This window comes from Rhinolophus ferrumequinum, chromosome 5 (genome assembly GCF_004115265.2).
Source record: "Rhinolophus ferrumequinum isolate MPI-CBG mRhiFer1 chromosome 5, mRhiFer1_v1.p, whole genome shotgun sequence".
NCBI lineage: Eukaryota > Metazoa > Chordata > Mammalia > Chiroptera > Rhinolophidae > Rhinolophus > Rhinolophus ferrumequinum.
Genome location: NC_046288.1, coordinates 16,455,071 through 16,527,159, shown reverse-complemented (window position 1 = coordinate 16,527,159; position 72,089 = coordinate 16,455,071). Strand labels below are relative to the sequence as shown.

The 72,089-nt window shown below is 35.2% G+C and overlaps 1 protein-coding gene across 1 annotated transcript; it reads left to right on the top strand.

The window, feature by feature from the left end:
* Nucleotides 1-15,366: 15,366 nt before the first annotated feature.
* CHIC2 (cysteine rich hydrophobic domain 2) lies at nt 15,367-60,996 on the top strand. Its single transcript, XM_033105589.1, has 6 exons — nt 15,367-15,842; nt 37,109-37,163; nt 37,303-37,458; nt 56,942-56,998; nt 57,165-57,224; nt 60,640-60,996. The coding sequence occupies exons 1-6, from the start codon at nt 15,724-15,726 to the stop codon at nt 60,688-60,690; spliced, it is 498 nt and encodes a 165-aa protein (XP_032961480.1). The 5' UTR covers nt 15,367-15,723; the 3' UTR covers nt 60,691-60,996.
* Nucleotides 60,997-72,089: the final 11,093 nt, after the last annotated feature.

The following is a 72,089-nucleotide window of genomic DNA, read 5'->3' as shown; positions in this document are numbered from 1 at the left end:
GATTAAAGGACTTGCCCAAATAAGATTCAGAACTAGGATCTAACTCAGAATGTCATTTTGGGTGGGAGACAAGTTCTCCATTCTGGACCTCTTGATTGAATGAGGAAAACTAACAGGTTACTGGATTCACTGTGGATCCTTCTGAGTCCTGATCCTGGGATAAGAGCTGGGGTCTGCGCTCCACTGTCTGCCTGTGATATTATGTAACTGCTGAAGCACCAACTAAAGGAACGGTGCTTGGGGAAACACACCACAATAGCCACATCCTCTTGTTTTTTGTAATTAGTATGGGGTTGAAAACAAGAGATATTGTCTTATTAGCTCAAGCTCGTCTGGAGTCTGGCCTGAATCTCTGGGCTTGGCTGGATGCCCCCCCTCATCTGACTGTTCTGGGCAAACCAACATACTGTCATAGTCAGTGTATTACAGTTCCTCCTTCATGTTTGGGTTCTCTGTCAGTCCATCAGATTTAGCTGATGAGCTCATTGACTGCAAAATGATTGAGCAAGACAATGTCCTCATTCTCCAGGCACACAAAGCACCATTGTCTTCCACAAATACTAGTAATAATTGGCATCCCCTGACCAGAATATTGGTACCTCAAGAGTCATTAATCAATAACTATTGTTGGAGCAAGAATTTATCATATTGAACTACAAATGTAGTAAAAAAAAAAAGTGATATCATTCAGAGAATAGATGTAAAATAAAATGACCAATTCTGAACAAGTTTTTAAAGATAATGCTTTTTCCCCAAGGATGTCCATACATAGTAAAATAAATGACAGTTGTTTCATTATTATCCCTCAAATGGCATAAATCCTTACTTTTTAATGTGAATGGGGTAAATTTAAACATTTTGAGACAAGAAAATGAAAAGAACAACTTAATTGTTTATTGAAATATTAATTCAGTGTTTGGTTATTCATAGATTGTCTCCATTTAGAATTTAACACGTCTCTGTCATACAGTATTTTTCTGTTCCAGGTGCTCTAAGGCAACAGAGACATTAATTATGAATGCAGAAGGATCGTTGAGAAAGGAGCAATGGAAGCCAAAGTTGACAGCATCATTGCTTTTCTGGAGAGGGCTTTTTACCTATGCTTTTTTTTTTTTTTTTTGAGACTAGGTAAGTTAACGGAGTTCCAAACAATGTGCCTAATAGTGATCACAGTATATTTATATTGGCTAGAGAATGACCCCTGCCCAGGCAGAACTCGTAGTATATGTAGTTGTCAATAGAAGACAAAACATATCAGAATAATAGCTACTTTTAAATATAAGACCTGGTTCATATAGTTAGAGGAACTTCTAGAAATAGACCTACAGTTGCTATTGAAATTCAATTCAGTTTAATTCACCATTTTTTACTAAGTGCCTACGTGTTCTAGATTCTGGGGCTACAAAGATGACTAGAACCTAACTACTGCCTTCGGTGAAGGCTGAAGAGACTAGCGGGAGAAGGGACTTTTAGGCCAAAGGTCCATTACTGACCACATGGCCTAGAAAATGAACGTGTGTTCTGTGGAAGTGGAGTGGTTGCATGCAGGAGGGAGAAGCAGCAAGGGCTGCTTAGCGGCAGAAAGCAAAGGGTCTGAGTGGCAGGTGAAGAAGTATGCAATATCTCTACATTAGATGGACAGTCTTTGAAGGATGCTAAGCAAAAAATTGAAATGATATTATAATCATTGTAAAGGATGGATTGGAAGAGAGAGAGAAGTTAAAATCACATTAATCAGAGGGTCACAGTAATCAGAAGTTGTGGGAATAGAGGGGAGGAGATAAATTCAAGAGTCATTTGGAAGGGAGCAGCAATAGTCCTTGGTTACTAATTAGATGAGATGTGTGCACAGAAAAAGAAATGAATCAATGGGGATCTGGATTTCTAGCTCAAGTGTCTATGTTAACGGTGATCGTGTTAACAAATACAGTTGTTATGGATTGAAGATAAGTTGGGTTTTTTTTGTTGTTTCAGATGGGCTTGTGGATAGAGTGGCTGGGAGAGGAAGAAGATAAGGCATTTGGTTTAAAACATTTTGAGTTGTAAGTAGAGTCAGAGCAACCATGGGGAAATTTTTGAGATAAAGTAGTAGTTGGAAATATGAATCTGAACTTCAGAGAAATTAGAGTTGGAAATAAAAATGGTATCAACCTATAGTATTTAAACTATATACAATAGCTGCAGCATTAAAATAAGATGAAATGATTGAGGGTTGGGGTGATGGTTAGGACAGTGGTCAGGAAAAACCTCAAGGTTGTTTTGGCACAGTACCTATCAGAGTAATTGGCACATAGTGTTTAATCTATTTGTTGAACGCTGACATTTTTCAGAGTCTCACTTCCCTTCTCTCAGGTATTGTATAATCTCGTGGTCAGTCCATCTAGGAATAATCAAGTACTTACTACTTGACAGTGGGACTGGAATACAGTGGATTTGGAAACCAAATCAAGGTTGTAAGGTGGCCTGGTGTGACTACGTGATTAGAGTTAACAAAAAATAGCCTCCTTTAGCCAACCAGGTGCCTTAGAAAGTTGGTCTAAGCACTCTTTCCTCCTCCCCCCCCATCTGAGAAAGAAAGGAAGTAGGGACATTTGAAGCAGTATTAATATTTAGATACTTTGCCTTGTTTTCTTTCCAAAAGACTTTCTTTTCCATGTAGACCTTAGATGTTTTCTGATTGACTCACTTTATTTCCACAGGGCCTGTTGACAACCTAACATGCCAAGGACCCATCAAGTAGGGCAGTCGGATGTTTATAACTTAGTCCTGGCTTATTACCACAGCATTGCTTAGATTCCCAATCTGAATCAGAATCCTAAGTGACTGCTCCAGGTTACAAGATGTTTGTGTTTCCTGAAGGACTTGCAAAATGATCTGTCATATCCACCTCCAGAAAGAACATTGCTCATCTTTGAGATCCCATGTACATAGAAAATGGTAAGGCAATGCACAAAATCATACACAGTATCACCATTTATCATCAGCTATCACTTTTTATTGGTCCTGGTTATTTTCCATTAGTCACCTCATTACATATCTAACTGCCCCATCCTATTACATTCTTGATCAACCTCTCTGCTTCAACCAGGCAGGTCCATAGCATACCCAGCCCCATATCTGGGGCTTCTTCCTAACACCTTTTCTCACTTAAAGCGCTCCTACCCCTTTCTCTATCATCCATTTTTACTCTTTAAAATGTTCCTCAAAACTGTAGTTTCTTCATAAAACTTTTTCTTCCTAATGGTGAAAACTTGCATCATTCCAAATTCCCTAGGGTTTACATATATGGTGACTATAAGCTTTATCTCTACATAGTGTATCTTGAGGTATAAGTCCTCAGGACTTATTTTTGCATGTCCTTAGTCTTTCAGAACAATATCTTACAGATTAGCCCTCAGTACCACCTAGAAAGATCATGGAATGGGCTATGACTAAGTCAATTTGAAGTTTCTTATATGATGAGAATAATAATAAAAACGATTATCATTCATTTAGTGTCTGCTATGGCAGACACTGTACTAAGCATTTTGCTGAATATTTTTGGTAAGGATAGACAGGGAAGTAAAGGAAAGTAGGATCTGCTTCAGTAACTGCAAAGTCAGACACCATGAAGGATTGGAAAAAAGGATCCTCCACATGCCCATTTCCTTAGAAGGGACTTACTTAGAGTTTCTCCCTCCCTTTGAGGATAAAACTTGCTAATGTTACGATAAAAGGCCCTTTATTTGAAAGCAGTCTTTTCATTAATTCAGCAAATATTTACTGAGTGCTTACTATATGTCAATCACTTTCAAAGCGCTGGGAAAAATGGTGAACATAACAGAAGTTTTCTTCTAATGGGGCTTATGTTGCAGCAGTTGCTTATATTAAGTTTTAGTGATAATAAATCTCATGGGGCCAGTCTCTTCTTAATGCTTATTCTCCAAATTTGAAGTCTTCCCCATTTTCAAGATTGTGATTGAATTGAGAATTGGGTATAAGCCAATTTTTCACAAATTTATCTAAAGCAGAGACCTATTAGTTGCTTCTACAGCATTCATACTGTTTGGTTTCAGCATTGGAGTTCTGGGGAAATTGAACTATCTCTGGCTCCAAAGAGGAACATGTGATCTAGGTTAAACCAATCAGTACATGTTATCTCTTCTACAATGATTGGCTTGGTAAGAAGCCTGTGATCTCAGAAGGACCAATGAAAGCAAATCTCAGAACTTTGCGGGGAATTCAAGAATGCTGATCCTCTCAGGGTCTGGAGAGTTTGATGTGTGAATGTGAGGGTTGGATCTGCTGCAGCTATTTTGCAGAGAAGAGGGAAGAATCTAATCAACAGATATAAACAGAGTCCAGAAATGAAGCTGGAGGCCTGATCAAATTGCTCCTTGTCTGCCCTACCTCTAGACTTTAACCATCAGTGAAGCCAATAAATGTCTTTATTTACTGAGACAATTTATTTATTTATTTATTTATTTATTTATTTATTTATTTATTTATTTATTTTGGGAGGGGGTTACTGAGACAATTTAAATTCAATTTAATTACAGTTTAAAGCACAGCAACTGATATTAAAAAAATCAACCTCCCTCTTTGTTTTTTCTAGAAGCATTTTGAAGAACTGAATTTTCTCAGAATAATTTCACATTGGGAAATACTGATTTTGACAGTTGATGGCTGTTAGCCAGTGTCCCAGAAAGGATAAAATATGCATCCTTTAACCAAGATCTTTGCTATTTTTAAGAAATATTCTTACATCTACTGGTTGGCAGTCTACAAACAAAGAAATACTGAACATTAGTCTTTTAAAAATGACACATAGTTTAAATTTTTAATAAGTTTTTTCAGTGAGTGATTAAAACACCTTTTAGATTAGTTAAGAAAAAGAAGAGAAATAAAAGAGGTCACATGCTTATGGTCAAAGAAAAAACATTATATCTCAGGAGAAAGAAAATGCAGGAAAGATGGAAGAAAACAAAAGGTAGGAATAAAAGTTAATTTTCTGGAAGGCATAGTATTAACACTAACCTGGAAGAGAAAGTAGACAGTAAAATTTCTATAATTGTAGAATTTAATGTCATGTAGGAAAATGTAAAGATAGTAGTTAAATCACAAGAAGATCGCTTCAGGTTGAGTGGACAGAAATATGAAAGGCAGGCTCAATACAGACAAATATCATTCAAATTATATTAATAATGTTGTTTCTATGTTATTTTAATTATGATCTAGAAACAAAAGTGGGATTAAAAAAGATTATAGGACTGTTCCCTAATGGTCTGAGCTTAATCTGACTTAATTAAATCTGAGTGAACTACTCTGTTCAACATGACCATCAAAATGTTTTGATCATCTTAGGAATGAGAACAGAAAGTAATATCTGACACTTTGACAGTGGCATTTATAAAAATGACATTTGACATGTATATGATGGTAGGGTTCTGAACTACCTAAAGTTTGTAAACTCATTTCAGTAACCTGAATAAACCTCTATTCACAGGCACTAATTATAGAACCAATATGTGAGAAACATCACATTAATGAATTGATTGATGTCACTCGTAGGTAATCTGAGATTATCATCCATTTTGAATTCGTTTGCCAAGTTACATCATTCCTAAAGCATCTCAAAATCAGGCAGGACAGGACAGAACCACAGGCTGATGTCACAGGCTGTAGATGGGCCCCAATTGCACCTGATTTAGCCAATAGTCATGCTCTTATCATGAATGATCAGCTGCTCTGTAATATCCACAAGAATGATCACTGGCTCACGTGACATGCCCATAAACGACAGGTCTTTATGGTTGGCAGTGGGGTGGCAGGAGGGCTGCTGTGGGAATGAAGTTACAGGGACCTCATAGGCAGAGTGGGATCTCTGATCCAAGGTAGGATCACTTCTAAGGTTAGCAGCAGCCACAACAGCTTTGCAAAGACTTTTGGAGGAAGCATCTCCTGTGGGCAAACCTCTCCCAGCCTAATCGCTATGCTAAGCCATGGCAACATAATCTGTCCATTCCTTAGAGGATACACGCATTGCCACCTCAGTGAACCTCTCATAGGTAATGTGAGCTGTTTGTTTGAACCTTGGAAAACGATAAAGTGAAGTTGACTGTTCGGACACTGAATTCTTAAGTGGCCGAGCAATTGTGTAGGTCTGCATGGATGACTATTCAGAAACCTATTCATGGTTTTGCTCAGGATGGCAAGGAGAGAGAAAGACTGGAAGAGGGAAATGGTAGCAGCAACTTTTTTGTATTTCTAGAGGGTTTTGTAGGTGCTCAAACTATGATCCAGCCTGATGAATTATTTCTGTGAAAAAGGCAGCTGGAAGCGAATATTGTCTTCATTCTCTAGGTAAAAGAATTGAAGGAAGATAATGTAGAGTAGGCAGATTACAATGCAGCATGAAAATGCACATCTACTACTCTTATCCTAGTATTCTAATTCACCCTGAGGGGAATAACAACATCATCACCAATAATAACAAACAACATTTACTGAGTACTTATCATTCTTTACATATATTATCTCATTTAATCCTCCCAACAACTCTACCCAATGAATACTATAGTTAGATGAGGATAACAAGTATTGAGCCAACCCAGTTTACCGTTTCTTAAATATCATCCTGGGATTAAGTGTTTGAGGAGGTAGATGAACTCTTTTTATAACCATTCAGCAAATTCCTCATTATATAGTGTAAAAACAGCCTCATTTTCTCATTAAGTTTATATTTTCCCCTTCTTACGTGTCTTCTCTTCCTTATAGTAGAAATTTACTCACAGACACAAAAGGAGTCTTAGATCTTCATTGTATCTCAGCTTTTTAGGAGCCAGTTGAGCTTGAGTAAGTCATTTTACTTCAGTTTCTTCTGAAGTTCATAGAATTGGAATAATAGCCCTCTGTTTATTTCACTGGAGTGTTGGAAGTGTCAGATGAGACATTATAAATGAAAATATTTTGTAAAATGTTAAGCACTATGTAAACACTGATTTAAATATTATGTCTACTTATAGATGGTCTTTTCTTTGCCTCATTTCCCCCTTGTTTTTCTGAATAAAGACATTGCATTCCTTTTCATGTTCATCACATCCAAATGTCTTCCAAGTGGTGCAATTAACTACCACGAAAAAGATAATAGCAAGATTTCTGAAGAAATTCACCTAGAACTAGTTTATTCCTCCAGGCCTAAGTTATTCTCAGGGTAAGCAAGGTGCATTTAATTTTCTGACTTCCAGAGTACCTCATAGTGCATTACATCTTCAAAGGACACATTGGTATCTTTAAATATATCAAGTACAGAGTTCCTAGATGATCTTCAAAGCCCATAATTATTCATGCATCTCCTGAAGTGCTTAACATCACCAGGAGCAACATAATACCTTAGCTATGAAAGCCCTAAAGTTAACTACTTGAGAGAATTTGTTCTTTAAAAGTTTAGTTCTTTATAAAAGTAACTCGGGCTTTAAGAAGAGGTTGAAGCACACCAGGCAATGAAAGCAGAAAAGAAAGGAATTTCAAAAGTGTGACTATAAAGAGCAGACATTCAGACAGAAAATATTATTTTAAAAAATTGGAGATGAGTAAAAACACACCATAGCAAGGGTATGTACCTGTGTGGGGTGTAGGGGTGAGCAGAAAGAGAGAAAGCAGTGGGCAAGTTTTCTTCTAAGTTCCCGGAGAAGGTGGGTACTGCCTAAGCTAAATCACATGAGAAGTCCAGCAGTGAGGAAAATGCAGTCTAACTTCAGTGTCATATTTACAGCGTTGGTTTAAATCAGGTGGGCTGCCATAACTATTATTCTAGGGTAAGCTAAAAGAATCAACAAGAAACATGGATTTTATAAATTTATTATGAAAATATTTGGAGACAGATACTGAACTAAATATGTATATATGATGTGAAATGATTAAGGAAAAAATAAAAACAGGATGATTTCATACGTGCAGCCATCTATTTAATATTTATAAAGCACAAATTATAAGTCAGGGACTGTTGTAGGTATTGGGAAGGTAGAGGAAGTAATCTGAATATTTCTCTGCTGGAGTTCAAGACTGTAGAGCATCGTAGTAAGACCAGGGGTGAAGAAATATACTGTTTAGGCTCAAATCCTGGTTCTACCACTTCCTAGTTGTATGGCTTTGGGCCACGTTACCTAATTTCCTTTTGCCTCAGTTCATATATGTGTAAAATAGAAATGAAAATGGTACCTACATTATAGGGATGTTTGTGAAGCTAAATGGGTTGATATGTGCAAAGTGCTTAAAACAGTGCCTGAAATACTATACATGTTACATTAGTTTTCCCAAACGAAGTAGATTCCGCCCTCAGGAAGTTCCCAGTCTAGTTTGGATCACCTTCTTTCCTGCTCCCTCAGTCACCAGAGTTGTTGAGATGACTATGGAAGCAGAAGAGGATCTCTCTTGCTCCTCAAGGCCTTTTCCTTAATCCTAGGGCACTGGAGCAGCAGTGCTCGTCTCCATTACTTATATGCGGGGCACCACAAACCAAGGTTGGGACACATCGTGTAAGTTTTAGGTTAAAAAAGATTTTAAAAATGATCAAGGTGGGTTGAGAGGATTCATTTCTTTTTTGGAATTATAGCTAGGAGTAAAGACCAAGTAAGACATTTTTTTGTTTTCCCAGAGGACTAAGAAGTTTGACTTTCTCAAGACAATTTAAAATGCTCTGGATGCAGTTTAAAATTCTTCCTCACACCAAGGAAGATAGTAGTCATGGCTGGAGGGTGGTTTTCTTGGCTGGCACTGAATATTTCTGTTCTGGAGGCCATGTTTCCTAAAACCACATCTACCCCACACAAATAAATTAGGTTCAAGAACATAAAAATATCATACATTATTAGCAGTATTGTCACTATCACTCTTATTAAATATTAACAGAATAGTGTAATATGAAGAAAAATAATGTATTCTGTGGGATTACCAGGTTGCAGGCACTGTATACTGGATCCCATCCCATTTGCCTTTTTCAGAAATCATAAATGCTAGATATGATCCCTTTCTCAATTAATTTCTTTTTTTTTCATTAAAATATATTGGGATGACAATGGTCAACAAAACTACATAGGTTTCAAGTGTACAATTCTGTAATACATCATCTATATATTGCGTTATGTGTTTACCGCCCAGAGTCAGTTCTTCTTCCATCACCATATATTTGATCAATTAATTTCTTAGGATGGCCATTCCTGTATCATAAGTTTGGTGTAAATTTAGACAAGGCAATCCAGCAGGTACAGGCCTGGGGCTTTGATTTTTTTCACCAGACACCTTCATTTCCCCAACCCAGAATTCCAAGAGAAAATATTTCCATACTGCTTCCTTGGGCCCATGGGAGTGTTTTTCTGGTTTCTTTCTTGCAGCTCTTCCTGTTTGGATGCTGTGGTCCTGCCTTACACCTACTCATGGCCAAGTTTCCTATCACAGCGTGAGTGTTAAAACTCCTGCCTTTAGCCGCTGGGACCTACTTCTGCTGTAGTTATCCTCCCACCCCCAACCCCCACCCCTGGCCCCAAGGTGTAATCTATGATTATTACTCAAGCTTTAAGCTTTATCTTTGCTACTGGCATTAAAAAGTTTCTTGTCTCTTTTGAGTTCAGTACTTATCATATTAGTATTTTTAAAATAGATTTTATATTTTAGAGCAGTTTTAGACTTTAATAAAAATTGAGATCATACAGAGTTCCCTATACTCCTGCACAGTTTTCTGTATTAACATCTTACAGTATGTTTGCTAAAATTAATGAACCAATGTTGATACATTATCATTAACTAAAGTCAATAGTTTACTAAGATTTCCTTAGTTTTTTACCTAATTTCCTTTTTCTGTTCCAGAATCCCATCCAAGATACAGCATTACATGTCTCCTTAGGGTCCTCTTGGTTGTGACAGTTTCTCAGACTTGCCTTGTTTTTGATTACTTTGACAGTCTTCAGAAATCTAGTCAGGTTATTTGAAGGATGTCTCACTATTGGAATTTGTCTAATATTTTTCTCTTGATTAGAGTTGGGTTATGGGTTTTTGGGAGGAAGTTCAGAAAGGTTGAGTGCTGTTTTCATCGTATCATAACAAAGGTATACACTATCAACATGATTTATAGCTGTTGATGTTGACCTTGATTACCTGGCTGCAGCAGTGTCTGTCAGGTGTTACCACCGTAAAGTTAGTCTTCCCCTCTTTTCCATATAGTGCTCTGTGGAAGGAAGTCTATATGTATAGTTCACACTCAAAGAATGGGGAGTTATGCTGCCTTTTGTTTCTGTATTTTTAAATGGTTATATTCGATCTAGGGTTTTTATGAGTTTCTAGAGTCAAAGGGTTCTGTGTTGGCTCTGACGGCCAATTGCTGGTTGTACAAATTGAGTCCTTCTCCAGGACCTGCTATTCTTCTCCATAGAGTGGACACTGGACACTGCTTGATTCCTATATTACATAATCTCTGTAGCATCTCACATGGATGATTACTGTCTCCTTATTGTACTTATAACTCCACACTCTCAGTTTGCCTCTCATCACTTTGGCTCCTCCCTCTCAGTTTCCTTTGTCATTCCTCCTCTCCTCATCTCTAATCACTGAAATTCCTTCATCCTAGATCCTTTTATCTTCTCACTCTTGGCTTTTGAGCCATCTTAGTCACTTCTATGGCTACATTTATCATGTATGAGCTGATGGAACCAAATGTATTTATTTCCTGCCAAGACTTCTCTTTTGAACCCTCCCCCTTCCTCCTTTCTCCCTTTCTGTCTTATCTATCTATCCATTCATCCACCCACACATCTATCCATCTATCTAATATCTCTGTTATCTATGTTCTACTCCATTGGGTGTTTCACATTCCATGAACTGAATTCACTATCCTCTCCTACAAACTTGGGAGAGCTTTAGCTGTGGCTAAACTCGGGGGACTCAAACATAGTCATCAGGGTAAAGTCACGTTTGCTTTATCCCTTCCTCAGTGTTGGCATCATTTTCAGGCAGTTTCTACCATTACAAGAGCAATATGGCTTTTAGTGGATTCATAGAAAATCAGGTCAGCTACTCCTTTCCAATAGTTCTGTTAAAAGCCCTGGTATTTAATCTTATTGACTCTGTCTGAATCATGTATCCATTCAAACCAACCACTGTGCCCCAGGGTATCTCATGCTCTCTGATTTTCAGCCCTTGGTTATATGTCCACTCTTGGAATTGGAGCTTAACCTAATCACATGTACTGAGAGTGGGGGAAATATGATTTACCACAAATCATCCAGGGAGGGTGGGATGTGTGCTGCTTTCAGAAGAAGTGGGGGATGCATGCTGGGTAGGTTGGACTATTGGCCTCTCATTTGGGGGTTTTAAAATGTACATCTGATGTTATTGCCTGGCTTCAGTGTATCTCCTTTACTTTTATCCCCTTACCAAGGCCTTCAAGTTTCTATCAACCTCTTCAACCCTGTCTCAATTTGGCTCTGCCTTCCTTACTATGGTCCAACCACACTGGCTTTGGCTTGTACCTAATTTAGACCATGTTCTTTTCTCCCTCAGTGTCTTTAAACATTGCTATAGATTGAATATTTGTTCTCCAGATTCATATGTTGAAATCTTAACCTCTAACGTGATGGTATTAGGAGGTGGGGGCTTTGGTAAATGATTATGTCATGAGGGTGGAGAAATACATTTCTGTTGTTTATAAGCTGTCCAGTCTGTGGTATCCTGTTATAGCAGCCCAAACAGACTAAGACAAGCATGCTGTTCCCAGTGTCTGAAAGTTTCTCATCTCTTCTATTTCCCTAACCTCATACTTTTGCTTAGCTCATTAACTTAAATGCTATTTCTCCAGAAAAGAATTCTTCATTTCTCAGAGTGAGTTGGATCCATTAACTGCTCTCATGGTCCCCTGTTCTTCTTCTCCACAGGAGTGATCACAATTCTAAAAATTCGTTATGTTTGTAATCATCTGTTAGCCCTCCCTAATAAACTGTATGATTCATGAAGGCAGGGACTGTGTTTTATTTACTGCCTTATTGCTAAAGCCTAGTTCCTGACACAGAATATGGCACATGCGAATAATTCAATGCATAATTGTTTAATGAATGAATGAGTGGAAAAATGAGAGTTTACATGCTGTCTTAGTTCAGGCTGCCATAACAAAATACCATAGGCTGGGGTGGCTTAAACAACAGAAATTTATTTCTCACAATTCTGGAGATTGGAAGTCCAAGGTCAAAGTGCTGTCTGATTTGGTTCCTGGTGAGAGCCAGCTTCCTAGCTTGCAGGTGGCAGTCTTCTTTCTGTGTCCTCACATCAAAGGGAAGGTGGTGGGGAAAGCAAACTCTCTGGTCTCTTCTTATGAAGGCACTAACCCCATCCTGAGGATCTCATCCTTATGATCTCATCTGAATCTAATTACTTCCCCAAAGCCCTATATCTAAATACTATCACATTGGGGCGTAGGGCTTCCATGTGTGAATTTGGGTGTGGGGACATGATTCAGTCTATAGCACACACATTACCTCATTTGACCCTTAATAACCCCATGACACAGGTTTCAATTCAGGATGAAGAAAAGGAAGCTTAGAAAACTGAATCTGCTGAAGGCCACTCAGCTACGTAGTGACAGAACTTGGAAGTTTTCAACCTAGGAATGTGAGCCTTAAAAACAACTGAGGATTTGTTGCTTCATGAGGCCCCTGAGGCATTATCCTGTTTGGTTTGGAGCTATTTGATCTGAAGGCAAATGTGAAAGTGTGTGAAGCAGGAATGTAAATAAAGGAGAACTCAAATAGAGAGGAGTCCTTCCAGTAGAGAACAGGAAAGCACCTGAACGCCGAGGGAAAAGATACTGAGAAGGGGTTTCATCCCCAGGAAGACACTGGGGAAGGAGTTTGACAGGAAATTGGAGACTGGAGGGTTGGAGGTGGAGTTTGGAATTCTGATGTCAACATTTTCCCTCACCCTCTGGGCCTTGTCCAGGTCCCACACCCTTATGCTGGCTCTGACAGGTTTTTTAGAGCAAGAAAAAGAGCAAAATAGAAGAACAAAAATAAGGCAGCCCCTACCTTACACTGAGGCGATGGGAGTTACAAAGATCTCTCTGTTGAATAGATCTTAGAACAGAACATTTCTCCCATAGAGGACTAGTGTTAAGATAAGGGGAAGGTTCTCACAGCCCTCAGAAGCCTAATTAACTCATAATGTTCTGGAAATAGCATCAGTAACAATATATCTCAATACAGTTAAAATTTATTGAGCCCCTTCTCTGGAGCGGTAACTGTGGAAAGTATTGGAGGTTTCAGGAGCTGTGAATGACTTCCTCTGACTTTGGAAAATTGTCAGCTTTGTGATGATTCAGATACTTTGGGGCACTGGCCCCTCATCTCGGCCACAGAAAGGTGTGTGTCAGTGCCTGGGACAGACTGACCTTCCTTCCTCTTGTTCCCTTTTCTCACCCTCCTATTTGCAGCTACTTCTTCAACTGAGTGTAACCACTAGCGTTTAGGTTCCTGCCAAGAAGAAAATTGGCTTGCCCAATACACTGGAGTTGAAGCCTTGAGTTTGACTATTAAATAGCCATGTGCCCATGATAAAGTCACATAGCATCTCTGAAACTAAGGAATAAATCACAGCCTCCTTGGTTACTTCACAAGGGTCTTGGGGAGTATTAAATTATACGTATGTGTTTTTGCATTACATAATGCAAAAAACTGTGCTGCTCCTCATAGAGTTGATTAGCTGGAGGGGCCTTAGAAGATCCCCTATTTCCCCCTCTATGTCATGCCCTCTTTTAAGCATTTCACATATATTAAATCATTTAATCTGAAGAGTAGCCCAATGGGGTAGGTACTATTATGTCCTCATTTCACACATGAGGAACAGAGAAGTTAAGTGACTTGTCCAGGGTCACACAGTAAGTGGCAGAGCTGAGAATAAAGGCAGAAGTCAGGCTCCAGAGCCTTGTGAATCACCGAATCAAGCTGCCTTCTGTGTGCTTCATTAGAACCATCTGGATACTCTTCTGGGGGCACCGAACAGAATTACAATTGCTTGCCTTTGTGATAAATAAGCTACTGGAAGGCAGGGACTGTATCTCATTCACACACACACACACACACACACACACAATTTGCACAGTGCCTGCCATGTGGTTGGAGCTCGGCAGTAAACATTTTTTGAATGAATAAATGAATAAATGTCCTCTAGGGAGATATACAGGAAGTCTGATACTTGTGCATCCACTGTGTTCTTCCTTCATCTTTTCTTGGCTAACTATGCTCATTTCCTTCAACCATTTCCAATAGGAGATAGTTTGGCATTTCTCACTGTCCTTATTGCCCTCCTTTGTACTTTGTCAACTTCAACAATGACCCATCTACAGTAAATGGCTAGGGTGTGAACATTGTACTTGGAGAAGAGTCTGACCAGTGCTGGGTCCAATATTACTCTCCCTTCCTGTCCCCACGGTATATGCTCCATATCCATAACTCAGGAGACCACTCCTGCCCATGAACTATTTGTATGCCAGGAACTATTTGTAGGGCAGGTTCTTGACAATGAAACCAAGTATCCAAGGTGACCCTTAGGCCTTTACTAGTGGTCTAGGCAGGTTAGAGGAATCCATTAAACTCTTCCTCTACTTCCCCTTCCCTCCCATCTCTTCCCCTCCTCCCCTGCCCCACCCATTTCCTTCCCTTCTTTTGTTGGAGTAAACAGATTCCCTAAGATCTTAAGTGGAAGAAAACAGGTTATGGTTGATGAGGGCTGTGGTGCAGGAAACTGCATCTTTCAATCTGGAATCCAGAGAATTTGTCAGTTTTGTTTCGTGTTAGTTACAGTTAGTTTTCTTGTAAGAAAAAAAGGTATCAGCATCCCTGGCCTCACATGTTAAACTACTTAAGGGGATGGTGGGACAAGATGCTTGAATTTGGACAAGTTTTAAAAAATTCTGTACTAAAATGGACAAAAATGTTTGCAGAGTGTCTGTGGGGCTCCTGACATTGGGGAAATGCAGACCTTGGTTCTTATCAGATTAAGAAACTGACGAAAAGCGAGACTATTAGATAAAATGGCAATCAAACGCACAATAAATTCTCTATTTCAGCCAGGGTTTTCATATTTAGTTCTTTTGGTTAGAGACGCCTTTGGTGAACCACGTGCCCCACTGGACACTCGGAGCTCTGTTCGCTGAGTCGAGGTTAGCGCATCTGGTCCGCAGAGTTATTCCCCTGCGGGTCCGCGATCCAATTGCTGGGGGGCGGAGCCACGCCGTGGGAGCGCGCGCCCGAGGCGTCGTCGGCGGGTGGAAGTGGAGGAAGTAAGGCAGCCAGGGCGCGCGCGAGGCCTCACGTACGCGCGCCCACACGCCTGCCCTCGCTCCCGGGAAGTCTCGCGATACCTTAGCCTGCTGCTCCCGCTGCGGGTGGCTCTGGCTGTTGCTGTGGTTGCCGGAGTTGCTGCTGCGGCGGCGGTGGCGGCGGAGGCGGTGGTGGTGCTGGTGGTATCGGCCCTTGGGCGGATGTTGACATTGTGTTGTTGTTATTGCTGACGGTAATGGCGGCGACGGCGACGGCCGGGACCCCATCTCCTGTGTAGTCGGAGCGGAGACAGCCAAGAGCCAACTCCGCGGCCTCTGAGCCCGCGGCAGCGACTCCCCTCAGCCTCCGCCGCCTCGCCAGCCCATACCCCAACCCCAGCCCCTGGAGTCAGGTCCCCTTGGGCAGGGGGCCTCGGAGGCTCAGGATGGCGGATTTCGACGAGATCTATGAGGAGGAGGAGGACGAGGAGCGGGCCCTGGAGGAGCAGCTGCTCAAGTACTCTCCGGACCCGGTGGTGGTCCGCGGCTCTGGTCACGTCACCGTGTAAGGCCCGGAGGAGGGCGAGGGAGAGGACGGGAGGTTCAGGGCTGGGCCGGGCCCCCCCTTACTCCTCGGGAGCCCTCTTTCCCCGCAGTCCGTCTTGTGTCGGGGGCCTTCGGGAAAGTAGGCGACCAGGAAGTGAGAACTTGCTTTATTTTCATATGTTTCGGTCTCGGAAGGGGATAGACCCTGCGCTTCCTCCCCACACACCTTTTAGCAGGCCCTACAGGCCTGGAGCGATGTGACGGATCTCAGAAGCAGAGGGTTTTCTCGAGGGTCTGCCCTGCGGGACACCCCTCCAGCTTCGGGATGGAAATACACGTATTCATGAGGTCCCTCCCCCTTGTTTTTTCATCTAGTTAACCTGTAGTTCTCTCTCCTTGTCTGGGCCTTTGAGTCTAGTGACATATGGCTCCGAGGACAGATCTGGGCCGTGTGAGACCCCAGTGACAATCGGTAATGACTTTCGGTTCACTGTCATTGTGTCTGTATTTCACGCATACTCGCAGGTCTTCCCAGTTTCTTGCAGAGTCAGTTTCTGCGGAACTAATGCAAGTTCCTGTAATTGTATAGAATAAAAACGTATAGATCAACATATATTTTAAGACATGCAGAACGATATATGTCTACAACTGATTTTTTTTTTTTTAAATCTACGTGGTGGACACACTGCTCAGGTTACTGAGGGTTCTCTGTAATCTAAGTCCCTCCTTGGCGTATGAACTCTGGGATGACTTCTTCGTTTGATAAGGGTTCCTGTAAGTCTGATTAACATAATTTAAAAGTCTGATATCTAAACAATATGGAATGAGAGCCTTCCGAAAGGTCATGACTAATAAAGGAATGTGAAGATTTCAATCAAATAATGAGCTACCCGGAAGCAGGAAGTTTTGTAATGTTTCTCCAAAAGTCCAGAGTTTTGTACAACTTGGACTGTTTATACTCTTCTTCAGTTTAGATCTCTTGTTTAAATCATAGATCAGACTTCCATGCTTGTGAGATATCTCAGTTCACGTTTTTAGTAACATAAAAGGACCAGCAAATGGAGACTGTTAACAGTTTTCATTATATTTTGGTTTAGGGTGAGTGGGATGTGCAATGAATAGCTTTTAGTGAAACAGGAAGACTTCTCATATGAGATTGTCATCAAAATCCTTGCATTTTTCAATCCATGGTATGACCAGCCATATTGTTGTTTGGGTATGCTTATATAATGTTTTGATTTCTTTAGCACCTGTTAGTTTATATTCAGGTGACTTAACAGGGTAAAAACACTGCATAATCGCTGTCACAGCGCCATGAAAAGACAATGGAATTTATCACCACAATAACAGTTATTCAGTGTTTTAACTGTCATCACCAGCAGAATTAAGAATTATAACCAAATGTCATGGATATTAAATCTTTCTTTAACATATTTCACAGACTTTTTTAGTCTTATAGCCTGCCATTTAATTTTTAATTTGACTCTTAGGGCAGTTTTACATTATTTTAAACCTAAGGAGTATATGGGTGCTTAAAGGGATTTTCAGACTTTTTCATGCTGTCTGCCCACCCTTCCCCCTACATTCCTCATGTCAAAGCAAAGCTGGCAAGATTTTATTTATAAAGGTGTAGCTATAGTTGTAATGTTTCCTCCGTTTAAGGAAGAGAAAAGCTAAGCACTTTGTTAGGTAAATGGAAAATATAATAGGCAAAGGATTCAGAACCAAATCGATGATCAGTAAATATGATTGTAGTTGACTACTTGGAGAGGTTAACAGGTTGGGAGAGAAGGTTCTCAATCTTAGCTACCCAGTAGCATTACCTGGGTAATTCTTTAAAAAATATCCCTGCCTTTGCCCCAGACCAAGCCAATTGAATGCCAAGTATCTGAGTGAGAGTCCCAGGCATGGATAGTTTTTTTTCCTTTTCTTTATTAAAGTTTATAGGGGTGACAATGTTAGTAAAGTTACATAGGTTTCAAGTGTACAATTCTGTAATATGGATAGTTTTTTTAAAAAGTCCCTCTAGTGAATCTTTTGTGTAGCCAGGATTGCAAACCACTATTGCAGAGTAGTATGAGGAGGAACTATATGCCACCACTGGTGGCATACTGGTTAATAGTATTCCTTTCTATATTGAGAGTTAATATTTCTGTGATTTCTCTCAACCAGTTACCTCTCTTCCTGTTACCTTGGTTCTAGGCTCTGGGCTGAAATCTAGTCTGCCGCTTCTTGGGTAAATTATTTATCTATGTCTCTTCAGTTAAGATAGGGATGGTTATAGTCCCTAACTTTTTTTTTTTTTTTAAGATTTTTTTTATTGGGGAAGGGGAACAGGACTTTAAGGGGAACAGGATTTTATTGGGGAACAGTGTGTACTTCCAGGACTTTTTTTTTCCCCCAAGTCAAGTTGTTGTCCTTTCAGTCTTAGTTGTGGAGGGTGCCGTTCAGCTTCAAGTTGTCATTTCAGTCTTAGTTGTGGAGGGTGCAGCTCAGCTCCAAGTCCAGTTGCCATTGCTAGTTGCAGGAGGCGCAGCCCACCATCCTTTGCGGGAATCGAGGAATCGAACTGGCAGCCTTGTGGTTGAGAGCCCACTGGCCCATGTGGGAATCGAACCGGCAGCCTTCGGAGTTAGGAGCATGGAGCCACCAGGCTGGCCCCCAGTCCCTAACTTTTAAGATTATTAAATGAGACAGTATATGCAAAGAATTCATCACATTGGGTGGTACTATGCTGAATAAATACTAGCTTTTATTCATTATCCCCTGCACATACAGTGTTCGACTTTGAGAAACGCAGGGGTAAAGCACAGTGCTAAGAAATCTGACCTGCCATTCTCAAACCTAACAGATTCACTTTAGTCTTATTTTTCCATTTCTAAACAATTTGTCTGATGTGAAATTACTATGTGAAGTATTTCAATGAGAATTAATCACCTTTCTGCATTGAAAACCTAAGCCTGTTTTGTGGTGACATAGATAAGCATAGTAATAGTATTACACAACTTTTTTTGCATGACTGTCATGCGTACTTCACAGGCATGCTATACCAATGGTAGCCCAGTTAGCACCTATAAAGGTTTTTGAAATTAGTGCTTACACTGTTCTTGTCTTTAAATATAAATGGGAAGAGTTGTTAAAAGTTATAGTAAGACTGATGAAGCTTATCACTGCTGCTGGGTCCCCCCTCCTTTTTCTTTTTCTTTTTTTTTTACACTAAGAAGATGTTTAGAGCAGTCTTCCCCTACCAGTTTGAAAGTAAATGATAGTGTAAACTGAATCATCTGTAATCCAGATCAGTCTGAAAAGATATAGATCCATCCATATGTGTTTTTCATAGATTTCACTTTTGAGTAGACCTTTCTCCTCTCCCCTACTACTGTAATATGTCATATTACAGTATTATTTTTATTTTAGAAATCATTCTCATATGACATGATTTAGCATGTCATTATAGTGATGTGAAAAAGTAAGTTACTTTCCATTTTCTACTATACAGACAGGTCTTGGTTAGTTTGGGGGCATAATCAGACTTTTGGGACATAAATATGTAAAAGGTATAACTTGTCTAAACAGTCTCATGTAGTTTTGAATACAAATATTTTCATATTGACCCTAAATCAGACTTATACTTCCATCATGATCACTATTCTTTATTCACATTTTCCTGGATGAATATAATAATTTTCTTCATTGTTAGCTTTGCATGTAGCGCTATGGAACAAGATGGCAACTGTAACGGAGAAATTTTGTGCAGAAGCGTATTTTGAGAAAAAGTGGTATTTGAAGGAAGAGAGGGAAATAATAAGTTCCTTTTATTGCATAATATTTATGTACATGTAATTTAAAAGACTTGAGCTCACGCTTCAATTATAAGTAGATTTCCTGTTTATGTGTGTGTGGCAGGAGAGGGTTCTCATTTTATTATGTAATGAAGATGAGGAATAAAGTGAGGAACTTATTAGGTAGTATTGGCCAGATTGGTGGTTTAAAATTATGGAGTTCTTTACCCCTCTACATTTGTACAAAACATAATGATCATTTGTTGAAGACTTTGATTTTTCACAATGATGATAGTACTAAAGGATGTGAATTGAAAAATTAGAATTTGAAACTCGTTTTAGGCCAGTATTCCCTAGCTGATTCATCATTATAACTGACTCTATTTGCTCCTGTCTTGCTTCATTCCCTTTTATCTCAGAATCAAATTTGGGGCTTTCCTAAATCATGCATTATCTTTGACTTCTAACTTAAGCCCTGTAATAGAGCTGAGTTATTTTACTGTTTATTTCTAATTTTCTTTTCTAATTTCATTAAGTTATCATGTCTTTATGCCTTCACTTTCTTCTGAGGCATAATCTTCCAAATAGTGCCACAGATAATTCCTTATCCTTCAGCATCAGTTTTCATCAGTGGCTGTGGGGACATCACTTTGTCTTCATCTTAGGTATGCTGTGGAAAATTGAAAAGTTTAGAAATGTGACTTGAAATGAAAAGAATTTGGAAACTGCTTTGGGGTACAATAGGATCTTTACATAGGAGACATCACAAGAGCCCCTTAGTATTTATTGAGTTTTCTAATGGTAGAGTCAATGAATAATTGTCTGTCTTGAAGTGTATCAGTATTTCAAGACTGCTACTAGATGTGGTTAGCAGCAAGAGAAAGCATGATTTGCTCAAATAACAGAATCACTTCAATTAAACAATGTTTAACTTTATAACTCCCCCCTTCTCCCTGCTATGCAGCATAATATATGACATGTTCCATTTTTAAAAATTAACCTTTTTGTTTTGAGATTTTTTGAGACCTTGTTGATATCTTTCTTTAATTTAGTTTTAAATTTTTATTAAATTTATTGGGGTGACATTGGTTAGTAAAATTATATAGGTTTTAAGTGTACATTTCTATATTACATCATCTATATATTACATTGTGTATTCGCCACCCAGAGTAGATATTTCTACATAAGGCTGTAAAATTCTTTGAGGGCAGGGATTGTGCTTATTGGTCTTCATTTCTCCACTACTTAATATGCTGTCTAGAATATTATGGGTCCTGAAATGTTCTCTAAATAAATGAGGTAATTGCATACATTTTTGGATCTTGTCAGAATTGCCAAAGGAATAACTTTCTTCCTTTCTGTACCTCCTAAAGAAGGCAAATAATACTTTACAGTTGAATTTACAAAATCACATTCAAAAGGTAAATGGCTCCTCTTTTTTTTTTTTAAACAAAGTTTGGTAATTATGAGGAAATTGTATATTAAGGTAGACATTTTTTCCCCAGAGATTTTTCTTAGTCCTTATAATTTGAAATGAAATTACTTTGATTTATAATATAGCATTGAACATATCTTTGATAATACAAAGAAAAAAATGCTAAACATCTTAATTAGACCGACTACCAAAACTCCTCAATGGGTGAACTTTCTTGAAGAAATGAGAGATATGATAGTAAACTGAAATTTCAAAATTTTACTGTATTTGAATTTGAAATTTGCATGGTGTTTCAGTCAAAACAGTTTCAGTGTTGGATTTTTGCCTACCAACAGATGTGAAATTAACTAGTACTTAAAATTTTATGTGCCTAGTTGAGTGGAATACAGGGACTGTGATAAGAAGTAAATTATATGAAATTACTTATGATGGTTAATAATCAAGTATTATTCTAAGTAACAATATTACTCTGAAGAATAATTTTAATATGAGAACTGCTCTTGAATTCCAAACTGATTTGATATTCCTAGCAGGTTAAAGGGCAGGATATTAAACCAACTATATATTCAGAAGGGACCCCTTTAAGTCTCTGTAGTATCTATGTTTGGTTTAGCTTTCTAATCTATAAAGCTAAGATTTCATTCTCAATAAAATTAAGCTTTAAATATAACAAGTGGCAACGGATGCTCTTAGGTTTACTTCTCTAGTATCTTCTATGTAAGATTTTTTTTTTGGTGAGTTTTCATAATTTGTTTCAGAATCCATTTTTAAAATCAGATCTTAACACCAGTGTTTCCGTGTTCATACAGTCTAGTTTAATCCCAATGCAAAGTTTCTTAAACTTGCCTGATTATCAGCATTATGAGGGCATTTAAAAAAATACACATTTTAGGTTCTTACCCCAGACATCCCCAATCAAAATATTTAGAGGAACAGTCTAGAAATTTTTATTAATAAGAGCTTAGGTGATTCTCATATCAGACACTTTTGGAAAGCAATGGATGGTACTGTGGAAAGAGTGTGGTCTTTGATGTCAAGCAGATTGGTTTCAATTTTCATATACTGCCTAACTGTAACCATTAGCTTTTCTGAACTTCAGTTTCCTCATCTGCAACAGGGATAATATCTATCTCAGAGATTTAGGTGTGAGAGTCAGAAGTAATTTATCTAATGATCTAGACCTATAGAAGGCATTCAGCAAATTATTACTTATATTTTGATGTTTATTCATGAACATTTTTTGGTTAATCTTTTACCATTTTCTTGGAAATCAGTCTAAAAAGAGACATATGTTTTCCTGTTTTAAAACAAGATCCTGAGCATAAATCAGAATTATCTGATTGAGTAGAGGAAACATTTAGTCAAAAGTAGATATTATCAGGTTGGTACACAGTGATTTTCTTAGAGGATGTTAAGATATTTTGGGGTTTAAGGACTTTCTCTAAATATTAGTCTCTTTTAAATTGCATGTGTGGGCTTTTACTTTCTGTTTACCTTTTTTTCTTTCTGTCTAACTGATCAGCTTTAGGTTGGAAATGAGACAAGTAACCTTATTCGAACTAGTATGTATAAAGTAAGAGAAGTTGGTTCTAATGCTGGATTTAGATGCTTGAATTTTATTAGGTGGGTTTTAAGATATTTGTTTCATCAGAGTATTTCTTTTTTGCCCAATCCTTCATTATCAGCTGTCATACTGAGGTTTTCTGATAAGTAATTTAACAGCTAATTATTAAATTTTGTGGTAGGTACTATGTGATGCTCTCGGTGTATAGTTCTGAATGAAACGCACATAGCTCCTTTGCCCTCATGGAGCTTATAGCTAATACACAAATTACGTCTTGGAAAATTGCTGTGAAGGAGATAGATAGAGTGCTGTGATTGAAAATAATGTGATTAGGGTGAACCTCTCTGAGGAGGTAACATTTAAATAGGGTGGAAGAGTCCTGTGAAGAGCACCCCAGGTCTGGAGAACAGCAAAATAAGCTTGGTTTGCCTCAGAAACTGAAAGGCTACTTGGTATTGTGGCTAGTCTGTGCCTTGAAATGAGGTTGGTGAGCTCAGTAAAAGGGGGGCCAGAAAAGATTATGGAGGGATTAGGCTGAAACTGGGGAGAGTAGTTAGTAGGCTGTGGGAACACTCTAGATGAGAGATGATAATGGCCTGATCGAGGGGGATGGTCTTTAGATAAAGGAGGTATTACAGTCCTGGCTATAAGCCATCAAGTTTCACAACTTTCCTATGAAATATGGAAATCTATGGAAAAACATAGTAAATGTCCACTTTCGCCATCTCATTCCTCAGTTGTGGTTTTGTTTGTTTGTTTTACTTTTGTTTTTGTTTTGGCTTTGTGGAGGGTGAGTTCAAAGAAGTGTGTCTGCCCTTACTGTTGACTGGAGACTGTCTTGATGACATACCTGCATTTCCTGTTCTGCTGCCACAGGGCAGCTAGTATGCCAAGAGAACTGCATGTGCCAGAAGTGGACAGGGGCTTTCCCACTAGATCGTAGATTTTGAAGTGAGGACCTTTCTAAAGTGGTATCTTTAGTTACAAGATGTATGGTGTTTGACCGTGATCTCTTCATTAGATTTGAGGAAAAGATGGTGTTTTTTACATGGTTACACTTAAAACTGAATTAAATTGAATACAAGAGCTAAAATTTTCTCACAAAGTCCTGGAAAAAAGATTTTTTTCTTAAGCTTTACCATCCTACCATCTAGTCAGTGAAGTTTACTTAGGGTAGAGTTGGTTGGATTTTGAGGTAACCTCCCTTTGTTATTTTGATAAGAAGTGAATGTGTGTGTGTATTTAATTTTACAAGCATATATATACATACTTCCTGCAAGAGCTCCTTGTTTATTGTCTTTGACCTTGAATTGTAGTTACAGTGGAGTCCTTGGTTAGTCGAGTGAAGGAGTTCCTATGTACCCAGCCTTCTCTGCCCTTTCTAAATTATTCAATTATAAGTGTTACTTGAAATTGCTATTTTTTTAGTCTATACTATAAACCAGTTCAACAATTTAGTATTTCTTAAACGAACATAATGTTCATAAGATTTATATAAGTTTGAAGAATTTTTAAAATATGTATAAATTAGATATACAAAGTTTTTTAAAAAAAGTCTAGTACAGATAGTTTAAAGTAGTTGTGTTAGAGTTTGAATTCCTGTATCATCAGAAGTTAATACTGTGAAGTTTAATCAGCATATTTACATAAGTTCTCTGTTTTACCATATATGTAATCATTTGTTAATAATTAAAAATATAATTTTAATAATTGAAAACTAGTAAAATTCTAATGCTAGAATATTATAGAACTGTGTATAGTGATGAGATGTAGGATAGTGTGAATGTAATACATGATTGAAATAATTAAGTCTTTAATTTCAAGTGTTTATAAATGAGATTGTACTGTCACAGAGCCAGATGAACCTAAACGTTCAGATTTTGGTCACACAGTTTAAATTTTTAGACTTATTCTGAGACTCATATATATATATATATATGTCTCCTACTGCAGGGGTTCTGTTATCTTCTGGGAAAACAGTACACTTTTGGTTCCAGCCCTTCCTCTTTGAGCCACATTGATATTCAGATGTATATTAAGGCAGCCAGATTCATTTAAAATGTGATTTTTATGCATTAAAAATTTTAAATCCTATAGTTGTAACTTTAACTTCCCAAATAGTTAAAAAGCTTATTCTACTGAGCTCATAGTTCAGCATGAGGAAATAAGTGCTGTTGCCATCTATGTAACCCATGTGTTCAGTGTGAATTTGAAATTTCTAGTTCATATGTTCATAGGTCTTGTGATATCTATAGGAAGACAACGTTTTGTGAGTCTATAGATTTGTACAGGTTGAATGTTTCAGAATCCAAAATATCCACAACTGTATTCATAATCTTCTCCCCAAATCAGGTCAACTGCAGCCTTCCCGTGCTCCTTGTATGGCAGACCTGGCATCCTACTTGCTTAGTTTAAAAAATATTTACCACATCCTTGATACCCCTCTCTGTTTCACTGGATTCAGTCTATCAAGAAATGAATCCGTCCAGTTAACCCTGAAATACCCTATATTCAAAGCATCTCCACTGCTGGTGTGAGTTGTCGTTACCTCTCTTGTGCCTCACACTTAATGCTTGCTTCTCCCTCCTTCCACCTTTTCTTAACTTTTATAAGTACACCTGCCACAGTGATCCTTTTAAAACATAAATCAGGTCATCTCTCTATTCTGTATCAAGCCTCCCTAAAGCACCCCATTTTCAGAGTTAAAGTCCCTTTTAATGGCCTGCAAGACCCTACCACATCATTACTTCTCTGACTGCTTTTCTCCTATTCCTTCCCTTGTCTCTGGCTTAGGGTTTCTACACTGGCTGGTTCCACTTCTTGCCAGATATCCAAATGGCTATCTCCTACATGTTCTTCAAATCTTTCGCAATTGTCTTTTTTATCAGTCCTACCCTCCGCTCTATTTAAAATTAAATTCATCTACCTACCCTTTATTCTGTGCTACCTTTTTCTTTTTTCATAGTGTTTCCTCTGTCAGAACATGAGATGTGGCAGACTTGATAAAGGGTACACACTTTTGACAACCTTCTCTTTTTTTATTTTTTTTTCAACCGACAACCTTATCTTTTGCAAAGAGAAAAACTATCAAACTTTTTTGACAAGAATAAAGTTTTAAAGCTTTCTTCCTGTATTACAGCAGTTGTCCCATCTATAAAATGTGAACCTAGTAGACCTTGCTAATTTTTTTTTTTTCTTAAAAACTTTGAGACAGTATTTGACCTTTGGGCCAAATATGACCCTGAGAAGCCTGTTGTCTTATCTGAGGCAAATAAAACCAGAAGGAAGATTTGCTTTCTGAAGATAATATACCTAGTTGATGTCTGAACCAGGATTAGAATTCAGGCATTGTGTTGCTCTTCCATCTTCACCACAGTAACTTCTTTGTGCTTTTCAACCTTTGTCTTACTTGGCCTAATGCTTGCCCATATTAGCTATGAACTCTTTTAAAATTGCCTGGCTTTCCTGAACCCAGCAGCCTTCTGTGTGCCCTGTTTCGTCTATACCAGCCCCTGACCTTGAAGGGGATGATAAAAAGTTGGAAAAATCTTTGACAGTTAACATTAGCCAATTTGATCATTGGCCATTTGCTGTGTTGTCTGAAGATGATATTTATGAAGTCATGGAGATCTAGACATTCTCTAATTTATCAAGTTATCCATAGTGGATATTAAATGATAATATTGCCCACTTTATTAGAAGGATTATAACCATAATAAAAACACAGCAGACATTTATGTTGTTTTATAATAATAAAAGCAGTTACACAACATACAGGGTTTATGCTTTATGTATGTGAACTCGTTTAATGAGTTAGGTCAGTTATTATCCCTGGTGTATGAATTAGGGAACTGAGGCTCAGAAAAGGTAACTAACTTAACTCAAAGCGACACATCTGGTAAATGGTAGTGTTAAGATTACATTCCAGCCAGTCTGGCTCCAGAATCTGCTTGCTTAATTGATTCTTTTGTTTTATTGAACCAAAGCAACAAAGTTATTGATCTCTGTAGTATTCATCAACACAAACATTTAGAACAAAATTCTATATATTTTGGGATTGTAGGCACAAATGTGAAAAGCTTAAAAACATTTTTTTCTAGCTTCATATGAGAATGTTAACATTTGTTTTGTATTATTTTTAATTATAATTTCTGTTTGATGGAAAATGTTTTTTTCCTTCAATTCTCAAATATTTTCTCAATTTAGAAGTTGCTGGTTCAAGGAGATAAACATTTTCTACCTTACAGAGAAAGTTATTAGAAGCATTGCCCTGTAGTAGAAATTGCCCTGGGTTTAGGCTCAGGAGAGTAAGGCTCTAGCCTACATCCTACATATTAAACAGCCATGAGACCCAACTCACTTGCCTTTTAGGCATCAATTTCTTTATCTATAAAATGAAATGTTTGGACTAATGACCCTTTATAGCTCTCAGATTGTGAGATTCTACTGTTGTGGAATTAGAACTTTTTCTCTTTAATTTCTAATTTTTTAAAATAATACTTAATACATATTTCAACATACTTTAAAATCCTTAAACATATACTCTGAAATATACTTTAAAACTAGTAAAATTGTCTTGAAACCTATATATGTCAATTGTGCATGTATTTCCTTAGTCTGACTTAAAAATAAAAACAAAACCCCTTTAATTATCTGTTTTTTTCTTCAGGTTTAATCCTTTTCCTAACTATAATGAAAAACATAAAGACCATTAAAAAATTGGGAAGTAGCACTTCCAGTGAAGCAGAAAATAAACCATCTATAATCACTAAGAGGCAACGGTCATTTAGTGTTTTGGTATATTTATTCCTAGTCCTTAATAAAATTTTTTTCTAGAAAGCTTTTGTTTAGTTTAAAATAGTAACATATGTTATAGAAATTTTGGAAAACATGAAAATATAAAAAATGAATTATAACCCATAATCTTATTGCCTAGGGTTAACCACTATTAATATTTTGATGTTTTTTTTTTCTGTTTTTCTGTGTGTATGTAAATAGTTTTTTAAAAACTGAGACTCTATTCATAAAGTATTTTGTATTCTACATTTTCCATTTAGCATATTGGGAATACATGCCAATATCATTATGGTTTCTTAAAAAAGCATGAAAGGAGGCTCTGTTAGATTTCATAGAACAGAACCAGCCAGGGGGCCTTAAGCAGTAGAAGTTGATTGTGAGAATGCATGGAGACTAAGGAAGACAGGACGCTTTGCCATGGTACAGCCAAGCTGCGAGGAGACTGGAATATATTGTTTTGGATATGGTGCAGCCCTGATGATGATATTTTTCTGAGCAGCATGTGTCCTTTGCTCCTTGGTCAAGTGGTCTGTCACAGTGACTTATCTACTTTCAGTTCCAGCTTCTGCTTTTGCAAGGTGAACTGGCAGACTGCTCTTCCCCTCTATCTCGTAGTTCCTGCTTACTATTGGCTGCTCACTTACTCACTTCTACTTATTTATGGCTTTATTGTATCTGGCTGCAAGCTTATTCACTCCTACTTACTTATGGCTTTACTGTAGCTCGGCTTCAGTTTAAGCTTCATGTTACCAACCATTGTCTCTTACTTTCAGGTACCTCAAGAAAGAGGGTCAGATTGAGTTAGTTAAGACTGTCCAAGTGGGGTAGAGCTGTTGGGCCCTGCCGTCCCATATGTTGTTAGCCAGCCCAGGAATTAGCTGTTCTTAAAACAGATGCCCATTTGTGGTTTAATTTTCCAGAGCATAGGGAGCTGCTAGTAAGGCAGTCAATGTTATAGTTATTCTTTAGTGCACATGGTTTTGAGCTGTGTAGTATTCTTTCAAATTGATATATTATGATTAATATAACTAGGATTTCTATTGTTTTAAAATTTTCACTGTTAAAAATAGTGCTGCAACTCAGAAGCAAGGAAAATCATCACAGAACAGAACAAGTTGAAGCAGTCAGATTCTTGGAGTTCTGTATTTAAAAGGCACAATTCACCATGAGTTCAAAATATATTTTAATTCAAAATAATAATGCATTAGTGAATTCTAAGAGACATTAATATGAGGAGATACAAGGAACGTACAATAATTAAAAGTGGATGTAAAAAGGACTGGGGATTTATATGCACTTGAACTGGAGAAAAAGTTGAAATGCGTTCAGGAAAACCATTCATCAGTGACCCCAAAATTCCCTATTTACTTATGATAAGTTATCTAGTTAATACCAAATAGAAGATTCAAATAGAAAAAAAATTATAGTGATGCATATTATAAAATACTTTTATTTACTTTGCAACTACTTACTATATCTATTGAAAAATAGATCCTATTTTAAGAAACAACAAATGAAATGAAATATCTTTAATACTCCCTTACCAAAATAATACCTCAGAATACTTGATTATTCATTAATATATCTGTGCCACTGTAATTATTTTCTTCTGATAAATTTCTAGAAGTAGAATTACTAGGTTAAAGGTATGAATATTTTTTTAAAAGACTCTACATGCTATTGAATTGTATTCTTGAACACTATCATTTTGTAAGTATTCTTTACACTTGAGATAATGATATATATACTGTTTTGTATTTTCTGTTTACTTAACAGTATGGTATATGTACTTTCCATGTCATTAGTTTGCGAACTTCATTTTTAATAGTTGTCTAATAGTCTGTTATACAGAGATAATATAATTTACTTAACATTCACGTTATTTTGTTTACTTTGCTATTGTTTCAGGGAACTTGTGTATGCATATATTTTTATCCACATTTCAGATTACTTTTTAGGCTAGATTTCTAAAAGAGAAATTACTGTGATAAAGGTATAAATATTTTTAATGCCAAATTGATTTTTGTAATGGTTGTAATAATTTATAGTTTCTCTGACAGTGCACATTTCCATCTTAAGACCTTCTTCCCAACATAAAAGGCTTTTTTAGTTTTATTTTACTTATTAATCTTTGTAGATAACTGAATTAAGATACCACCCACCTTGAATCATACCTTTTAAAATTAAGTGCTACTTCCAGCCTTTTGGATTAATGATGTTAGGTTACTAGGTTGGAAGGGAGTTGAGCTTCCTTGCTCTTTTCAAGCCTATCACATCACGATTTTATAAGATGAAATTGGGCCTTTCCATACTGTCCAGGACCATTTGTACTTTAACTTAGAATAAAGTAAGTTATTGTTACCATATTTAAAAACTTTAAACTTGAAGGAGCATAATGGATAAAAGGAGTAATTTATAATGCTGTGAAGTTAAGATGAAGCATATATCTCATTTTCATTGCTAACTAACCCCAGCTCTTGCCAAACTTTAAAAAAACAAAACAAAAAACCCCCCAAATGAAACACTAAGGTAGGATCAAAGCTAAGTAACTTATGTCACATCAAAACCATTAAAGGTAAGACGAGTATTTTGTAGTTAATATTAACAAACATGAAGTGTGGCTTTTCTTATCCATTAATAAAATAAGATGGTCTTAGTAAAACTTGATCTGACAATATTGCTTTGGTTGGCCTAGAATTAAAAAAAAAAAGGCTTTGACAGAAATGAAACACATAGCAAAGGAGGAATTTGCTGTAGCCTGTGCTAAATAAGACCTTCCCCACTCTGATTCTCAAGCCCTTTGCTAAGAGTCCTTTGCTAAGAGCAAGCCTGTCTTAGGAAGGAGAACTGTGCGGAAAAGAACTGTTTTGAGAGTAAAGAAATGTAGATTAAAGCCTGGATTGTAGTAGTTTGAATAATACAGACAGTGACTGTAGAGGACTCTTTCAAGACATTGGATGAGGAAGGAAAAGAGATAGATGCCCTCATATATTTGAGGGAGAAGAAAATAGGGGCTTAGATTCTTAGGCTTGGTAGACTTCCGTGGATTTGTAGGATTTGTATATATATGGAGCCAGAAGAGAAGGAGAAATAACAGTGGATGCAGAGGAGACTGGAGGAGATGCAACCAGGAGTAAATGGTTAACTTGGGGACACTTACTTCCATTAAGAAAGATGGTAAAGATATTAACGATACAGGTAAATCGAAAAATGAAAGGGAGAGAAGGCAAAGCAGTTTATGTTCAATAGTCTTTTTTTCTCTGGTTGGAGTTAAGGACAATGGTCATCTGCAAAAATTGTGGGTTATGAGGATAGGATGGAACACAGAGAGAGGAGCAACAACTGGAGTATGGAAAAGGGAACTGATTAGGAATGAATAAAAATTATGTTAATCTAACTGACCTTAGATAATACAGTTATAGATATGTGATTTTTCTGTCGTAGCTCCAGGCAGTGGGAATTGAAATGAAGAAAGTAAACTTTTCAATTGAATCGGATTGACAAGAGACACTCTAGAGATGCAGGAAAGGCAGCGTGTTTGTTGGAGAATAGTCAAAATGATTGTGTAGTTCTGGCAGATAAGGAAGTGGAGTCACAGGGAGCTGATGCAGAGTGGAAAAGCAAGGCAGAATGATAAGCTGTAGGTTACAACCAGAGGTGAAAAAACAACTTTGGTAAGGGTGAGAGAAATGAAATGGTTGATGCTAGTGGTAAGAAGTGAGTTTTACGGTTCAGAATTTCAGAGGCGATACAGTTCCAAGTGATGAAAATATCCAGACTATTTCATAGTGAATGGATTGCTGAATTAAACAGAGGTGAATTTCCTCAGAATCTATGAGCTCAGGTAACCAGTTAGGTTCTGGTGGTGAATATTTAACTGGAATGAAGGAAGACGAGCGTCATGATGAAGAAAAAAAACTGACATGGATGCCTGTGTCCTTAGAGAGCGTGAAGTGTGCAGAACAGTTAACGTAACAGACATGAAAGTGCGATCCTAAGAAAGGCGTGGTGTCTGGGGATGTGGAATTTGGGAGGGTTCCCAGTATTCCCAGAATTGACAAGAATGGCTCACTGTGCCTGAACTGTGCAAACAATGTGGTTTGTGCTGACTACCTGCCTGCCTTCTGGAAGTCTGGTATTTGGTACATGCTAAGCAGAGGGTGCATACACGACCTTCGGTCACTGAGTGATGAGCTTTCCTGGTGGACAACATTGTATATGTTTTGTCAAAACTAGTGGCTGGAAGAATTTAAGCACATCCTGTGTGTCTTCACTGAGAATAGACTCTTGCAAGTTTGTTTCTGGTTTCCTCTGGACTTCACCCTGTGTGCCTTTTCCTTTTGTTGCTTTTGCTTTGTATGCTTTTGCTGTAATATATTTAGCTGTGAGTACAACTATATGCTGAATCCTATGAGCCCTCCTACTGAGTCATCGAACTTGACCTTGATCTTGTGGTCCTCCAACACAGAGGGAGTGACCTGGGGCTGCAAATGGCAGTTAGGACTTGGAACAATGTGGTATCACCAGAGAGCATGGGCGTCAGAGGAAGAGAGAGCAATGGTGTGGATATTGGCAGTGAGGAGTTAGTGAAATGAGACATTATTTTCCTGGTTTGTAAATTGATTAATTTATTCAGCAAATATTTATTAAGTATCAGACATTGGGTTAGACATTTGGGCTATGGTATCTTAGCGTATGGTATCTTAATAAAAATTAAGATGCCCCAGGTACTCATTGTTTATCAGGGTGGGGAGTTAGCTTGTTAACATAATTAGATAGGATATAGTATAATAAGATATAATAAGGACTGTACAAGAGAGAAGGTAGTCAAGTATTATGGGGACATGGGAGATGGACTCCAGGGCATGAGCTATAACTGAGAATTTCTAAGGAAAGAGTGTCATTTCAACAGGAATTCTGGTTCAAGTGAAGAAAAAAAATTGTAAGGGCAACATCAGGAGGTATCCAGGTAGCAGATCAACAGATTAAGGGATCCAAAGTTAAATATGAAAAGGAATTTGGAAGGGGAAGGATCTATCAGGAAGGGGAGATCGTGAATTGGATGCAGGTGAGAGTGCAGGGGAACAGATTGGATTGGCTTACACTTTGAGGTATGGCTACAGATGGTAGGACTGAGGTGACAGTGAAGTGAGAGTAAGTGAGATACGAGTAAAACGAGTGTATTTCAAGATGCCATTTAGATTTCGGTGTAGTTATAGTCCCTTTGCAAAGCTTTACCAGGTACATTACACGACCTTTCAAAATTATCTCAAATTATATAAAAGTAAAAATTTGCCTTGTACATGTTTTCTTAAACAATATTTTTTTATTAAAAAGTGATATAAGGGGCGGCTGGATGGCTCAGTCGGTTAGAGCGCGAGCTCTCAACAGCAAGGTTGCTGGTTCAATTCCCGCAGGGGATGGTGGGCTGCGCCCCCTGCAACTAAGATCGAAAACGGCAACTGGACTTGGAGCTGAGCTGCGCCCTCCACAACTAGACTGAAGGACAATGACTTAGAGCTGATGAGCCCTGGAGAAATACACTGTTACCCAATGTTCCCCAATAAAATTAAAAAAAAAAAGTGATCTAAGCCTTCTGTTGTAGGACCTTCTGATCATGAGGGGTTACACAGAAGACGATCAATACTTGTGATTGGAATGAATTTTCTGAAAATACTAGTAAACTTGTAATAGGGAGGAATAAAATAGATTGTTTGCCATTCTTTGAAAATAGTTTATATCTTTTCTCAATTCTAAAGCCATGAGTATTTTAACCATGAGTCAAGAAAATTTATCTTAGGTAGAGATGTAGATATACCACATGTCTACGTTTTCTTTCATACCATCTAAAAGGACTGGCAATTAATAGGTATTGAATGATAAAGCAGTTGTTGGTAGCACTTTGCCAATCCACATTAAAACAAATAATTCTTATCTCTTTCCTTCTGCTTCCCCTTCCCCACTTTTGCCTACATTTTTCTTCTTCTGCTTTTGTCGCTTTTATATGCCAAGGACACTTGTTATAATTCATAGTCATTGCTTATCTCCACCAGTTATATTCAAAGCTAGGGAGGAAAAAGCCATTTATTAAAATATATGCTTTAAAGTTAGTTTTTAAGGTATAGGTGGTAGCCCAAATTAAATGAACCTTTTTTTCTTGTGTTAATACAGTGCTAGTTAACATGCGACCTCTTATTTAAAAAAAATAAGACTGCCATTTCAAGGAAAACAACTTATAGCATTTGTTATCAAGAATAAAATTCCAGCTTTCAGATGAAAATTAGAATTTTGGAAAACTAGTATCTGCCATTGTGAACTTGAAGGTTCCCAATACTTAAAGACCTTTCCGATGGGGTCAGTGGTCATGTAACGACTGTGGTGAGTCCGATATCATAAAATGAAGTGTGTCAGCATTTGATAAATGTATGAAGTTACAAAATCAGGTACGGGTAAAAAAATTCACTCAAAATGTAAGATATGCCAATGGATTTTAATTTAATAGTGTTAAAAGTTTATTGATATAGTTTCAGTTACCTCCTTGCAAAACCATAAGAGACTACCACTTGTCAAATTTGGTATAGTATCAAAGAAAAATATAGACAATTTTCCAACTACGTATTTGGTGAGGCCCAACCTCAACCAAAAGAGCAGATCACAACAGATTGAGAGCAGGAAGAGATGAGAGAATCCAGCTGGGACCCATGGTCAGACTTAAAGAGACATGTGAAAATGTAAAACAATACTTTCCTCATTAAAGCTTTTTGTTTTAAAAAGTAGTTATTTCTCATAAAAATGTCATTTTTGTTAGCATATAATGTGCTCATGTATGAATAAATTTTTAAAGTGTTTTAGATATCTTAGTTCTAATGTCTAATCCAAAATATTAATAAATATAAATCACATAAACTTAAGCTCACTGAGGTCCTTAAGGATTTAAGAGAGCAAAGAGGTCTTAACATCAGACACTTGAGCATCCCTGTAGCATACTCCAAATGCAGGTGAGGAAAGGGTACCTGATTATCGTGACTCCTTCTGCTTGTAGTCATAAAGTACTTGATCTGAATATTAACTGTTCAGAGATTATTAAAGGGAAAGCAAATTGCAATTGGGGTTTAGGCCTGTGGGCTGAGGAGACTCCGAGGCGTTCAGCAGCAGCGTCTTGACACTTCTTCCAGGTATTCTTACGGGAAACCCAAGCAAGGGGGAATGGAAAAATCATCAGCACCAAGTTAAGGGCTGGTGGAAAAGCTAAGCACTCCCATCTCTAGTGTGAATCACGCCACTGGTAATCTTTCTGGGACATTCTTTTGGGGGTGAGATAAAGGGAGAGGAAAAATTACTATCTGTTCCTCAGATACAGCTTAACAAAAAGTGTGACTGAAGAGGAACTCAGTGTCTGAAAACTGTCCTTGGAACTACCAGCTCTTACTTGGAAGAATAACTAACTACCAGCCTGACTTAAAAGGAGCCCTGAGCTGCAGGGACAGCAAGGCAGTGAGCTGGCATGCTGCTCCCTGGGCAAAGCATCAGCCCTCAGCCACTCAGCCCATAAGGAAGTACCCAGGCTCTGGAAAGAAAGGAAATTAGGGTTTAAACTCATAGTGGCCTGCTCCCTCCAACTTAGCATATTACCTGGCAAACTATAGATATTTGATAAAATAATTTAATCTGTTTTAAATATTTAATGGCTGGGGATGTAAGGGAAAGACATCTCTCTTTAGGAGACTTCGAGGTATCGGATTGTTGCTTTTCTAAAAAATTTCAAAGACTAGCTGGAAGGAGAGGGTTAATGACACTAAGAAACGTGATTGAAATAGAAAGTATTGATTGGAGGAAATCTCTAGACCAAGGGAGATAATATAAAAGAAGGAACTTTATAATTGAGAAGGTTGAATACTCAATAAACATTTGTTAAATTGCATCTTTTCTGAGGGAAGTAGAGGAAAAGGAAGTACACTAGGTAGAGATATCAGTAAGTGCTTGGCAGGCACTTCACACCTCTTTCTAGTGGGAGGAACTTCAAGGTTGGAGGTGAGCAGAGGTTTTTCCGAGTGGTACCACAGAGGCAAAAAATAGGTGTATCTCAGTTTTCCAATTTTAGGATGAGAATGACATTAATGCCAGAATGATGTTAAACAGCAATGGTTGCCAGTTTATGCTTAGTGTGAAAAGAACTTTGGCTTGGACCTGGGTAGTTATATTGTAATCTTTTCATAAATAGTGTCTATTGTTTATATGGACAGATTAATGTTATTTCAGTGCTGCTTCTAAATAATATACAAAAGTACTTAAGATGATAAAATGATTTCGGAGGCCATGATCCACATGTAGGAAAGTCTAGATCGTGATACAAATCACAACCTGACCCACAGAAGTGTTTTATTTGACTTGCACGGTGTTTTAAAGATGAAAAATTTTACATAGAATCTGTTTCCAGTTCCTCTTGGAAGAAGAAAATTATCTGATCTGTCAAAAGTGGGTCTGCGTTCTAGTTTGACAGTAATCAGCTGGATCTGACCCACGACACCACACCACACCACACCACACCACACACACACACACACACACGATACACCCTCCACTTGGCCAGTCTCCACTATTTTATTGCCTTCACACAGCCCACCTCATTGATTTGACTTCTTTGTCCAACTCCACGGCTGGTTGAATTAGAAATCCCAGACCTGACCAGCCGTTTAATACAGAATATTTCAGGGGACCCCTCTTACCAGTGCCAACTACCCAGCCAGCCTGCAGTACTGTATATTTAAGGGTTGCTAAGAGTTACACTTAAGGGTTCTCATCATAGGAAAAAAAAATTCTAACTGTGTGAGGTGATGGATGTTAACCAAATTTATTGTAATCATTTCACAGTATGTACATGTATCAAATCATTATGTCATACACCTTAATACAGTGTTATGTGTCAATTATATCTCAGTAAAACTGGAAAAAAATTTTGACTCCAGGATCCAACAAAAGTTGTATTTAAGCATCAATTTTAATTTCCTGCTATTACCAGGGTGATCTGCTATTACCAATGTGTCTGAGTATTTTGTTCTTTCCAAATAACTTAGCCAAAGAAATAGTCACTTGCCCAGTCTGTCCTCTTGATCTTTGCAGACATTTAAATGCTTCAAGATATTAAAATGCACTACGTCAGTTTCATTTCTTTGGAGGTATAAAGAGCAAATGTCTTAGAACTTGAAAGCTTAAGTAGCCAGGCCAGCTATTGCTCCAGGCAGTTTTTAGAATTCTCTGGCTGTAATAGCAGTGTGGATATGCTGATCTCAAGAAAGTGCTAACTAATCAATTTGCATTCTTAGACCTGTTACTGCTGTATTGAGTGTTAAGAAATGCTCTTGACCTAAAGGGTACTTAATAGAGATTTGAGCTTTCTTTTCCTTAGTTGGAAGAACTTTAGTAATTCTGACAAAATTGGACATTGTGTTGTTTTCCATTACATTAGTATTTGGCTCACAAAGATAGTCCCAAAGAAGTCATTCTCAGCCTCTTACATAAAAGTTTTGATGCAGCTGCTAGAATTGCTTGTTACATTTCATAAATTGCTGATTATAGTGTTTTTGTGTCTCAGACTTTCATTCTGTATATGAAATTGCACTCTATTAACTTGACCTTTGATTAAGTTACTTTTAAAATTTTTTGCAACAATGACATCTAATAACATATTTTTCTTCTTTTTAAAATAGATTTGGACTGAGCAACAAATTTGAATCAGAATTCCCTTCTTCATTAACTGGAAAAGTGAGTGTTAATTATTTAGGTACTGTTTCTGTGCCAGAAAACTAGTCTTTCCCTAACAAATTAGAAAAAAATATGCTAAATGACACATGTTCATTGACATTAATATTTCACTGTTGTTATTTCTTAAATTTTTCTGTAGGTAGCTCCTGAAGAATTTAAAGCCAGCATCAACAGAGTTAACAGTTGTCTTAAGAAGAATCTTCCTGTTAATGTACGTTGGCTGCTTTGTGGCTGCCTTTGTTGCTGCTGCACATTAGGTTGCAGTATGTGGCCAGTTATTTGCCTCAGTAAAAGAGTAAGTTGAATTACATATTTTAATTTAAATTTAAAGTAGACAAGGAGGTCTTGGCATTTACCCTTTTATTTTTTGTATTGAATGTGTCTCACTATCCTGAATACTGTACAAAAATGATCTGATCCAGTAGAGGAGTGATTAAGTCAATTACGGTGTGTCCACATTCTGTTTTATTAAATAGCCATCTAAAGTTATATTTATAATTTTTGTGTCATAGGAAATTTCTTAGAGTAGAATACAGCGTTCTCTGAATACACATTGATGGTGGTATGGTATAGTGATCTAGAATGCTGAGTTCCATGGTACCACTTATCTCTCTGACTTTAGGCAATGTTTCCTAACCTCTTTAAACTCTTGCTGACATATTTGTAAAATGCCAATAGCAATATTCACCTATCTACTTGAATATGATTGTTGTAAGGATAAAATAAAAGTGTTTATAAAGCTCTTAGGTAAGTAGCTCAAAGTACGTTTCTAATAAATATCGGTTATTACTAATATGTAAGATAGTACCCATAGAAGAAATATAATAGTTAGTGTTTATTTATAGTTGGTAAGATTATGGAGAGTTCTGTTTTCTTTTTTTTTCTTTATTTGTATTGTACGTTTCCTGTGATGAGTACATAGTGATTCTGTAATCATTTAGAGAAAGTGATCTAAAGAGTTGTAATTTTGATTGCTTATAATAAAAGAATTTCCAAGATGTTGGTAGAGATATGGAAAATAGTATAGATTCAATATATTACATTTCTGTTAAAGTTTTTAAAATTATGGTGATTTATATGCAAGAAAATGAAATACAGTTAAGTTGAAATTGAATGAGTGGTTTTGTGTGGCTACATTTCATTTTATCATCAAGTAATGACAGGAAATATAGAAAAGCGAATTCTATTTGTCCTTTGATGTCTGTTATAAAATAAGAAGTATATCCCTACTGAAAATAATTTTTTAACTAGTATGTTTTATTGATAGGAAGGAGATAATACCTTTGTGATAGAATTTCTTTTGTAATGTTTACTGTAATATTTGTTGTATTTATTTTCCTCCAAGAATATTTCTTTTTCACCTCTATAGTTTTCACCAGATCATCTTCAGATCATAGAATGTTTTTTTGTTTTTAAATTACTGCTTGTTCCTGAATCCATAGTTGAATTTGCAGCTCTTGTAGTTTAGATCCCCTTACTCCTTCCAACTTTTTGGGTGTTTCCATTGTTTAAATGACTGCTATATCTCACTTACTGGTAATTTGCTATCATTTAACCTAATGAATATAGAGCTTTGTTATTCTAAAAACCTTTGTGATCTAGTTTTTTTGTTGTTGAGGTTTTGAGATTGTTTTTTTTTAAATGAGTAAATAAGGTATTGCAATGTGTGCACAGTGTAGGATTTAGAAAACAAAGTAAATTTCCTATTCTTTTCCACACATTTTTAGCAATTTAAGCAATTGCTAAATTTAAGCAATTTAACAATTTTTCAGATGCTTTCATTAAATTCTGTTTTATTTGAGACATAAGGTAGTTTTTTTGTTTTTTAGGTTTTTTTTCCATCTGTAGTTTCAGAAAGTACATTTCATTTAACTTTGGAATATTCAGCTTAAGGTCTCTCTTTGTAAGACGGAATGTTTGTTTGATACATTTAACTTTATATGGATTGTACTACCCAGTGAGCATAAACAAATGTTAATTATAACCTAAAAAAAAAAGTTGTGCATTTTCCTGTCTATATAAACTACTACGTAACCATGGAGAGAGTGACACTTCATGCGTGTATGAAGAATATTAGAGGCCCTGAAAAAGGGGTGCTTTGTAAGATTGGGGCAGGATAATTGACAGCAGGATTTTTAACCTTTTATTTGTCATAGACCCCTTCAGTGGTCTGGGGAATCCTATGAACCATTTCTTAAAATAATGTTTTATTTGTATTTTAAAAGGTTTAGTGTATTTTAAATGTATAAAATAAAATACATAAGGTAATAAAGGAAACCAATTATAAAAAATACAGTTATCAAAATAGTAAAACCCCTCAAATATATGATTTATAAATGTTTATTATTGCGTGAAAAATAGGAAAACAGAAAAACAATATAGAAAATCAGGACTAAAGTCCACTCTCATCACTCCTATTCAACATTCTCCTGGAAGTCCTACCCAGTGAAAACACAGAGAAAAAGAAATAAGGTATGCAGATTAGAAACCAAGAAATAAAACTCACTGTTCCCAGACAACGTGGTTATTTACATAGAAAATCCCATGGAATCTACAGAAACGTTCCTGGGATTGAATAAGTGAGTTTGAACAATTGGAAATTAAAAACTTTTAAATATCATTAACAGCACCAAACACAAAGGAAGACATACATATAAAATATATGCATGATCTGTATGCTATGCAAAAAACTGATGAAAAAAATCAAAGAAGACTTAAGTAAATGGAGAGGTATGCCTTAACACATGTTTTATGTGTTGTTTCAGTTTATGTCCTCAAATACAATATATCTTGGTAATACCATCTTTAAAATTTTTGTTTCTATTTTAGCAACTTTATTGAGACGTAATTGGCACACAAACTGCACATATTTCACGAGTATCATTTGATGAGTTTTGCCACTTGTTAAACACACATACACATGTATACGTCAAGATAGTGAACATGTTGGTCACACTCAAAAGTTTCCTTGTGTCTCTGTAATCCTCTCAGTCCTTCCAGGCAACTACTGATCTGCTTTCTGGCACTGTAGATTAGTTTGCATTTTCTAGGGTTTTGTATAAACGGAATAATGCAGTATGTATTCTTTTTTTGTGTTCTTTTACTCATAATTATTTTGGGGTTCATCCGTGTTGTTGGATCAATAGTTCACTCCTTTTTAATGCTGAATAATGTTATGTTGTATGGATATACCATGTTTGTTTATACATTCACCTATTGATAGATACTGTGTTGGTTCCAGTTTTGGTCTATAAATAAAGCTGCTATGAATATTCTTGTTCGAGTCCTGTTATAGACACATACTCGCTTTTCTCTTGAGTAAACCTTTCTAAGAATAGAGTGGCCTGATTATATGGTTCATATATGTTTAACTTTTTAAGAGAGATGGTATTATTTTACATTCCTACAAGCAGTGTATGATGGAGTCTGTTCTACCTACTATAATATATCCTTTCCAACATTTAGTATGGTTAGTCTTTTTGATTTCAGTCATTCTGATAGGTACGCAATATTATCATTATGGTTTTAATTTGCTTTTTCCCAGTGATTAATGATGGTGAGCATCTTTTCATGCTTATTTGCCATTTGTATATCTTTCGAGTGTTTCAACTTTTGCCTGTTTTTATTGTTTTCTTACTGTTGAGTTTTGAGAATTCTTTATGTATTCTGGTTACAAGTATATGCTTTGCAAAGATTTCTCCCAACCAATGGTTTGTCTTTTGATCCCCTAGCAGTCTAGAGAAGAAGTTTTTAATATTAATAAAGTTCAGTTTGTCCATTTGTTCTTTTATGGATTATGCTATTATTGTTATACCTAGTAATTCTTCCTAAGCTTAAATACAAAGATTTTTTTTCTATGTTTCTTCTGGAGGATTTATAAGGTTAGGTTTTACATTTAGGTCTGTGATTTATTTTGAGTTAATTTTTTATATGGTGTAGTGTAGATTCAAGTTCTTTCTATTGTTTTGCTTTTAGTTATGCAGTTGTTCTAATAACATTTGTTATAAAGACTATTCTTCACTGAATTTGTACCTTTATTGAAAATCAGTTGTCAGTATGCATGTGCACCTATTTATTGGCTCTGTTCTGGTCCATTGATCTATTTGTGTATCTTGATGCCAGTACCACACTGTTTTGAGTATTGTAGCTTTATAATTATGTCTTAAAATTGGGTAGTGTTAGTTCTCCAACTTTGTACTTCTTTTTCAGTTGTACTTCTTTTTCTTTATGAATTTTAGAATTAACTTTTCAATTTCTATAAAAAATACCTGTTGGGATTTTAGTTTGGATTGCATTGAATCTCTGGATCAATTTGGGGAAATTGGCATCTTAAAAATACTTAATTTATGATCCATGAAACAGTATCTCTCCATTTTCTTAAGTCTTTAGAATTTTTTCTGAACAGTGTTTTGTAGTTTTTAGTGTACATATCTTGTATATCTTGTTAGATTTATCCATAAGTTTTTTTTTATGCTATTTTAAATGGTACATATTTAAAAATTTCAATTATTTTTCTTTGCTCGGGTGTAGCTTTGCTAAACTCACCTATTAATTTCATTAACTTTTTTTTGTAGAGTATTGAAATTCTTCATAGACAATCATATCATCTGCAATGAAGGCATTATTACTTGTTTCTTTCTAATCTGCTTACTGTTGCTTTTTCATACTTTACTGCCCTGACTAGACTCTCCAGAAAACACTGCTTAGAGGTAGTGAGAACAGATGCCCTTGTCTTGCTCCTGATCCTCTGAGGAATGCATTCACTTTCATCATGCTGTGTCATGTTAATTGTAAGGATTTGGTAGATATCTTTATCAGCTTGAGGAAGTTTTATTCTACTGATAAGAGAGTTCTTATCAGTAATAGATGTTGGGTTTTGTCAGATGCCTTTTCTGCTTCTTTAGTGATGGTGGTATGGTTTTTCTTTTTAGTTTAGAAATATGCTAAATTACATTATTGAATTTTTAGTTGTTAAACCAACCTTGTATTCCAGGGATGAGAGTCATTTGATTATGTCTATTTTTCTTTTTATTTTTTTGCTGGATTTTGATAAACTAAAAGTTTGTTTAGAAGTTTTATATCTATGTTCATGAGGTATTGTTTTCTGTAGTGTTCTCTTCTTGTAAGGACTGATTTTGGTTTCCGGATAGTGATAGCCTCATAAAATGAATTGGGAAGTGTTCTCTCCTCTTCAGTTTTCCAGAAGAGTTTGTTAGAATATGCATTATTTTTTCCTTAAATTTTGGAAGAATTCACCAGCGAAGCCATGTAGGCCTGGAGTTTTCTTTATTGGAAGTTTTTAAACTACAAATTCAATTTCATTAATAGATACGGGACTTTTCAAGTTATCTTGATTGAAATTTATAGTTTGTGTTTTTTAAGGAATTTGTACATTGTCCATTGTGTCTAAGTTGTTGATTGCTAAGTTATTGAATAATAGGCATGTAGTTCATAATATTCACTGATTATCCTTTTACTATCTGTAAAATCCCTAGTGATATCACCTCTCTCAATCCTGAAATTAATTCTCTTTCTCTCTCTCTTTTTCTGACCAGTCTGGCTAGAAATTTGTCATTTTTATTACACCTCTCAGAGAGACCAGCTTTTGGTTTCATTGATTATTTCTGTTGATTTTATTTGTTTGTTTGTTTCAGTCTGACTTTTACTATTTCCTTTTTATTTGGGTTTAATTTACTCTTTTTCTAGTTTCTTAAGGTAGAAACAAAGATCATTGATTTGAGATCTTTCTTCTCATGTTTAGTGTTATAAATTTCCTTCCTTAGTACTGCTATTGTTGTATTGCCCAAATTGTGATGTGTTTTAATTTTCATTCAGTTCACTTTACTTTTATATTTGTCTTTTGATTTCTTCTATGATTAATACATTATTTAGAAGTATTTTATTTAGCTTCCAAATATTAGGGGAGTTTATAGAGATAATTCTGTTACTGATTTTTAATTTCATTTCATTGTGGTTAGATAATACTTTGTGTGTTTTGGCTCTTTTTACATTTATTAAGACTTGTTTTATTACCCAGAATGTGAACTCTCTTGGTAAATGATCCTTTTACACTCGAAAAGAATGTGAATTTATTTGTTATTGGGTGGAATCTTTTATAAATTTCAGTTGGTAAACTTGGTTGATAATGTTCAAATCTTACGTATTTTTACTGATTTTCTATCTGTTAGGTCTATCAAGTATCAAGAGAGGAGTATTAAAATCTCTGACTGTAATTGTGGGTTTGTCTATTCTTACAGATTTTGTTTTCTGTATTTTGGCCCTCTGTAATTAGGTGTATAAGCTTTTAGGTTTTGTGTTTACTCCACTGATTGACCTTTTTATCATTCTGAAATCAACTTTCCTGATTTTTAATAAAATTTTTCTCTGAAATCTAGTTTGTCTAACATTAATACAGTCATTCCAACATTCTTTTGATTAATGTTACCCTGGCATATTTTTTCCATCCTTTTACTTTTAATTTATTTATGCCTTTTATTTAAAGTTCATTTCTTATAGGCACTGTTGGGTCTTGCTTTTTTATTCAGTCTGACAATCTTTGCCTTTTAATTAGGGATTTTGGACATTTACATTTATTGTATTATATGGCAAAATGTAAGTCTTTTGTTTTGCTATTTGTTTTCTTTTCTTCTCCATCAATTCTCAGTTTTCATTTTTCCTCACTCTCTGCCTTCTTATTTATAAAAATAATTTATTGAGGTGAAATTCACACAACAGAAAATAACTACTATAAAGCGAACAATTCATTGGCATTTAGTACATTCACAGTGTTGTGCAAGTGTCACCTTTATCTAGTTCTAAAACATTTCCATCACTCCAAAGTAAAACCCCTTACTCATTAATAGTTTCTCTTCATTACCTTCTCTCTTTAGAGCCTGGCAGCTATGAATCTATATTCTGTCTCTATGGATTTATCTGTTTTGGATATTTCATGTAAATGGAATCATACATTATATGACCTTTTGTGTCTGGCTTCATAACATAATGTTTTGAGGTTCTTCCCTGTTGTAGCATGTGTCAATATGTCGTCATTTTTTTATGGCTGACTAATAGTCTACTATATACCAGTCTACTATATACCGTGTTTCCCCGAAAATAAGACCTAGCCAGACCATCAGCTCTAAAGCGTCTTTTGGAGCAAAAATTAATATAAGACCTGATCTTGTTTTAATATAATATAAGACCCAGTCTTATATAATACAATATAATGTAAGACCGAGTCTTATATTAATTTTTGCTCCAAAAGACGCATTAGAGCTGATGGTCTGGCTGGGTCTTATTTTCGGGGAACATAGTATGCTACAATTTATTTATCCATTCATCCATTGATGGACATTTAGGCTGTTTCCACAAAGGGTGACTACTGATGCTATGAAAATGGATGTATATATATTTGTTTGATACTTGTTTTCAGTTCTTTTTGGGTGTATACCTAGGAGCGTAGGGTTATAATTCTATATTGAACTTCTTGAGGAACCAGAGCCGTGTTTAACCTAGGGCTAGTTAGTCCCCACTAGTGAGGTAAGACCCTCCTGGATATTGCATTCAGTGGCTTGTGAATTATGATTTCTGGTCTGGCTGATGGAAGGAGGCGGAAGTGCTGTGCCAATCTTTGTAAACTTTGGGCGTTGTTACATCTCATCTTTCTAGTAGTTCTTTGTTCCACTTCTGGTAGTTTCCTTACTTGCATATTCTGCTCAGTACTCACCTAAATATTCCGTGGGGACTGTATTCAGAGCTTTGAAGTTCATTCTCTGAAGTTCATTATCTGTTATGCCCCCCCTCCTGGTAATCTGTTCTGTGACTTCTAGACTCTTAGCTCTGTCTCTTTAACTCAGGGAGTCCACAGGTTTTGTCTGGCCTCTCCTTCCATTCACTATGGCTTGGAAGCTCTCTTATATCAATACGTTTGGGAATCATAGGGCCTGTCTTGTTTGTGGTCTTTCAGGAATTATTGTTTTTCGTTGCCCATTGTACATTGTCCTAAAAAGTTTCATATGTTTTAGTTGCTCTCTCTGTCTCTGTCTCTGTCTCTCTTCTTCTTCTTTTTTTTTGGTTGTTTCATCCCAAAGATAAATCAGGTGCCCATTGCTGCATCTTTGCTGAAAATAAAAGTCTTAATGTACTCTTTTTATAGACGTGTTCTTGACATGTAAGTACCATGCTAACGTTGATAGAAAGATGTATATTATTAATGCTCTGCTCAAAGCATATAGTGTATCGGAGAATTGGCTAGGTGAGTGTGGAGATAGTTTAAGTTTGTAAATACTTGTCATGTTTTTCATGAAGTATCTCTAATATCAAAAGACAATAAATATGTGTCTTTAGTGTCTAGAAATATGAAGTGGCCACCTGCAATCACAAAATATATTTGAAGTCTTGTGTTATATCTGAAATACCCATTTGAATTTTTCATTCTATTGCATAACATATATTTGGTTTAATAGAAACTGTTTAAAATGAGTAAAGTTGATGCTCTTAGAAGATAAGCATATTTGTCTTATGAAATTGCTGTGTTTTTTTTTTTTTTTTTAAGATTTTATTGGAAGGGGAACAGGACTTTTTTGGGGAACAGTGTGTACTTCCAGGCCTGTTTTTCCAAGTCAAGTTGTTGTCCTTTCAGTCTTAGTTGTGTCGGGCGCAGCTCAGCTCCAGGTCCAGTTGCCGTTGTTAGTTGCAGGGGGCACAGCCCACCATCCCTTATGGGAGTTGAACCGGCAACCTTGTGGTTGAAAGGATGCACTCCAACCAACTGAGCCATCTGGGAGGCAGCTCTGCTCAAGGTGCCGTGTTCAATCTTAGTTGCAGGGGGCGGAGCCCACCATCCCTTGAGGGAGTCGAGGAATCGAACTGGCAACCTTGTGGTTGAGAGCCTACTGGCCCATGTGGGAATCGAACCGGCAGCCTTCGGAGTTAGGAGCATGGAGCTCTAACCGCCTGAGCCACTGGGTTGGCCCGAAATTGCTGGTTTTAGCTGCCATTTTTTTATGCTGCTACCGTGCCATTCGCTAGAAGTTACTTGTTCATTAATTCATTTAATATTTCTGAAGCTGCACTGTGGACTTGGCATTGTTTTAGATTAGATGCTATTTATAGAGTTTATGTGGTTCCTCTTGTAGTTTGAAAAGATAGATAAAAAGCAATGAGATAATTGCAAATAGTGATGTGCTTAGGAGACAATAAAACAGGAAACCTTAGCCTTAGTAGGTTCTTTGTAAGAGCCTGAGGAGCTTACAGGTGAATAAAATGCTTCAGCTTCATTAAATAGATTTTATGACATTTTCTTTGTAAAAGCTTATGTTTTGCTTATACTTTTTAAAAATACTTTGTTTCTTGGTTGTGCCTTAATTGTAGTGTTATAGTTTAGAAAATTGATGTCAAAGTAAGTGAACTCTCTATGATTTACTTATATGTGCTTTCAGCCTGGCTCATTTTTTGAGGAAACAAGTTTTATAATATTACTGTATATTGTGTTATAATGTTTTGTTTTTGTTTTCATCTTAAAGTATTAGTTTCAGTCTTCTGAAGTTTTGCACATATAGATCGTATCCCAACATTAGTGACTTTATAGACTTTGTTTATGTATGCTCTCAGCCATTATCTCTTTGACTGAAGAACCCCAAATTTTAAACTTTTTGTATACCAACTTTTAATATTATTAGTTGTTTTACCTCCTGTTTTTTCAGTGCTTTAATCTGTCTTTTACATATGATGATCAGGATTGTGTGGCTTTTGTAAAAGTGCTTTCTATATGGAGTTGTTATGAATAGTGTGTATTTCTGTTCCCTTCATACTCTTATTTGTATTTAGTCTTATATCAGGGACTCATTCACTTAGATGTAGGGAAGGAAGTAGGCAAAACATGTGATAGCTGCACTTTGGTTCTCAAAAGAACTGCTTTGGAAAGGAGCACCTACTCTGAGTGACTGATCAATTCAATTTCTCTAAACCTCAGTTTTTACCTCTCTAAAATGGGGTAAATCTCTTCCTTGCAGTGTTGTTTTAAGAATCAGAGCAAGTGCGTGTAGAGTAGTACTTAGTCGAGTATTTGCCTATAGTAGGTGCTTAGTTAATTGCAGTTGCTATTATTATCCTGTTAGCATTACGCTTCCCAGTGTCTGTCTTGCGCACTGCTGTATCCCCAGGACCTCTCACAGTGCCCTGCATCTACTTTCTGGTCAATAAATATTCGCTGAATGAATGTACTCTTTGGCGTTTGAAATCTTTGAGTAGTAAGTTCATAACATTTCAGAAGATATGGTTCTTGCTATTCAAAACAAGATTCCTAAGTAAATAAAAGCATCTTGTCTTTTAGAGTAAATACCTAAGAGACTCTTTTATTTTTTCTGCAGGGGCGATGCCATAAAGAGTAAAAGATCGTGTACTAAGTTACTGTGGGAAGCTGTGTGCTCTTGAGAGAGTCACTTAAAACCTCTCTGAGTCTGGAGTTCTTTCTCTCCCACGCCTTTCTTTTTCTTTTTATCTGAGAAAAGGAGAGGCTAACTTATCTCTCAGGTAGTTGCCAGCTCTGAAAATCTGTAATCCTTTGAAAATTGAGCTGTGTAAGTCTATAAAACATCTCTATTTTCCAAGCTTTATGTAAAGAAGTTCTCAATGTTGATTTTTATTTCAAACCTATTTTAAGGATGAGAAAGAGAATTAACATTTTAGTAATGTATTTTCATATATATTTTTCAGTTGTTTTTGTTTATTCTTTTAACTTCTCTTGAGTTTTTTTTTTTTTTTAGATAATTGCTATTTAGTTTTTGAAACTTTGATGAAAAGGGCCTGTATCCAGTTTAATTATTTCTTTTGTTTTAAGTTGTGGTATGCTTAGATTTCCTTCTGGATATCTTTTTTCTCAACCTCAAGTTTAGTTATTCAATAACTGTTAGTTACTTTGGTTGGGGTTACTATAGTAGGGGTGGGTTGAGAATCCAAATGGCAGAGGTGAGGAATAGAGGTTTTTGAGTGAGTGCAGCCTTGTAAGACTTGAAAAATGTGAGGAAAAGTGAACCTGGGGGAATCATAATCAGAAAGCTACCAATACTTGTATATGGGAGGAGTGTGAAATATATGTACTCAGTTAGACTGACAGTGGTAACTTACCCAGAACTTTCAGAACTCTAATGTACTCTGTTTGGGATTTGAGCATTTGTAGTCAGTAACTCAGAATCATAAAATGAGAATGGCCTTGAAAATTTGGATGAGAATTTAAATAAAGAAAAATGCCTCTATATTGCAGGTAATGAAACAAAGCAAAACAAACTTAAAAGCATCTTAATGAAATTTTAGCGAATGGGGAATCCTGAAAAGTTTCTCGTGAAGGATGCTGAGTGAAATGTATTCTTATTGACTGAAGATGTAGAAAATCAACGCTAACCTTTTTTTTTCCTTCAGAATGCTATCCAATTTGCTTTATTTCTGTAAATATAACAAATATTTATAAGGGCTTTGATATGGTCAATAATTTCTTTTTCTTCAGTATTTTTTTTTTCTTGACTTTCATTGGCTCTTATTACAAAGGATTTTCAGGAACCTGATCTTTGTTGTGGGAGAAAGTTTATACTGTTTTAATTTACAGTGATAAACTTAGCAACATAAAATACAGTTTACAGAGACTTCTGTCATTTAAACCGGAAGAAACAAAATTGAATTATACATTTGTGTATTTAAATTATAAACATCTAAATTTTATATTTGAGAAAACCTTTCACATCATATTAGATGTTTGACCTCTACACCTTTTTGAATTTAAGATACTAATTTAAGGTACTAATATTTGGTTTATAATACAAGTCACTCCAAAGTGCTAAATTCCTGATATTTACATAACTAAAAAATATTTTGCTATAAAATGTGAAATCTGTGGTGATATTTAATGGAATAATAGACTCTAAGGAGCAAATGAAGAGAAGGATAATAATTTTTGTACAATTGCTACAGTCATTAGTGTGAATGACACTGACAACATGTTTTTAATTGGAATAAAAATATGGTACTAAATTCTCATCATAAAAGACGATACTCAAAGCATGAACTTTGAGCCTTAAATGTGCAGAGGTGGCACTGGGATTTCAAAGATGTGTTAGACTTCTTTGAAAATGTGTTTTGCCAAGAGTTAGCTGAAATTCAGTTCTCTCTGAATATTTAGAACATAGTACTGGTGTGTTTTGTAGAAAGATTTGTCTATCTCCTTCAGTGTCCAGTCTGTTGTTAATCCAACCAATGAGTTCTTAATTTCAGATATTGTATTTTGCAGTTCTAGAATATCCACTTGATATTTTTATAGAATCCAGTTCTCTTCTGAAATTCTTTTCACCCATTTTGTCTATCTTTTCTATTTTATTGAACATATGAATCATGGTTAATTTAACAGCCTGTCAGCTAACCCTGGATATATCTGTGTGTCTGTTTCTGTGAGGTTTTTTTTTCCTTTTGACTATTGGTCACGTACATTTTCCTACCCCTTAAAGGTTTTTTATTTTATGTTAGATATTATACACAAAATGAAATAGAAGCTCCAGATGAAATCTCCTACAATCAAGAGTACCATCTTTTCTCTGTTAGGCAGATAGCATAAGGGGAATGGTCACTTTGGTGTAATAAGAGGTTGAGCTGGCTTGGGCTGGGTTGCAAGTTTAATAAGATTCAGTCCACCTCTGGTCTTTGTCTCTTCTACCTTAAAAGTTGTGCCCTTACCATATTTTGAGTTTGGCTTGTTAGCCTTCATCTCATGCAGGATCAAGTGTCTTGAGGGGGAGACAAATCATGTGTTTGTTTCAGATCCTCCTAGCAGAATTTTGTCTCCTAAGCATTGGTAGACTGAATAATTGTTCTCTGTCTTTTTGGCGTGGTCCCCCACCCTTCTGTGTTGCCCCAGAACTCAGTAATGTTTCTAGGGAAAACTGGCCTTACATTTTAGGGCACAACTAATTTCTAGTCCATTGAGCCAACTTGCACAACCTGCAGAAACTACTGATTTCCCTTTTCCCCAGTAGAGTCCCACTGGTTGTGCAAAGTCTGATCCTTAGCCCACCTCTAGAATGAACAAAAAAGGAAAATGGTCAGTAATCATCAAATGGGTTAGGAAAGGCTCTTTCCTTCTCTGGGTTTTCTTTCATCTAGTCCTTGTTGCTTCCGGAGTTTTCTCATGTCTTTAAAATAATGTATTTCTTCTTCTTCTTCTTCAATTTATCTGTTTCTATTTGTGGTGGTAGTGTTGGCTTGACATTAGCTACCACATCTACCTAGGAGTATAAGTCTCCAGTTACCTTTACTTTATGTAAAAAATTATGACTTTCTTAAAGTATGTTTGGAGGGAAGGAATGATGTTATTGTTTCTGTCTCGGTTTTTTTTTTTAACATTTTTGTTTGAAATTTCACATTTGAAATTGTGTTGTGAATGGCTTTTGTAAGGACATTGTATTCATTTTATATTTGTGCCTCTAATGGAAAGATTTATAAATTGATTACACTTAATTAAGATGCAAGTAAAAATAGTTTACATGTTGATCGAAAGTGGAAAGAGCATTGGGTTTAAAGTTTGGAGATCTGAGTTTGAATCCTATCATTACCCTGACTAGTTGTGTGACTTTGGGCAAACCATTTAACTTCTGGAAGCCTGTGTACTTAATCTATGAAATAGAAATACACCTCAAATCATGTGTTACTGCAAATGAAATAAAATACATTTTGGATAAATCTCATTGAGACTGCAGAATAGAGTAGAATGGATATTTCCAGACCTGAGAACCACAGAGCTGGAAAAAAAATTAGTTTTAGACTAAGTTTTGTTTTTCAAATTTTGAAGTAAATTTAGTTGTTCAAGGCAACAGCTTAGTTAGTGGCTTAAGATACCTTGCATGTCATAGACATGTTATTCAACAGGTTACAAATTCTACTTTACAGATTTGAAGCTCTGTACTGTAATGGAATGAGCATGATGTCGAGTGAGCAGGATTGCCATACAATCCTGGTTTCAAATCCCAGCTCCATTTCCAAGTGTAGCTTTAAGTTTCTTAACCCCTTTATGCTGTAGTTTTCATATGTAAAATGAAGGTAATACAAGCTGCATTATAGATTTGTTGTGAACATTAAATAAGGTAACAAAGGGAAGACACCTAGCGTGGGGTCAGACCAAAAGTGAGGATCAACAGATACTATTCCTTACCCCTTGTTGTTTCTCTCGATGTCCATTATAATCAAGCAGTAGGTGAAGCTCTCCCCACCTCACCTGTTGATCCTAACCAGTGATTATTCCTTGTGTAATTATATAGTTTTAAAAAATCCCTCATAATAACACTTTTGATTATATTAGCTGAGTGAAATTCATTTGTCTTATTAACAGTTTTTCTAATTTTCTGCTGTTAGTTCAAAATCAGTTTTAGTTTTCTGAAATTTTATCAGAAATTAGTGGATAACCCCCTTAAAATCGTGTGCAACGTTTTATATATTTGTGCATTTGTGCCTTTTTCATCATTCACAAAAGTACTCAGAGTAACCTAAAGTTAAGAACCAGTAGCCTAGGTCATGAACTCTATGAAATTGTATTTGAGCATACCTTATTTAAAATTATTACTTATAAATCACTGCTTAGTACGAAGTTAAGAGGATTTTTTGATACACAGAATGTTTGCAGTTGTTTAGCTTATCTTCATCTAAAATTATTACTTTTAACAAACAGTATTTAAAGTGTTGTTCTGATGATAACTTTGGTGGGTGTTTTAGTTTATCTAGGTTACTTAAAAGTTAACGATCACATGAAGTTTTTAGAAGGAGCCTTTAAGTACAAGGGAAATTTGTTTAGAAATCCTTTTGAGGAATCTCATCATATTCTAGCTTATCTTTATGGTGAATCCAGATTTTTCATGTATCATAAAATGAAGATATGCCATTTAATTTTTTTGCACATCACTGCAATGAAAGATTTATATTAATCCAGAACAGAGGTGAATCAAGTAATTTTCTCTTAACTTCAAATGATTTTTAAAAATTGTTATATGCTTTCCTTCTGACTTACAAGTATGACTTACAAGTAAGAACATTTTTGTTTCACTTGTTTTAGTAATTTGAATTTGCACAGATGTCAGAAGATAAGTAAAGTTCTTATTTAAAAAATACTTAAGTTAAAAAACAAGATTTTGGATAACATTCAAAGCATTATTCTTGTTAAAGCTTAATGCATCATAAATTTAGGAGTTTAAAATGAAAACTTGTTTTAAATAAGTTGAACATTTGAAATTGCACTTTGACATTCTGTGATGTTATGAATAAATCACATTCAAATAAAATTTCAGTGTAAATAGTTTAACTTTTATAGTTATTAGTGAGATACCTATTTATATATTTGTTAATATATCTTAACATCTTTATGTTCTAAAGACTGATAAGAATGCTATTTCTTTGGGGAGGTTTCACAGAAATATTTTTACAGCTTCCACATTTAACATTTTTCCTTTGGTTTTAAGTACTATAAAATCCATGAGATTTCCATTGATTTTATTAGCAACTTTAGAAAACCACTTCTTTGAAAAACTACTTTTTCAAACAATTGATTGTGAATAAATGAATCATTGGTAATGAATGCACTATAAGTAATAGTGATAACAAAGTAGAAGAGTAATACATTCAAGATTTTCTAAGATTCCTTGCTTCCCTGAAAGACTTATTTATATCTAATTGCACATAATTTGTTTATAGGGAATAATAATTTATTCTTAGAAAGTTGAGATTAAGAAAAAATTACAAAAATGCTTCTTCATAGTAAGTCAGATTTGCATTTTCAGGAAACTTTTATTTTCAATTGTGGTAATTTACTGTTTCTTGGTGTTTCATATGTATTTTACTAAAGTAAGCTTACTTTAGATGCTTCTTTGGAAGTTGATAAGGAGTATACCATACCTAATACTAATTATTGATTATTATTTCATTAGCCATTTTGTGAATTATCCAGGACATTTGACGTCTTTTGTGGTTTTTGTGTTTGGCTTATTTCCACAATTCTACCAATTTTAAAAGGGCTCAAAGGCAATAGAATTTGAAACCAAAATTACTGTCCTTCTGTTACTACTTGTTTTTCAGGTCTATGTAATAAATAAGTTTATTTAGCAGTTGAAATGTTTTGAATCTGTTATTTTTTACTTTAACATTGCTTAATGGTTATATTAAAACTAGTTTACTGATAAGAAAAGTATAATTAGCAAGGTGTTGAATTGAAGAAATATGTGGGAAAAAATTAAAGTGAGCTCTGTGATGTGGAAAATGGGTGGGAACTCTTCTCTTCCAGACCAGGTTAGTGACATGATGTCATAAAAGCTTGTTTTGCTTGCATGGTGTGAGTTGGTGGTCTTGGTCCTTTTAATTAAAGATAAGAATCCAAGATAAAATTAGATTTTTTGTTGATCATCTTTGCAGAAGGAGTGAGGATTCATTGGTTAAGAACCACTAACCTGTGCTCTCACCCCTAGGGTGTGAGCCCTGAAAAGGATTAAGGCCCACTGTAGGGAAGCTTGCACTGAAGCCTGCACTGCCCTTTCCCCTGTTCTTTCAGTTAAATAGAAGATTTTTAGTTCCCATGACTATCAATCTGGTGCTTTTCACAAGCACCAAATTCTTTTAAGAAAATTAAGATGACTTATTTTTAGAAATCCATTCGCCTAGAATACTGAAAGATGTTTTTTTTTAATATTTCATGTTGACAGATCCTATAAATATTATTTTTTTCCTGATGAATATTAGTTTGCTTTAATTTATGTTGAGTTTGGTGGTCAATATAAACTTTTAAAAATCAAGGAATGATTTTTACATGGTTAGGTTTGCTTGCCCAGTAGTAATTGTAGAGTTTGGCAGTGTTGAATCTTATATTTCATTAGAAATAGGTATCTAACAACGCTGTGGACATAAACTCTTAACTTTTATTTCGAGAATACTGCAATTGTAAGGTGCTTCCTTTTCAGTTTAAAGGCTTTTAAATAGCTTTTATAGATGCTAAAGTCATTTTTTCAATATCTGTCAAATTGGTATTGTATTTAATCTTGAAAATATATTTTGATTTTTGTTAACTAAAAATAATCGCAGAGTATTAAACATTCTCAGTAGTTAAAGCTCTTTTTTTCCCATTTAATTTGAGCTTTTGTTGTTACTAACAAATAATTTGTAGCACAGTTTTTTTTCTCCCTCTTTCTTCCTTTCTTTCTCTTTCCTTCTCTTTCTTTTTTTAATGACTCCTAGAATCTATATACTTGTCACCTTAGTGTGCTAGAAATGTTCCACTCAGATCAAGGATTTCTTTCTGGTTTTGTATGTTCTCACCTGCTCCTCACTGTAAATCATTGAGATGTCAAGTGCAATGATTAATTAAGCTGCACGTGCAAGTGCTTTTTTTTTCACCTGTCAAGAAGGAAAGAGGTTTTATACAAGATTAGATTGTGCTAATTCACAGCTTTTACTCCAGACTGTCAAATGTGTAGAAATATTTTATATTTTGATGCTTATTCAGAAAATGGCATAACAGGGTTTGTTTGGCTTAGAATTCTTAAATATTTTAAGATACAATTATCATACCAAATGCTATCATTAAACTTCTAATTAGAGGCAAACAATAAATTCAGAATTCTTACATAAATATTTGGAATCTAAAGTTCATACTTTATAATTGTCTTTTATTCAAATACTGGTAGTTGATTTAAGTTATTCAAAGTAAACATTAAGTTTTTCAATTGTGTGTGTGTGTGTGTATGTGTGTATCATATACACCAAAAGATCACTGATGAGATTCCTTCTCATAATATAGCATGGGTTTAAATTTGTGATGAAATGATGATGGTGGTAACTATACTTTTTTCTTTGAGTAATGAATGTTTGCAGAATGTAATATTAAACTTTTAATTTTTATACTTTAATATAACACAAAAGATTTGGAAAGCTTGTTCTGCCCACCCTAGTTCTTTCACCTCTATCCCCCAACTTATAAACTATCAGTAAAAGTAAAACCTGAAATTGTATAGTAATCTTAATCTATTATTAAAAGGTCCTAGAAAGGAAGATTACAAGGTAGATTCAGGTTTTGAATCGGTTTTGCCATTGGTTTAGCAGCGGGTGGGCAGGCAGATGCCTGCTCAGAGTAGAACCTATTGCCATTTTTCACCATTGATAGAGTAGCCTTTCAGAGTCAATGAGCTCTGTCAATGTGAGCTTGTCAAGGCTACAACTTCATAGACCTGAGAGGCGGTTTGAGAGGTCAGCCCTTTTCAGGTTCGCTGTGATGCAAATGAACTTTAATGCTTAAACAACTATTGGAATTTTTATGTCTGCTCCTTGTTCTTTTTTCTTCACAAAGTCATTGACGAGACATTCAGTGCTTTTTAAATTGGAAGTTGCATTGTGCTAAAGACCTAGTACAGATTTACGGAGGGCTGAAAGCAGTTAGATCATGTTCTTTTCATGGTGCGATTAGAATCAAATCGATTTCCCTACAGCCTTCAGCATTCAGATGGCAATTTTAACAAAGCTAGGGGGCTAGACAAGGGACAAAACGACTGAACTGAATGTTAATTACACTCTGCAGCCTTATTTTCTTTTGATTTGGGGCTGACTGGCAACTAAATTAACAAAAAGTGTGACCATAACTGCTGCCCTATTTTCATTTAAAAGGAGAGCTGCCTCTAAAAGGCTATCTTTACAAAGAAACAAGTGAGATCTGCTGATCATTGTTAATAAGGGCATTTTTTTTCTTTAAAATTCTTGCCCAAAAAACTGTTCAAAAAAGTAATGTAATAAATTAGTTATTGGTGTATTATTACCTGGAGAGTTAGTTGGTTTTCTGATTTTTATGGCATAAGCTTGGAAAATGTAAGGCAGTAGTGGGAATTCATTGGTTGTTATGAGTTATAATTGGCACCTCTGTAACTGTAGTATGTCTTTAGCATGTTCATCGTACTGAAAGGTAATGTGGTAACTAGATTACAACAGATACAGTTTTATTATATAACATTAAAGTATTCAAAACCAGCTCGATCCTAACAATTTTTTATCTAGTTCATCCTTGCTTGATATGCAAATTTTCATATTTCATTATTAGTACTTATTTAGTTGTGCCACCTTAATAGTGCTGGATGCTGTTTCCTTCCCTGCAAGGAAGCTGCAGCTGCACCAAGTTGCAGTTGATTCTTGTGGCAACACTGTCCTTTTTGCACCTGCAGCTGTGTCAGTCTCATCCTAACACCTGGCACCATGAATTATCCTCTCCTTTATTCATACTCCCAAACAAGAAACATTTCATGCTGCATAGTACATATTGCAAAAAATCAAGTGATCTTAAACTACATTTCTCAGTTTATTTCTTTACCACTAATATTGAATTAAGTTGGTTTAAATACAGTCTTGCCTGTTTTAATACTTGATACGTAAATCCTACTTAAGTATTGCAAAAATATTTTTGAAAGAAATGGGCATTTAAATTTGTATCGTTTGGTAGATAACATAAGCCTTTTAGATGTTGATTGTTTTAAATCAGAGGCTAGTAAGTTTGAAACAGTTCAAAGAGATACAATGCTAAACACCAAAACCATATCTTTATTAAAATAGAGGACTATTTCTGTTCAGGTTACTATTTAGTGCTAGAATGTTGAGAGTATCATAGAGCACCCTATACTCAGTCACTGTCTGATACCTCTCTACTTTTCACACAAAAAGCAGCTGCAAAACAAAGTTTTTCTAAAACCAGTCAAGAGTAAACTTTTTTCTCATTTGTCTTCCAGACACGAAGATCGATTGAGAAGTTATTAGAATGGGAAAACAATAGGTTATACCACAAGGTGAGTACCACAGGGAGCAGCTTCGTACTGTTGGGGTCTGAATTGCACAGTATGGAAACAGATGCTTTTGTTGAACTAAAAATATGAAAGGTGGACAAATGGGTTAGTCTGTATGCTGCAATAAAATAGAACTCATTTTTCTTCCTTTACTCTCCTACTTGTCTAGCTGTGCTTGCACTGGAGACTGAGCAAAAGGAAATGTGAAACGAATAACATGATGGAATATGTAAGTTAAAGGGCTGTTTTGTGAGTTTCTCTATTAAATGATCATTTATTTTGCTTCTGATCTTATTCTTTCCATGATTATTAATCAGCAAAGGTGTCAGGAGCTTAATCTCCTGAGTGCCAGGATTTTCTACGGTTCACAGATGCATGGTTTCATGTGCAAGACTGATTTATAAAGTTATGAATGACTTGAAAACAAGGCTTCACTGTGTTCTGAAAAATAATAAATTAATTGCCAAGATAAAATAGCCTGAACATGTGTTGATGGAGTGTGAAATTTTAGATGCTGCATAAAGAATAACCACAACTTTGGTTACGCAGCAAGTCAGATATGGCTTTTTTATATAATGCTAATCAAGTTTCCAAGTATGGAAGAAAACCTTTCAGCCAAGCCACTGGAGCTTAAGAAAACTTTAGCCTTTATAAATTTTAACTACCCATACCTCAGTGGCCTTTAAAAAAATCTTTTAAAAGTGTTACTAGAATATTGTTTTGTAAAAATTATCTTAAAAGTAAGCAGGAGATGATATGTTGGTTTCCTGTGTTTATTCTTTAAAAAATATCTAAGTTGGCATATACATACAATGAATTTTAGAGTTTATTTAGTATGGTATTTAATTTACTAACTCTTGAATTAGTTTGAACAATTATTCTCCTTTTGAATAGTTCAGAATACTATAGAAAATTAATGGATTTTTAGTCTCCCTTGAGCTTTGGTGTTTTATTTTAAATATGGAAAGATTGTATTTTTTAAAAAAAGATCTAAGGAAGAATTAAGTGTTGAAAATTAAAGTCATAGTCTTTGTGAAGTAACTGGCACATCATTTCTGACAAATTCTGTCTATTCTTTGCAACAATTTAGCTATCGTAGGTTGTGTGTGTGTGTGTGTGTAAAAGATTGATTGAAGCAGTGCTTAAATAGTTGCAAATTGTCATAAAATCATTTTTCTCTGTATCATTTTCCCTTTCTTTCATTATCATGCAGTCAAATTCCATTTCTAGCCTTGGACATAAAATACCTCTTAAAAAATGTCTCTTTTTTTTTTTTTCCCATAGAATAGGTCTATTCAGTGAACCAAATAACGCAGAATTTTATCATTATGTATTGTATCAAACATGTTATTAATTCATGAGGATGAGAAAGGCACTTTATACTTCTTTATAATACTAATTTAAAAACTACATTCAAATAACTTGTTTTGAGTTTGACCTATGAAAATGCTAGTCTTGTATTTTCATCATAGATGGTAAGAGAATTTATGTATTTTGGCAGGAGAGATTGATATATAGGAAATTGAAAGCATTTTGTGAAAAAAAATATTTGCTATATTTATAATCCAAACACTAATCTCAAAACTGAGGCTTTTATTTATTTTTGCACACTTCTAAATTTGCATTGGAAAGGAAAACATAAAAGTTATTCCCAATGCTATTATTTCCAGGTAGAACTCTATGAATGTCATTCATTCATAAAATATACTCATTATATTCGTGTTTATTTTATGATATTCTTTTTTAGACTAAAAATAAAATAATCTTCCAAAACATTGCAAACTATGTGCTTTGTTTGTAAAATAGTTTATTTTGAATTTTGAGATAAGCACTACTACTAAAGCCATTATATTTTTCACACCATCATAGAAGATACTCAGAAGAGTAGTAAAAAAAATTTTTTTTAATTGCTAAAAAAATGTATTTTTTTCTAATTTTTTTCAGAGTGTGTATTATATTTGTGATAGTTGAATGGGGGAATAACGTAATTTCAAAAACTTCCTAAAAAATAATTTTAAAACGTTAAGACAGTAAATCATCTAGTAAGAAGAGAGTGCTTCCTTATCCAATGAATTGGGGCATTTTTACCATGTATTTCTCTTTGACCTCAACTTTAACTTACAGAGATTTCATTTGTTAAAAGAAAATAATTCTCATTGATTATATTTTCAATGTTGGAGACAATCTAGAAGAATACTAACTTGATGCCAACTTTTCTTCAGCTATGGTAGAGCAGTATGATTTAGAAGGAATGAGACAAGTGGCCAATATCTATGTGTGGCTTCTATGTGTTCACAGGATATATTCTTTAAAAACTAATAATAATGCAAATATGGTCAAAGATAGCCTTTATTTTGCATTAGGTAGTATACACTGTAAATTGTAATGCCTACATTCAAGAGCTGACACTGTAAAGACTGCTTGATTGAGGACATATTTGAAATATAGAAGTATTTACTGAATGTTGACTCATAAGTAGTTTAAACATTTAATCATCAAATTTTAGAGCTGCAAAGAATCTTGTTATCTAGTCCATCTAGTCCCTTTATTTTATAGGTGAGGAGGCTGAGAAACAGTCTCTAGCTCAAATGAACTAGACAGGAAGCTAGTGAATATTTTGTGGGCAAATAACACGTCAGGAGAGTGGCAAAGGTGACACCTAAGGCTTAGTGAAGTGTAACTAAACTAGGAGAGGAATATTTTTGAGCCAGGTGTCTTCTTTATTGAGGCAGATCAGAAGCCAAGAGAACTGAAGAGTAAAAATGAAGATGTCTGGTCCAGATGACTTAACTTTAAAGTAGAAATGTCCAAACCTACAAGGTCATATTAAGACACAGTTTTTAAAAAAGAATGAGGAGTTCACCAAACTTGGCAACTGTTCAAATCAAATAATATTTTTTTAGTTTAGTATCTATTCTATAAAGAGTTAGAATAAGGGAAAGAATTTATCGTGATGTAAGACAGTTCAAGTTTAAATGAATAAAAACGAGCTCTGGTCAACTTGTGTCTTTCTGTGCTGCTGTGTTTTGTCTTTGTTGGTTTTCCTTTAGTTTTTTTGTAAAAGGTCCTTTGGAACAAATTTTAACCTTTAATTTTGCTAACCTAAGAAGAAAAGGACTTAAAACAATTAAGAGATAAAGGACCAGTACCCTTTATCTAGAGATCACATATCCTGGTACACAGTAAGATGAGAGCAATTCTAGAACTTAAAGACCCATGGAATTGGGTTAGGTCGAAGGGAAGAAGCTTGAAGGAATCAGTATCCGTCAGCTGCAGCCACGTAGTGCAGCAGAAAGGCCAAGGCTTATGAGTTAAGACAATCCTTTGTTCCAATAGTGACTCCACCATCCCTGGTGTTACACTTCTGGGATCATCAGTTTCCTCATCTGTAAAATGAAGACGATAATACTTGCCTCTTAGAAAAGCTGTTGGGATTCAGTAGAGCCATAGAGTATGAACCACTTGGGGTGTAGTTACTTCTTAGTGAGAAGTACTAGTTGCGTTTTCTCACTCATTTGTGTGTGCGTTCTCCTGTGTGTCAGAGGCTCTATCAAAATTGTTTTAAGTAATGGACTATTGCTGAAGTTTTGTGAAGATAAAAATTTATTTAAATCTTTTTAAAACTCTTTTTTCTCCTTCTACAGGTCATCCTCATAGAATTTTTACCAAAGACACCGATTTTTCGACCAGATTAGCATTTACTTTATTTATAGAGACTTTCCAAGTATGTTGTCTTTCCAATGGTGCCTTGCTTGGTGCTCTTCTGGTGGTGACATAACATTGGTTCTACAGAATCGTGTGGTGTTTTTTCTGTTTTTGTTTTTTTTTTTAATTAAATAACCGCATGTTCTAAGTGTGCATTTTTGTCAAACTTTGCAACAGTTATTTCATACAGATGTTTAATACTTAAGTTATTGTGCTCTTTTCTGTTATGTATTGCTGATTTTCAAGGATTACTTTTTTGTATTATCAAAAAAATACATTTGAACTTAGCATAAAAAGTGGCCAGCCTTTTTTATTTTATCACCAAGGTGTACACAGTCCTTTATTAATTCTTTAATATAGAAAAACACCTTTTTAAGGCTCTACTTATCTATTCTAGCAAGCACACTCTTTGTATTATTTTTCTTCCTTTTAAATTTAGCAGTTGTTTTAAAATAGTAAGTTTTGTTTAATAGCTTTTTGAAATTTGACATATCTTTTCTCATACAATTCCTAATGCTCTGTTTACAGCAGAAATATCTGTGACATTATGAAGACCTATACAAAAGTTTTGGAAGTATTTCTGTCTTCAAAGGTAGCAAGGCAGGATTAAATTATTCTTATTAGAATAGACAAATCAGTGATTGGTATGCATGCATCTAATGGTTACTAGAGCTCAGGATCATAAAATATAGTAGCATTACAATCTGTGTATTTTTGATCAAGATGATAATAATGGCCTTACTTGGGTTATTTTTTATTGTTTATCAAATCTTATATACAAAAGTATGGAAATATTCCTTTAAAAAATGTCTAAGGAAAATATTTCTCCCAATCTAACATAGTTGCAAAATGGATATATGTTTCTAAAAGTTTTTGAAAGAAAGCAAAAGTTCTAGAATAAAAGTAACCTGGTGTTTAATACCCCATTGATACTTAGAACAGATTATTACTGAGAAATGGAGGATATATTTAGTTCTGCTTTTATCTACTAGTTTGCTTTCAGTCAGTTATGTGCACTTTTTTTGGTTGACATATCAATTTAAACCAGATCAGCTTGTTTCTTTTAAATATATACAAACATACGTATTTTTTTCTCCTTTTGGTTGTACATATCTCCATGCATTTTCTGAATGGCCTAGATGTACATTTTTGATTTTATAAGCCTGAAATTATACAAGTTTTAATGTGTGTCAAGAACTTGTTCCATACACCTGTGGTATCGAGCAATAATGTGAATAACTTTTGAAATTATATAAACTATGCTTAATAATTTGTATTAAGAATTGGTACCACTATAAAACCTTTTTTCCTTGTATTCAATCTTTTAAATAACAAGTTTCATTAATTTATATACCTGTATTTTTAAAAAATATTTCTTTGTACTTCTCCAGAGTACTGTAATTCTATATGAATTTGAGTAGTTGAATGCCAGTATTTTATTTTCTATATCCTATATTGGACATTAGGAACTATCTTAAAAACTAGGACTTTTTTTTTTGTGGTATGAAAATTGTTTCCATTGCCCCCCTAAAACACTTAGCAACTTAAATTTATAAAACACAACATGTTTCCTCTGAATAGCTCAAAATACAAAGAATTCAAACACTTCTCACTTTATTTACTTTGTGTCTAGGTGTGGCCTACCACCTTACAGTAGTACAATTAAAAGGTAATGCTATTTAAAAACTACTATTCCTCTGTCGTTTCAGTGTGGAAAATTCTTCTATGGAGAATGCTAAATCTGCCTCCATAGTCAGAAAGAGCAGAAAAATATGACTAGACTATGCAACACACGTCTTCCATATCTAAAATTTTATAAATTTGTAGAGCACCATATGGTAATTAGCTTTATAGGAAGAACTGTACCTATTTAGACCTAATTTTTTCTTCTGTTTTTAGTCTTTGTAAATTATAATTTTTAATTATTTTATTCCCTTAAGAATATTTTAACAGTGAGATAATTTTCATAGTTGATAGTATTAAATATCAGATTTTAAAAAGCTGTTCTAATTTTATTGAAAGATGTGTCTGTTGCTTAAAGATTCCCTAGAAATGTGCTGTCTTACATTTCTGATGTATATGTAGAAAAGATCTGTGAATGCTTAATATGTGGCATTACTGTAAGCCAAACTATGGCTTGAGCAGTTAGATATCTATGCCTGGGTTTTCATTAGTAGCCCCCAGGATAACTCCTCTGAGTCATGACTATAAGTGCCCATGTTACTGGAAATTAGAAATGTCAAAGACGCCTATGTTATGTGAACATTAGTCTAAAGGGAATATTTTAAATGATGATTGGTTTTCAGTTCCTGTTTTCTTAAAGTTTGTGAAACATGAACCTTATATAGGTACTTTTAAAACTGGCCAAGAAAAGGTATTTGCAGAAAATCTAATGTATAGATTTTACATAGGCTAATTGAATAACTTAAGATCTTTGTTTATACATTATTGGCATTTTACAATCAGTCCACCATTACTGTGTAGAAACATCTTTTATCAAATAATGTACTTTTCAAACCCTTTTATGTTTTAATACATGACTTGTATATCTGGGTTAAAATATATACCCCTGAACATAATGACTACAGTAAAATTTAAATGACACATTTAGCTGCTAAGGAAGGTATTTCCCTGCTCTCATGAGAGTCTCACTTTACCTATATAAAATGGTCATCGGATACTAAGACTCTTTAATGACTAGGTTTCATTCATTTAAAATATGAAAATGTAATTTAGGCCTAAAGTCAAGAAGTGTTCAAACCTTGAATAATAGTATACTGTGATTTCCTTTTTTTACTATAAAAATTAGTTTTGTAATTGAATAATTTTAAATCAAGAAGAACTTTCTCCATGGTTGTGTTTTCAGTGTTATTGCTTCTTTATGTTAGTAGACTCAGGCCAACTATATAAAACTTGACATTTCATATCTATCTTTGGTTTAAAAAGAAGGATATTAAATAATAACATGTACAGTTGGACCTACAGTTGCATGAGTTCACAACTATACTAGTTTTACATAACATTATGTACACAGACTGTTTCAACTTTTATGGTATTTTGCTTCAAAATTATAATCTTTCACTGCATGCCTGATTTTCACTGTAAATATTTGCTTTGGCTTAATCTGTACTTAATCAGTAGTACTAAATCAGAAGTACAAAGTGTTTAAAACTGCCCAACTGATTTCCAGCATCTAGTCCTGGACCTTTCTTCTCTTATCACACTGAAGCACTGTGGGTCCTTTTGCTGCCCGCTTGCTGTCCAGAGTGTTCTCCCAGTCATGGTCGGGACATCGTTCAGAATTGCCCTTCTGTCTTCCTTCCCCAAAGCTCCCAGTGAGAATGTTAATTCTTTTGCCATCTTAGCTAGGTGTTTAGAAGGCCAGTTAAAGTGAGTCAGTTACATTAAGTGATGAACAGCAGACAGTTCTGCTACGGTGTTACTTGCATTTTTAAAGGGGAGTTTCTTAAATTTCCAGTTGGTGCAGTGGTGTCACTTGGTGTTTTCCTTTTCGACAGACCCTATCAGTCCAGAATTTCCAGAAGAGAGTCATAGGATAGTTGCATATGGGGCTTCTGGAACCACCATTTCTGAAGAAATCTGGTTTATATCTAGTATTAGGGTGGAAAGAATAGGCTCAAGGCCAATCCTAAACCAAACAATTATCCCTAGGAGTTTGTGTTTAACTACTCTTAAAAAAAAAAAGAAATAAAGCAACTCTTAAAGTTTTCCGTAGATACAATAGCCAGCTTTTTAAAAGTTTAAATTTGAAGATTTGTCTTTAAATCTTGAGTTATTACCTTGTTCTGTACTTTTACAACAATTTTTAAATAGTAATGTAAGAGAAGCCTAAATATTGTTTATATTATTCTGTTTCTGTGTACTTGTTTCTGTAGTAGGGAGCAATATTCCCACCCCGCAATGGTAAATGGAAACAACAGAGGTTGTTCATGGCCTTAATAGACAATACTGAAAACAAGTTCAGAATTCTAATCCTGAATTTGAAATCATTTCTATGTTCTGCACGATCATCGAGTTGCTTGGCCTCTGCTTTTATTTTCGTTTCCACAAAAGGAAGATGCTATCACTACCTCATATTGTTTGATCATTTATTTTGCTGGGTTTTATTATGTCCTATATAAAAGTAAGTAGCTAGATGTTTAATAGTAATGATTGAATAGCTTTTTGACTTACTTACAATGTCAGCAAAAACTTGAGTTATTATCAAATTTTGCATTTAAAATTAAAGAGAATGAGTACTCTATGTACTTATAGTAGTGCTTTGAATGTTTAAAAGTCAGGTAAACATTAAATATAATATTTGAGAAAAGTTTTTTTCTAATAAGACCTTTTAAAATATAGTTTCATCTCAGATACTTAAAATCATGCTTTTTTAAAAAAAAACATTTTCTCTACTTCATAAACATGGTGCTCTGTCTGAATTTGAGAGTTTACTGCTTTTTTCTCTTGATGAAAAACAGATACTATATTGCTTTTCTAGCTCTTTATCTCAGAAATATTTCAATGAACTAACCACATTAGGCATTCTTAATTTTGGCAGATAAGCTATCTTTATTTTAAAGAAACATAATGTCAACCAGCCTTCAAGGAAACATAAGTAATGTCTCATGTTTTGGCTACTCCTTCATTGGACTAGAGTGTACCTTCAAATAGCAGATTTTTCTTTCCTATTATCTCTCCTACTGGTTCTTAATTTAACTGGTTCCAATTCTTTCTTAACATTAATACTACATAGACTTAAAATGTTCTAGAAGAAGAGTATTCTCTCAAGAAACCTTTTTTACTAAATAAAAGACTACTTCTCTTTCTCTTTTAATAGCAGCTTTTTAATAGGTAATTACAATAATCGCATTGCGTGAAGTCTTCATAAACAAGAGTTTGTTTTAACTGAAGTTATCAAAGCCCTCTTAAAATCTCTCTTTTACGTTTGTTGGAGCTAATGACATTTCGTCCTCTCAGAAGAGTTTAACATTGTGAAACTGGCAGTAGAAGCAAGGTAGACAATGATTGGGAAGCATATGCTGAAATCTACTGGCTGATAGAAATAATTGTATTGCTATCCTACCTGTACTTTGGTTTACAAGGGGGAAAATTATGCAATGGCCAGGAATTGCTCACAGCTTTATACTTCCTTTTATACATTACATATTACAATGGAAATTATTTTTTTAAAAAGTAAAATGTTCTGGGTAGTTTTTCTCTGCTATCATGTCTTTTGAGAAGAAAATGAGAGGCTACCTTGAATAAAGTATTCTGTTTATCTTTTATAATTTGTGTGACAAACACTTAAAAATACTAAATAAAGGATTATAGGAATTTTTTCTTATGTCCTTAATGAGCTTTCAAATAAAATAATTCTTCAGGAACTTATGATTGGTGAGCAATTATACAGGCCCAAGATCGGGGTCTCTATTAATCATGCTTTCAGGTAATTCTAGTTACATTAAGCTAAGTCTAGTAACATTAAAAAAAAATTAATTCGGTAAAATATACAGTTGAATTTTACAGGTATGTCTTACATTTTTCTTTCATTAAGAAATTAAAGCCATTGCCAAACAAATAACTGTTTTTGTTAAAATGAGCTATTTTTTTGGTTAGATAAAATTTTGTTGGCTTTCATAATTGTGCAGAAATATGTAGATGGGCTATGTTTAAGGTGGCTTGGTTTCTGGTCCTGTGTTGATTATAGTATATTTAGTCTTGTAAAATGAAGTCTTCATTGACAGGATTTTTCTAGTAAACAAATGGAGACTTAATTTGAACTAGGTGATTTTTTTTTTTCATTTTGTTTGCATGCTTTGCTAGTTCAGTTTTTGTTTTTAAGTGAGTCTGTTGTAACATATGACTTCAATACATGATTTCATGCTTAATACTATTGACTAATTCACAGCATTTGGTCTTTAAAGACTATAATGTATTAAATCAAATTTAAGCCAATTTAGGTGAAGTAGGGAAAGGGAGTCTGGAACTTAGAGATCAAACCACTTAAAAGGAAACTGACCAAACTAATAATGTTTGTTGAAATGACTATATGAATGAATACACACACATATTTCTTCTGTAGATGTGACCTGTATAAATATCTGGGAATAAAATAATTGACATTATGAATATGATTTTAGGAGCTATGTGCAATAAATTTAAACAAAATTTTATATTATGTGTTCATGCACTTCCATTATAGTTGGAAAAAGAGCAGGAAAATATGTAACATATAATTACCTTTTATTTTCCTCCAAAGATCTTAAGTTGTCCCTAAAATTTAAAAGCCAATACAGCTTTTAAATAGGGTTTTCAATATTCTATTTAGGTTTAGCATCAGTTTTTAAGCTTTCAGGGGGAGGCAAAAATAATTCTGATTACCACCCCTGTAAATATATTTAGCAGTATTGAACTAAAGTTTTATCTGTTGCATTGTATGAAATGACTTTGTCATACACATTTTAATTTTTTTTGGTTTTACTTGATTGACTCAGATTCTAGGGCAAACCTTTAAAAAATAGCTATACACACGTATGTATGGAAAAAATACATAATGTACATACACATAATTCTAAGATAAAGTAATTGTAACTCAGTTCACTAAGGCATCTCTCTGTAGTAGGTGGTCAAGTTGCTTTTATCTCCATCACCTGGATTGTTTTATAGTTAAAATACAAAATGATAATTGAGTCTATTTGAAACATTTAAAAACTAAAGAGGGAAATTTTGTGTTTGTGGGTTATTTCTGTGTTTCTTTGAGTCATCTAAATATTGTAATTTTAAAATAATTGATTCCTTATTTTCTGAATTTTTATTTTTTTATTCACTTTTTTCATCCTAACCAGAAAAATGTGAGAGTTCTCAGCAGTGTATTAGTTTCCTTTTCTTACAAATGGAGACCTAAGCAGACATGCCATTACTGCTTGAAGTAGTCACTATCTTAGAATCCATCACAGAAAGCCTAAAAGATAGCCCAACCTTTGTACCTAGAGTCTTAGATATTGTTAGATAGCCATTCAATTTTCTTTGCATTGTATGTGAGATGAATATTCCTTGAGACTTTTTTGTTTGCTTTACTAAAGAAATCAACGAAGAAAAAAAAAACCTCAAAAAACAAAACAAACAAAAAACACCCTGTAACTCATGTGAAGCATGCAGGGTGTTGTAATTTCAGTTTGCAAAGCGGTGTGATACAATGTTGCTGAGCCAAAAGCACACGATAGATTTAATGTAGCCAATTGTGTACTTTTGAAAAAAAGAGTAACTGTTCCCTGTGAGTTAATTTTGGATTTTTTCAAAATCTCTCTTTTAGGCTTTGTGCTGGATTCTTCCAGACAAATGCGTATTCCATGTGGGCCACTGTTCTGCTAAATGCTCTCAGTTCTCCTTTTGCAATCAAGATTATGTTGCTAAGGAGATTTTGCTTTTATTGGTGCCATTGATTTGTGTTAATACGTTTTGAATACCTCTCCGTATTCTTCCGTAGACAAGGCCAAAAGAAAAACTTCCCCGAGTTTCCCAATTTACATTACAAATGGAGCGGTGGTGTAATGAAGCCAATATAAAGTGGGCAGTTGAAAGGAAACTAAAGAAAGGGCACTCAAGTGAGAAATGAAGAAATGTGCCTAGTGTAGTCTGTGTGCTGCCTTCGGTCCAGCTGCAGGAACTGGCTCTGGCCAGAGGTAGAGTGAGTTAGTACCTCCCTCTGCAAAGACCACCCACTTTTTGGAGCTCAGGCTGGCACACCCTGTATTACCTCATTGACTAATATAGAGCCATTAAAAAAAGTGAGAAAACTTTTTCTGAGGTGGCAATGAGATGGTTCTCTTGCACCCCTAAACTCTCTTTGAGTCCTTCCTAGAGTGTGACTGAGGCTAGACTTTCTATACCTTGTACGTTAAGTTGTCCTTTAAAGGAAGCCCTATGGTTGAACCAGATCTTTTTGTTGTAAGGACTAGCATATTCAAATATTTTTGTTGGTATGTCGCTCTAGGTGAGAAGGACGTTAACTAAATGAAATTGAAGGTTTTATATGCCCCTTACTTTGTATCATATTCTAGACTCTAAAGACTCTCTTCTTGCTATAAAACTTAATTATTCTGTCTGAGTAGAAGGAGAATGCCAACTACTGTGTTTCCCCGAAAATAAGACCTAGCCGGACAATCAACTCTAATGCGTCTTTTGGAGCAAAAATTAATGTAAGATCAGGTCTTATATCTTATTTTCAGGGAAACCAGGTAAACATGTTTGATCCAGTGAAGTGATTTGCTTAAGCTGCAGTACCCGAAGATGCTAAGAAATACCTTTTTTATTTTATTTTTATTTTTTATTGGGGAACAGTGTGTTTCTCCAGAGCCCATCAGCTCCAAGTCGTTGTCCTTCAATCTAGTTGTGGAGGGCTCAGCTCACTGGCCCATGTGGGAATCGAACCGGCAACGCTGTTGTTCAGAGCTCGCAGTCTAACCAACTGAGCCATCCAGCTGCCCCATTAATACCTCTTTAGTGATTCACATTGTTCACACACATAGCCTGGTGTTAATACGTATGGTTTTGTTTTTTAATCAGGAAAATACTGCATTGATATAACTTGAAGAAATTTTAGACATTTCAAATTAGAAATGTCAATGTAGGAACTACAAAGGAAAAATGCTACATATTCTGAGGAAATTAAAAATTGATCACTAGGGAAGCATCTCAAGCTTGTATTATTTGGAGATGAAAAATGGCTATTTCTGTTAAAACAATTCAGCAAAATGAAAGTATAAATTATCAGTTCTTTAATGTTGAATGACCTGAGTAAGAAGCATAATTGCAGAAGCATTCTGCTGTCACTAGGAAATACGAAACTTAAAATAAACTGAAAAGGAAATTTTTAATTCCTACAATTACATAGTGTCTTTTCAGTTTTTTTCCCCCAAAAGATACTTATTAACTACTGTGCATCATGGATGAAATTAACAATTTCTAGACTAAGTGTGATAACAATTTTTGTCTTATATCCCCAAATTTTGGTTTACATGTACATCTGGGATTTTTTTCCTGTAATATTTTTTAAGCTTTTAAAATTAATAATCTACAGTTTAAAGACTGAAGTTGAAAAATACCAATGGGTACACATATATATGTTAAGTAGTTTTTATTTTTTAATTACAGTTGACATACAGTATTTATTAGTGTCAGGTGTATAACGTAGTGATTAGACATTTATACAACTTACGAAGTGATCACCCTGTTTAATACCCATCTGACACCATACATAGTTATAATATTATTAATTATATTCCCTATGCTGTATTTTATATCCCTGTGACTGTTTGAATTTATTTTTTTAATCTGGTATTTCTGGCTATATTTGTCAATGGTTTATATATTAATGACACCATTCTTCCATGGTACAATTCTAAAGTTAAGAATTGTAAGAATGAGGAAAACAGCTAAGAATTAATTACAGGTGAAAAGTAGTGAGAAACACAAATATTTTTATATTATGTATCGAGAGCTTTATTTTTTCAAATTGGAATTAATTTGTTGAAACTGACTTAAATTCTTACCCTTGGAAAGGCCTGCCTGCTCTGAAGCGATAGCAAACCTATTCGTGTACATAAAACAAGCAGTATAGTTTTACTGTGAGCATCAAACATGTAACAAACACTCTTATGAAATTGTTTTCCAAAGATAGGTAAAATTCAGTCGTATGCTAAGATTTATGAACTGAAAAGCCAGTTTTTTATAGTCTTCTGTTTGTAACATAGCATTCTATGCTGGAAGGTAACGGTAGAAGAATGCAAGTGTAAGAGATCAACCACTCTGCTCTGATCAGCTGACCAATATTGCTTCTCTATATTGCTGAGAGCAGAGATGAGTTAGGTAATTTATAAATGCATGCCATGTTTTAAAATACTATCAAAACCATCAGCAATGAGGCTGCACCAGGAGAGAGAGCTCTGAAGAAAGTATGTGTGTAGGAAGTATGTGTGATCTTTTCCAATTCTGTCACTGCTGGGTCTTGCCCTTTAGCCATAGTCCACATCCATTTTAAAAAAGGTGGAATCTCAGAGCTGGAAGAAACCCAAGCGGTGTCCAATAGGCATGTGCATTAGAATCAACTGGGGAGATACTTGGTTTTTCAAATACACATTGTTATATGCCCCCTCCACACACACCATTAGAATTGTGAGTTGAAGGAAGGAGAGCATGTATATTTTGAAAACATTTTCCCAATTATATGACATCATCCCTTTCCATTCTAATCTTATAATGACCTAGAGTTTGTCATTTATATAAGCTCATAGATTGTTAGTGATAGTGCCAGGAATAAAACTCCAGGCATGTAACCTTTAGATCACAAATGTAGGGTCTTTCCTGCAATAAATACTATAAACTGAACTTTCTTTTTTGCAAACTTAGTGATTAAAAACCAAAAAATCCTTAAAGTGATTGTTTGAAATCCAAAAAGCATTATCAGAATTGATTCTCTGTAACTGAAAGAGCATCACCTATGCCTAAAGCACCTAAAGACAATTTGTTAGACGCCTCCCCCCAAAAAAAACCCAAAGTACTTACCTCCACAAGTTATGAAATTTTAGTTCTATCTACTGCCTAATCCGAGAACTGACTCGGTAGTAAAGTATTTATTGCTGATCCATGTGAAAACATTTAGAATGACTGGCAGCCTACCAGACCCTGAGTTAAACATTCTACAGCCTGACTGGACTGCTGGGTAGCCAACTTCACATCAGATTAAACACATTCTCTTCATGATGAATAGCTTGGAACCCAAAAACTTGATTTCGTTACCAAAAAATGCAAGGGGTGTGTGATTTTCTAAAGTAAAATCATTTTACATTTTACTGACCCCATTCTGATTGTGTTTGTCAAATGTATTTTCTTTGGTAGTGAGATGGAAGAGAAATGGACAATGAGGGACTTTTGGTACTAATAAAATAAAAAATAAAAAAGGACTCCAACAAGGTCGGACACAATGCAGCCTAGAGATGAACATTCATGAATTTTGTACTGAAAAAATTTACATTTCATTAACATTTTAAATTACAAAGGCAGGTCTACAAATACTGATTTGTGTGTGTGTGTGTGCTCATTGCATTTTCCAAGCAAACAGTGAATAATGTAATGCTCGCTATATTCTATTTCTTCACCATTAATTTCCCTTTTTATTTTAAAGTGTAAACTAACTCTAATGTGTAGTAACGTTAATTTCAGTGAACTTTATCTGTAGATCCATGCACATACACTCCATGTAATGTTCCCTTATGTAATAAATGCTTTGGGATAATGAAGGGCATTCTGAGCATCATTGCTCAGTTATGTAATAAACCAGTTCTCCAACACAGACTCACCATTCTAGTTCCGCATCCACATGGATAGA

Excerpts from the sequence above, each read along its gene's own strand:
- CHIC2 (XM_033105589.1), top strand. The coding sequence starts at position 15,724 with ATGGCGGATTTCGACGAGATCTATGAGGAGGAGGAGGACGAGGAGCGG. Across the intron at positions 37,164-37,302 it reads CTTCTTCATTAACTGGAAAA|GTAGCTCCTGAAGAATTTAA; the intron begins GTGAGTGTTAAT and ends ATTTTTCTGTAG. Across the intron at positions 37,459-56,941 it reads TTATTTGCCTCAGTAAAAGA|ACACGAAGATCGATTGAGAA; the intron begins GTAAGTTGAATT and ends TTTGTCTTCCAG.